This window comes from Pyricularia pennisetigena, chromosome 1, assembly GCF_004337985.1.
Source record: "Pyricularia pennisetigena strain Br36 chromosome 1, whole genome shotgun sequence".
Taxonomy (NCBI): Eukaryota; Fungi; Ascomycota; class Sordariomycetes; order Magnaporthales; family Pyriculariaceae; genus Pyricularia; species Pyricularia pennisetigena.
In genome coordinates, this window is record NC_043740.1 from 1,003,618 (window position 1) to 1,075,706 (window position 72,089).

The 72,089-nt window shown below is 40.1% G+C and overlaps 10 protein-coding genes across 10 annotated transcripts; 5 read left to right on the plus strand and 5 right to left on the minus strand.

The window, feature by feature from the left end:
- Nucleotides 1–8,412: 8,412 nt before the first annotated feature.
- PpBr36_06907 (uncharacterized protein) lies at nucleotides 8,413–9,291 on the minus strand (the record flags this gene model as incomplete). Its single annotated transcript, XM_029894049.1, has 4 exons — nucleotides 8,413–8,491; nucleotides 8,558–8,600; nucleotides 8,685–9,034; nucleotides 9,089–9,291. The coding sequence occupies 4 exons, from the start codon at nucleotides 9,289–9,291 to the stop codon at nucleotides 8,413–8,415; spliced, it is 675 nt and encodes a 224-aa protein (XP_029748216.1).
- Nucleotides 9,292–18,627: 9,336 nt separating this feature from the next.
- PpBr36_06908 (uncharacterized protein) lies at nucleotides 18,628–19,171 on the minus strand (the record flags this gene model as incomplete). Its single annotated transcript, XM_029894050.1, has 3 exons — nucleotides 18,628–18,681; nucleotides 18,761–19,013; nucleotides 19,128–19,171. The coding sequence occupies 3 exons, from the start codon at nucleotides 19,169–19,171 to the stop codon at nucleotides 18,628–18,630; spliced, it is 351 nt and encodes a 116-aa protein (XP_029747849.1).
- Nucleotides 19,172–20,260: 1,089 nt separating this feature from the next.
- On the plus strand, nucleotides 20,261–21,285 carry PpBr36_06909 (uncharacterized protein; the record flags this gene model as incomplete). The annotated part of the gene is made up of 3 exons (XM_029894051.1): nucleotides 20,261–20,429; nucleotides 20,521–21,059; nucleotides 21,175–21,285. The coding sequence occupies 3 exons, from the start codon at nucleotides 20,261–20,263 to the stop codon at nucleotides 21,283–21,285; spliced, it is 819 nt and encodes a 272-aa protein (XP_029747848.1).
- A 1,967-nt stretch (nucleotides 21,286–23,252) lies between these two features.
- Nucleotides 23,253–23,975, minus strand: PpBr36_06910 (uncharacterized protein; the record flags this gene model as incomplete). The annotated part of the gene is made up of 1 exon (XM_029894052.1): nucleotides 23,253–23,975. One exon carries the CDS (start codon nucleotides 23,973–23,975, stop codon nucleotides 23,295–23,297), a length of 681 nt encoding a protein of 226 aa, XP_029748469.1. The 3' UTR covers nucleotides 23,253–23,294.
- Nucleotides 23,976–30,162: 6,187 nt separating this feature from the next.
- Nucleotides 30,163–32,341, plus strand: PpBr36_06911 (uncharacterized protein; the record flags this gene model as incomplete). The annotated part of the gene is made up of 2 exons (XM_029894053.1): nucleotides 30,163–31,782; nucleotides 31,898–32,341. The coding sequence occupies 2 exons, from the start codon at nucleotides 30,163–30,165 to the stop codon at nucleotides 32,339–32,341; spliced, it is 2,064 nt and encodes a 687-aa protein (XP_029748470.1).
- Nucleotides 32,342–34,562: 2,221 nt separating this feature from the next.
- Nucleotides 34,563–34,904, minus strand: PpBr36_06912 (uncharacterized protein; the record flags this gene model as incomplete). Its single annotated transcript, XM_029894054.1, has 1 exon — nucleotides 34,563–34,904. One exon carries the CDS (start codon nucleotides 34,902–34,904, stop codon nucleotides 34,563–34,565), a length of 342 nt encoding a protein of 113 aa, XP_029748467.1.
- Nucleotides 34,905–36,608: 1,704 nt separating this feature from the next.
- PpBr36_06913 (uncharacterized protein) lies at nucleotides 36,609–37,106 on the plus strand (the record flags this gene model as incomplete). The annotated part of the gene is made up of 1 exon (XM_029894055.1): nucleotides 36,609–37,106. One exon carries the CDS (start codon nucleotides 36,609–36,611, stop codon nucleotides 37,104–37,106), a length of 498 nt encoding a protein of 165 aa, XP_029748468.1.
- Nucleotides 37,107–37,978: 872 nt separating this feature from the next.
- Nucleotides 37,979–40,907, plus strand: PpBr36_06914 (uncharacterized protein; the record flags this gene model as incomplete). The annotated part of the gene is made up of 3 exons (XM_029894056.1): nucleotides 37,979–38,285; nucleotides 40,035–40,414; nucleotides 40,437–40,907. The coding sequence occupies 3 exons, from the start codon at nucleotides 37,979–37,981 to the stop codon at nucleotides 40,905–40,907; spliced, it is 1,158 nt and encodes a 385-aa protein (XP_029748093.1).
- PpBr36_06915 (uncharacterized protein) lies at nucleotides 38,983–39,369 on the minus strand (the record flags this gene model as incomplete). Its single annotated transcript, XM_029894057.1, has 2 exons — nucleotides 38,983–39,267; nucleotides 39,358–39,369. 2 exons carry the CDS (start codon nucleotides 39,367–39,369, stop codon nucleotides 38,983–38,985), a joined length of 297 nt encoding a protein of 98 aa, XP_029748095.1.
- A 2,133-nt stretch (nucleotides 40,908–43,040) lies between the features above and the next one.
- On the plus strand, nucleotides 43,041–43,760 carry PpBr36_06916 (uncharacterized protein; the record flags this gene model as incomplete). Its single annotated transcript, XM_029894058.1, has 1 exon — nucleotides 43,041–43,760. The coding sequence occupies one exon, from the start codon at nucleotides 43,041–43,043 to the stop codon at nucleotides 43,758–43,760; it is 720 nt and encodes a 239-aa protein (XP_029748471.1).
- Between the last annotated feature and the right edge of the window lie 28,329 nt (nucleotides 43,761–72,089).

The window sequence follows — 72,089 nt, forward strand, 5'->3', positions numbered from 1 at the left end:
TGTGCGGCACCGGAACCTTTTACGGGGTGCGGACCCCCACTTCGATGTCGGAAAGTATGTAAGGGAGACAAAGCAAAGTCTCCCCCACCAATTAATCAAATTTATTAATCCAAAAATTAGTGAATAATATAATGCATTTGAACCCTGTAATTACAGGTTTTTACAACGCAATTAGCACCACGCCGCATTTGAGCTAATGCTTAACCCCTTATTAGCAGCCCATATTATTAACAGGTTATAAACCCGGAAAGGTTCTAGTTTGTGCATTAAAATGCATTTTGCATCCCTGGAAAGCCTGAAGTTTAGGTTTTATTTTGGTTATTATCGCATTTTTACAACACGTATATTAACGAAAATATTGCTGTTTTTGTGCAAAATTGTTGGTTTTAGGCGCTAATTTAGCACTTAACCCCCCTGTATTTACAATATGGATCGCTAAAAATTAGCGTTCGATTCAGGCCTTTTTAAATACTGCAGCGATCGCTTGTATTGCAAATCCAAAATTTTTGGTGTGGTTTTTATGGATCGTGCACGCCATTGTAATTGGTTCAAATTTTTAATAGGGCTTACGCTAGCGAGTTAGGGCCAAAAACCCCTGTATTCGTTCGCTAATAACCCATTGAATCCTAATTGGTTTAATAGGGTTTATAATAACCCATAAACCCATTAACGGAATTACGTTAATAGTTAATTTACCCTGCACGATACCCTGCAGTCTACCCTGCACCCATTTAACGAATTGAATTCGTTACGTGCACCTGGATTGGTATTAATACCAGGGCACCCATTAATTGGGGATTTTAAGGATTCCAACCCTTTATTTTAATGGATTTTAACCATTAAAAATAGTAATAAACCCTGTAATTGGTAATTACAGGCCTACACCCGTTAAAAGGTAAACGGTATAGCAAATCCTAAATAAAATAGGGTATTTACCCTTAAACAATTAGGTTAATTAATTATAAGTATAAATTAGCGAATTGCAATCATAGTTCAGGTTACCCTATAATAGAAAACAGCCTTATGTCGGGCCTTCCAGGCCCAATTCTAACAAATAGGGGGCCTGAACCCAACCCAAACGAAGTTTTGACCGCTAAGTTACAGGCCTAAAACCTGCAATTAAAAACGTTAATTACGCAAACGGATTAATTGTAAAGGATAATTTAACAATTAATTGCCCTGTTAGCCCTAAAAAGCGGTAATTCCACTAATCCTAAAGGTAATTCGGAAAATAAACCCGTTACCGCACCCCCTGATCCACTTGGTAACCTAGGCTTAGGGACGGAATAGGTAAAAAATTTTCGAAACGTGTATTTTCCTTCCCCGAAAATTGTAAATTAGTAGGGGTTAGCAATTACGATTTGTGGAAATGGGCGTTAATAGTATAATTTAAAATTATAAAAGCAGCGGAATTTATTTCCAACCCTGAAATTGGTTATACTTCACCGGAATACGAATAATTAGTCCTATTATTGCTTATAAAAAACAGTTTAACCAAAGAACCTCTAGAATTTATTGCATCGTATTCCAGCCCCGTAACGGCTTATAAAACGCTGGAAGATAATTATTCCGTTGCACCCGAAATTAATTAAAATTCACTATATCGGGGGTTCCACGCTTCAAATTTTTCGAAATTTAAAAGAATAATACCTGAATTTAACAACCGTTTTAACTTACTGGTAGCTAAATTAACGAATACCAACGTGCAAATTAACCCCGTAAACGTTCGAAATCAATACCTACGGGCCTTGGAGGGCATATTCCTTATTTGGACCGAACGCCAACGCAATACCCAACGGGCCCTGCAGGCAATAGGCCAAAATTCGGAAAAGTTAAATTTACAATACCTTATGGCGGACTTTATATCCGAAAATTCGATTTCAGGCTCTATAACGGCTAAGGCCACTAGTTATAGGTTTGAAGGTAAAAAAACGGGTAAAAAAACGCTAAAAAAAGCGCTAAAAAGGAAAATAATGGGCAGGAAAACACCTCTAAATCACGAAAAAAGAATAAAAACTTTAATTCGAATTCTGCTTTTGCAAAAAATACTAAATCCTCCAATTCCAGCGAATTAATAGCTGGAACGTCCACAATTTCTATGGATTTCGAATTATTTACGGGTTCGATTCCAGGTGACGTTAACGAAAACGCAGCGTATAACGCCCTGGAACAGGAGGTTAATTCCGCTATTAGTGGAATTATAGAATTACGTTCGGATTCGGATTCGGAAACCGATACCGGTAAAACGCTTAAACCACAAATTTTAACAGCTAATTTTCAGGCTAAAACGAAGCCTGGACGCGGCGTAAAAGGGACCCCTAAATTATAGAAGCTAGGTTACCCTGTCCTGTACGATATAGGTAATACGTACCATATTTTTGCAAATAAGCAATTTTTTACCGATTATACCCCCGGCTTTACAGTCGAAATCGGTATAGGAGATGGCCCTATTAGGCCTGTAGGTACCGAAGTTGTAAGAATACAGGTCCGTTACGGCCAGAAAGTTAACGAATTTAAAAAGGTTACGTTAAATAACGTTTTATATATCCTTTGATTTGGAATAAATATCGTTAATGGCCTTATACATTATCATATAGGGGGCGTATTATTAAGGAACACCCTGTACGAAAAGGATCGCAAAGCGTGGGGACGTTTAAATACCGCTAAACATTCGTTTTGTTTAGAGGTTAAAGGGTGCGATATCCTTATTCGAAATATACCAAAAATTTCGAATTACGCCTGTATAATAAGTAAATATAGCACCGTTTCTAGCATGGCCTTACAGGGGGTTACAAAAGGCTAGGCAGCCCCGTTGGAAGTAAAACTAAATAATACAGACCCCGAAAATTACGAGGATTATAAAATTTACACCAATTCGGAACCGGAAGAAAATACGGTAACGGAAAAGCTAAATCCCGAACAAAATACGGAAATAGCTGTAAATTTACCTGTAACACAGAAGTTTAGCGGTAAAAACCCTAAAAATCCACGTGAAATTGGGCCCCGTAGGCCCGGTACACCGTTAGGTAACCTTTTTATGCAATTTAATATAGAAGGGACTATTTCCGAAAAAACGGGGTTTCCCACACAAGAAATCCGTTGTTAAAACCTCCTTTATTATCGGATTTAAAGCAGGCCCCTGTAAATTACTTCCTTTTAGGCCTAAAACGGACTATGAACGGTTAGTTAACCCCTGAAGGAAACGGAATTACAGGTAATTGTAACGAAATCCAGGCCCAAAAAGCCCCGTTATAACATAGGCGTTTGGGGCATATAAGGTTATTATTGTTAAAAAAACCGCTAAAATTACAAAAGGTTTACCTAATTTCGACAAAATTAGGGTAATTACCTGTATTGCTTATATTAAAGCTATCTCTATTAGGCGTACAAATAAGGTCGTATTTTTACACCCCCTAATATTTTCGATTTTATAAAGGGTGATACAGTAACCCTTAAGCTTAATCCTTACAACAAAAAGCCCGTATTTTTGTTATTAATGGACCGAAAATCACGTTTTCGGTGGTTTATCCCACTAAGAAATAAAGCCGGACCTACGGTTTTAGTGGTTGATAAAAGCTTTGCAGGGCTTTAAAAGCTACGTACGGGCGCTACCCCTAAATTTTCATTTTGATGGGGGGTACGAGGTTAATACAAACCTTTAAAACTGGTTTACAAGCAAACGTGTTAATTTTAGCATTTTGAATCCCTATAACCATGGCCAAAACGGATTAACGGAACGATCCGTTAAAATTATTTTGGATAGGTTTCGGTTTACCATTATGGCGGCGGGTTTGCCATTATATTTATGGTATTATTTACTGCTTACCGTGGTTGATTTAATTAACCGTATAGCGGTAACTAATAGGGATTTAACATTTTACGAGGAATTTTATTGCGAATTACAATTTGGATTACCGCATAAACCCAATTTAGGGCATTTTCGGGTTATTGGTACTGTATGCCAGGTTATTATACCGCTGGAAAAACGCCAAAAATCTAATAAATTGGCTCCCCGCACCGAAACGGTGAAATTTTTAGCCCATTTATTAAATTTTACAGCGTTGGTTTACGCACCCGCTAGACGGGCCGTATATAAAACCTTTACAGTAAAAATTATAAAGGTTATAACCGCTGAAAATTTGGTTATTCCAGGGGAAACGTTACAGATTTTAAAGGGGGAAAATACAGATTTAAAGTGGGATTTTAATTTTGAACCTGAAAACGAAATTAACAGCGTTCCAGCGGATAATTACCCCCTATAAAACCCTGAGAATACAGGGTATTTACCACCGGTTACAGGGCAATTACCACCCGTTACAGGGCATTTGAACCCTGAAAATACAGTGGCCGCCAGGTTTGTACAACCTACTGTTCGCCCCCCAAAGCCTATAACGGTAGCGGTATTTAATCCAATATTTAAAACAACGGAAAATCCGGTGTTTTCAGCATTTGAAATATAGAAAATGGAGTTAAATTCGCAGTTCGAAAACCCAAATCTAATAAATATAAATTACATGCATTATTTCTGTTTTTAAGCTAAAAAAAATAAAGAAAAAACCCACTAAAAATGGTAAACCAAATAATTACCAACAGGCTTTAAATAGCCCTGAAAATGTTAAATGGTTAGATATTTTAGCGTTTAAATTCGACCAAATCGTTATTGCAAAAACCTTCCGTTTTATCCCAAATATTAAAATGCCTATAGGCCGTAAACTGGTTTCTACCCGGCCGGTATTTAAATTAAAAAAGGATGAAAACAATAAACCTATAAAATATAAAATTAGGTTTGTTGTTAGGGGTTTGTTACAGGTCGAAGGCCTAAATTATATCGAAACTTTTGCTAGCACTAATATACCATTTACCTGGCGTATACTATTAATTATAGCTAATGCACAAAATTGGGAAACAAAATAAATCGATTTTATCGGTGCGTTTTTAAATAGTGATTTTACCGACGTAAATATATATTTGCAAATTCCAAACGGTTTTAACGAATGGGTAAAAAATTGTAACCCTACCACCGCTAAGAATTTAGCGGAGATGGGTTATAACCCGAAAAGATTGCAGGTTATACAGTTGGAGAAGGCGTTATATGGTTTGAAATAGGGTTAAAAAAATGGCAAAACAAATTTAAAACCCTATTTTTTAAAAAAGGTTTTAAACCATTAATCTCTAATCCCGCTGTTTTTTATAACGTTAAATCCAAGCACTTTATCGTTATTTTTGGAAACAATTACCTGCTAATAGGTCCTAAATTGCAATATATTTAGGATTCAAAAGCCCGTTTTAATAAGGTATACGCGTTGGAAAACAGGGGCCCTGCAACCTACTTTTTAGGCGTTTAAATCATAAAAGATAGGCCTAAACGCCTATTTTAGCTCCATTAAAATTAATATATAAAGGAAGTATTAGCAACGTTCGGATTAGCTAATTGCAAACCTATGCTTATTCCTTTACAACCGGGTATGCTAAAATATAATGGGGGTAAACCCGTAAATACGCTGGAAGTCAAATTATTATAACGTGTTATCGGCACTTTTATGTATTTAATATTATTAAGGCGCCCGGATATCGGTTTTACGGTTTAGTGGCTTTTACGTTTTTTAACAAAAACCATTATAATCCATTTAACGGCAGCTAAAAACCTATAACGTTATTTAACAGGTATTAAATCCTTATTTATTTGTTACGGAAATAAAGTTTTTAAAGCCGAATTACCACCCAATTTATTAATAGGGGGTTTTAAAGGTTTAAAATTACTGGGTTTTAGTAATAGCGATTTTGCCGGGGCTAGGGAAGATTTAAAATCCATTTACGGATATTTGTATACCCTATTTGGGGGCTTTATAACGTGGAAGTGCAAAAAGGTTAATATTATCGCTTTAAACACTCCAAAAACCGAAACCGATGCTTTAACGGAAACCCTGCGTAAAACATAGTGGTTTAAAAATTTATTTATAAAGATTAGACTACCTATACAAGGCCCTATTGCAATATTTGGAAATTATACAGGTTTTATAATTAACGCATATAACCCTACGCACCACCAACGTACTAAATATACGTTATTAAAATTTTAATACGTACGGGAATTAGTTACAAAAGGATTAATAACCTTAAAATACCTGGAATCCAAACTAATACCCGCTAATGGTTTAACAAAACCCTTAACGCTTCCAATTTATAAGGTTTTTTTAAAATTTATAAAGCTAAAACCCCTAAAAATTTAGTTTTTACCTATTAAATTTTAGGGCATTTAATTAGTTCGTTAATTAATTACCCATTATATTTCTTTTATTTGCAAATAGTTGATTCTTGTTAGCCCAATACCGGCCGTATTACCCGAATTTACCCTGTACAGGTTAATTAATAAGCAATTTATACCGACCTTATACCAGAAGTTGAATTAAAATTGAAAAAGCTCGTGTTTTGGGCGATTTACGCATTCGAAATACCCTAAATAATATGTTTAATTTGGACTGTTACGAACGTATAACCAAATTAATTACCTGGTTTAATAATTAATTCCGTGGGTTAATATTATGCAAGTCGGGGGTTCGAATCCGGGGGTTGTCACAATTTTGGGGGTTTTTTCCAATTCGGGGGTTCGTCCATTTCGGAGGTTACAGGTCGGTAAAAAAGGCTTAATCATCCAGGGGGTTTATATCGGGAGTTCGAGTGTGGTTGGGACATAAGGGGGATCTTTTTTTTTAAAGTTTTATTTTTATATACTTTTCTTTTTCGATTTTATATGAATAATAGCAAAAAAAGAGGGGGTATTAATTATATGCGTTATTTTGCATGTAATGGGTCCACTTTTATTTATATATAAACCATAATGAATAATGCCGAAATGGGGCTGCTAAAATTGTTAGATTTTCTGTTATATTTTATATGTTGCAGGAATTGCGATTTAAAATTAGCGAATGAAGTTTCACCCTATACCGGGTTTAATACCCACCCTGTATTTACGAGTTAATTACCCTGTACCGGGTTGAAATTTTCACCAAATCAGCAAATTAGTGCGAACCCAAAAATGGTTTGTATGGAAATGAGGGTATTTTTTCAACAACGCATACGAAATAATTTTTCGGAAAATCGTATGCGGTACCGGAACTTTTTGCGGGGTGCGGACCCCCATTTCGATGTCGGAGAGTATGTAAGGGAGATAAAGCAAAGTTTCCCCCACCAATGAATTAAATCTATTAATCCAAAAATTAGTGAACAATATAGTGCATTTAAACCCTGTAATTACAGGTCTTTACAACGCAACTAGCACCACGCCGCATTTAGGCTAGTGCCTAACCCCCTGTTAGCAACCCATATTGTTAACAGGGGGTAGTCTAAGCACTGAAATTAGTTAATCCAAATAATTTGTTTACGAAGTTGGTTTTCCTAATTTTCGTTATTATTGTCGTTTTTAGGTGAAATATGGGCTTGTTGGCCCGTTTTGCTGGACGTGGCAAAGGTGTTGGGAGTGTTATTTTTGAACGTTGTGGGGAAAAATATTTTAGGGTATTTTTCGATACATTTTCAACCAGACTATTAAACATGGGCAATTAACGCATAATAAATAAAATATTAGATGACCTGTTTTCATCGTGAAATATAATTTGTTGAAACATTCAGCGTTTTAATTAGTGATTGAGGATTTTAATAGCTGGTGTGACATTATGATCAATTCCTGGGTAATTTTTAGGTGATAGCTGCTAAATAATCCTAAACTAGATTTGTTTATATGGCCATGAACGTGTGTAATATAATTTATATTTCAAATGCAATCGCTTTTAATTAACCCAGTCTCTAATTGCCAACCGAGATTCCACAGATTACTTGAATCATTTCTTTTGGTGGTCACGTGGGGTCCCGTGATTTCCTCATATAAGCCTTGTTTTGCCGGCCGGTATTCTGTTTTAACTAATGTTGGGAGTGGTGTAACCCCACCTGGCCTATCTTGTGCCGACCCAGCTCTTTGGTCGTAACACCCACTTAGCCTCCCTGGTACCCGCCCAACTCTCTGGTCGTGACTAAGGCATTCCAAAACCACCCCACGGGGGCCCCTGTTAGCCCAAATCGGTNGGCCAGGCCAGGCCCAGAACTGAACGCGGGTTTTCTTGGCAACCCGCCGGCCGCCGTGAAAAACCCGTAAAAATAAAAATTGAACAGATTTTAATTGATAATTTTATTATTTGAAACGAAAAAAATAACAAAATAATAATTCGAGGAAAAAAGATAAAATATATTTGTTAAATTTTTTTTATTTTTCTTAATTATTCATTTTAAAATAAAACGCGTGGGCCATTACGCGCCCCCGCCAAGAGCCTATGGGCTGGTGATCAGGGCTGGGCTAAATATGTTTTCGGGTTTTGGAATGCCTTGGTCGTAACACCCCTCCTCGAAATAAAACGCTATTTAACAGGACTTATAGCGTGCACATTGTGCAAAAATAGCATAGCTGTCGGGATTTTTGATACTTTTTGTGCTATCCAGTCTTGATATCAATTAAAGTTTATTAGTATGAAATAATATTCAATCCATTTGTTTTTCGACGACTTACTTCTGAATTCCCTCCCATTCGTAACCATAATCTACATGCGCATCTAAAATTTTAAGTTTTTAGTTTCTGAAGAATTTTATAAATCAACTCGTGTGAAACTTTTGTCAATTTCTAAAAGCAAACTTACTTAAAACTATATGCGCTACTTCATGCAATATAACTGTATCTTGGTTAACTGCAGTAATCTTTTTGCTTTTTGCGGGGTGATTGAAAAAACGGGGGCATATAACAATTTGTTTAAATGCTATTCTTGCATAGCCCAGACTGTAAACACCATTTTCGACGCACCACCCGTCACTTATATCCCCGCAGGTTATAGATAGTTCGTCCGATGTTCTACTACATTCCCTGTAGATTTCGTTGAAATTGTTCTGAACAAGGTTTTGAATATTAGTGCGGTTAGTTTTAAATATTAATTCAAATAACCGATTGTCGCTTTTAACGGTGTGATAACCCAAAGAGGCGAGCAGGGCACAACTAAACAAAATATTTAGCATTTGTTCCCAATTCGTTTATGAGTTTTAAATTTACCTCTCCAGCGCGGCATAAATTTCGGAGGCCTGCGCATTTGAACATCCGGAGCTGCGGGTAATATAACCCCGTTTTTTTAGGGCCCCGTGGGTATGGTTTGGAATTGTATTTTCATTGTAAACTGGGTTTAAAGAGGTGCCGATATCTGTAAAGGCCAGAATTGCAACGGTCTGAAACAAAATAAGAATGAATAAGAAAAGCATAATTGTGAAAATAATACCAATTGTGCAAAAGCTTTTAGTAGTAATTATAGTGTTAATTTAGCAAATAATAATGTCAATTTTCACTTAGTGGATAATTAACTGGATGTTTGAAGTTGGAAGCAAATTTAGTCTCATTGTAAACAAAATCAAAGAAGGCGGAAATCCGTCGGTTATATAACACCGTTCAATCATTCATCATTCCAAATTTACTTGTTCAAAGTTTTAACGGGATATATCATTCGTTTGGTTTATTATTACGCTATTCAGAACCAATATTATTAGTATATGCCCTGCTAATAATATAAATCAAACTTTAAACTTGGTTATATAATCACTTATATACCCGCATACACCACCATTTCTAATTATAGCCAAACTACGCTTTAATGTTTGGAAAAATCCCACCCCTCCTACATTTGCTACTGTGGGAGGGATAAAAATATGTCCAGTTATATAATAGCGCAGTAATGTGGGCCTTGGGGACGTTGCCGATTTTGGTAATAATTGTGGCGGAAAAGTACTATGGTGGCAGGCAAAAAAAACCACCCCCTATCACCGTATATTTGTCGATGTAACTTTCACGACGTTAATATAATTTGAGACTTTCGACCCACAGGTATTTCGTACTTTTTTTGCAGATATCGCAATTGTTAATTAATTTAACGATTTGAAAACCTAATATTATAGCCGCGATCGATTTTGTAATATATTTTATTATTAAATATTTAAAGCCGTAACGCCTTGTTTAGCCCTGCAAAAAAAATCGCTATTAATATTCACGTTAATCGCCATTATAACGAAACATTTTACCGAACCCCAACGAGCACGCGTCCGTACTATTATATAATGTTGGATCGGGGTTCCACCCACCTGCAAAGTCGCCACCACTGTTTAGGGATGGGGATTTTTACTCCTACCACCATAGTAAGTTCAGGTATTTAAAATTTGCGCGAATAACAAGGTTGTTAAAATTCACGCGTAAACACTAAACGCATGGGAGGGATTATTTACGTAATTCTTCAAAAGCATAATGCTGTGGGCCGTATAGGCGCTTCTAATTTTAGTGATAGTTTTGGAAAGAATTAAGCCGATTGTACGGTAATGCTACGATCAAGGTATCGGGTAACCTGTTCTTAGCGTAAAGTAAAGTGGGTTAAAGCAACTAAGCGCTAGTCTGGGTAACCTAGGGTTAATCGGGGGTTTTTAATAACTGCGGGGTGAAATTATAATCGTTCTTAAAACAATATTAAATTTAACTAAAATATAAGATTAATTGCTGTTAAACAATGCTAAACTCGAATCATCTATATAATAATAAACGCGTTTTATATAAACTGTGTTCCTAATATAATATATATGCTATATTTTATAGCCAATATATATCCTTTGTTCTGCTACAATTAATATATTATATATCGGTTATGTTAATTCTTTGGTAATTACGTGGAATTACGTAATTTGTTTTATACACTGGGGGGCTGTACGTTGTGGGCCCCCTCAAAGAGGGGGTAATAAAACCATGATTTTGTACAAAACCGTGAGACAGATAGTGTACAATATGTGATGGCTCGCCAACCCACTAACAAAAGCGGAGTACATTTAAATTCTTGAAATAATAACGGCTGCACCAATTTAGTTAGAAATAAACTGTAAAATAAGTTATATATTATTTTAAATGCAGAACTTTACCATGTTTTCTTACTATTTTGAGTTAAAAGTTTTTTTATATTTTATATAGCAATATTTGATTTTGAAAATATCAAGTTTATTATAAACATTAAAAGAAATTAATAATATATTAGTAAACTATATTAAACAAAACGGTAAAACCGCAATGAAAATATAAAAACATTCTACATTTAAAATAACATATAATGGCCTTTTCCAATTATTTTTACCTAAATTGGTGGGGCCGTTATTATTAACAGAATTTAAATGTACTCCGCTTTTGTTAGTGGGTTGGCGAGCCATTACATATTGTGCACTATCTGTCTCACGGTTTTGTACAAAATCATGGTTTTATTACCCCCTCTTTGAGGGGGCCCACAACGTACAGCCCCCAAGTAATCCTGTTCCTGTCGGTCGGTGTTTTTTTTTTGTCGAGTGTCGTTAGGAGGGGTGTGACCCCACCTGGCCTCACTGGTACCGGCCCAACTATCTGGTCGTAACAGGTAAGTACCTTGGTATTATAGGAAGAATTCCCCACCCATTTACAATAGAACGTTAAAAGCCTTATAGGTGCTCCCAGTTTTGGTAATAGTTTTTTTTGCAAAAGAGCCAACGTATTAAGCGGTAAGTATTGAAGGCTTCCCACGAACAGTTAGGTTCGTAAGGGCCCAAGCACATATATACGGTGATAAAGAGGGAGTTTTACGCCTAATACCGTAATATTTGAATCTTCCGTGAGAAATTAATCTAAGAAAGGCCCGATTATATATGAATAATCGCAGGGGAGAGTTTTTTTGCTTATTTCCGTGGTAAATACGCAATCCGAGTATAAACCCGAGAAATAGATTTTTAAAACAGTATAATGAAGCTTAAATGACCGAATCCATATAAACAGAAACAAATTAACAACATATATAAGCATATAAAGAATTGTCGAAACTCAAATATAGTATCGAAGTGCAAACATCTAATGATTAAATTGTTGTTTAGATTTGGAAAGCAGCATATACCTGTAATTCAGTTTGAAAAAAAAGGTTATCACTTTAGCTGCCAATGGGATAAACATGAATAATTAACTGCTTTTTTAAAGTTAGATTTACGTTAAAATATTATATGTAAGCAAAACCCGCACTTACAGAACATAATAATTACCACCACTTTCCAAAGGCCTTCGATTTGATTAATTACGAACAAAATTCAAGCGTTTGCTTATTTATTTTAAAGTTCAAAATAAAAAACACAACTATATTAGTTCTTATACAGTTTTTCGAGTTAATAAGTACATGCGCCATTATATATTCGTTATTTAATATATCGATATAAACCTTAACTTAACTGTTTAGATACTTGGATCTTATATAAGACCCTTATCCGCTATACCGAGGCGTGTTTGGGTTTGGTTTAAATTTATGCAAAACTTTTCTTATATACCCCGTTAATATATGAGAGTATATGTAAGAGTCCGGTTGTTTGAGTTATATGTATAATAATGCAAATAGGTCTATATTGTTTATATTATAGTATGAATTTAATTAATCAAATGAGTATGATTACACATGAAAAATTCTTAAAGCTGTGCTAATTTATCGAAAGATTTAAGAGTTTCAACTTTTTATTTTATTAAAATTTAACTCTGTTGGGCAGCTCAAACTGGAAGTGATATGATTTACGCATTAACAAAGCGTGACGAATCATTCAAAACATAATGTGGATGCATAATAGCCCTAGCCAGGATAATAACATGGCCATTTTTCCTATACCACACCATTCCTAACTTTAATTGCAGCGCCTGCATTATATACTATGGTGGCAGGTAAAAAAAACCACCCCCTGTCACCGTATATTTGTCGATGTAACTTCTACGACGTTAATATAGTTTAAAACTTTCGACCCACAGGTATTTCGTACTTTTTTTGCAGGTATCGCAATTGTTAATTGATTTATCGATTTTATAACCTGAAGTTACAGCCGCGATCGGTTTTTTAATATATTTTATTATTAAATATTTAAAACCCTAACGCGTTATTCAGCCCTGCAAAACAAAATCGCTATCAAAATTCACGTTAATCGCCATAATAACGAAACACTTTACCGAACCCCAACGAGCACGCGTCCGTACTTTTAGATAATGTTGGATCGGGGTTCCACCCACCTGCAAAGTCGCCACCACTGTTTAGGGACGGGGACTTTTACCCCTACCACCATAGTATTTTACCTTATTATAGTCGGAAATATATATTTAAAATCCTAGTACTTTCCTAACGGGTGCGTGCATTATATCCTATATTGCCACGACTACCACATATTAATAATATGATTTGGTAATAAGGGAGACAGGCATTTAGCCTAATTGTGGCGTGGTGTAGTTTATGCATTCACTGCATCGGGTCAGGGTTAATTAAAATTATATTAATGGGCGCAAAATGCATTAAAATGGGACTTTATACGCAAATAAATGATAAATTATTAGCCGGAAAACTTTGTGTTTTTTTCTTTTACATTTTCCAATGTCGAAATGGGGGTCCGCACGCCAGAAGACGATCCAGTTTCGCAGGTGGATTTCCGATATATTATTGTATATAGGTTTTCGAAAGAAACAACTTTATTTATGGTTCGTAAAACCGTGGTTCTATTAATACATCGTGGTAGAACTCAGTATAAAGGGTGATAATAATATATCTCTCTATATTCGTATAGATTCGGTATATTTTCTATTTAAATCTGGCGATAACACGTTATTGTTTCACCTTCAAATAAAAACTTTACGTCCAGTCCGTACACCATTTTTAATTATCCAACTGTGGTCCGTGCACCGCAATCAATTATCCCGTTCCGCCGGGTCGGATTTTCCGCCCCGGATCTCTTTATTCCTATATACGCATTAGTAAAATTATTTCAATATTAGCAATTTCAATTTTAAACGCACGTACAATCAACCGCGATACCATTAATCACCTTTCCTTTTTTATTATTCGTACGCGGTAATAGTGCAATTTCGAACATTTGACTATTTAATTACGTCAATTTAATTAACACTAATATTTTCTGCTATTTTACCGGTTATGCAATAGAAATCCCGTAATTGCGCGCGTACGCGCGTATGTGTTATTACTTCATAGTAAATTACGGTAATTTGCCTTTTATTATTTTCCGCAATGCGTTTGGTTAAAAACCTTTGAATTATTAGGTATTCGTAATTATTATTAAAAACAGGCCTTATATAGGCCCTGCGACCGCACCTTAAGAGCAGTCGGCTGCGTTTTTTATGCGCGTAGCGAATTAAACAGCGGTTTAATCAACAGGCTATGAGATCCCGTGTTTGCGCCGACCTCCGAATCGGTCGCAAGTTCAAGTCCTGTTGCTTTCGTGCATATTTGCGCCTTAGTGGCAACAAGCAATTGCCCCTCGTTAGCCCAAACAACAAGTTTTACCCAATGGAGGCCAACCCACATTAGAGAACCTCACTATAACGTGAGGGTGCTTGTTTAGGGCCACGTAATCTAAAAACGAACTTATTTTCAAGTTCGGGCTCCCTCAATAACGTTTAAGGGGTGGTGTTAAAAACAGGCCTTTATCGCACTAGTTAGTACTACGCCGCACCTAGGCTAATGCCTAAACCCCTGTCAGCAACCCATATTATAAACAATTTTTAGTCATTCCGCTTTTTAACGGAGTATTAATCGCCGAAACGCCGCAAATACCTCGATAAACGGCGAAAATCGACAAATTATCCTCAGACCTAAACCAAAATGTTCCTGGGATGGACCTACAAGTACATGCAAAGCCACGATTTGAGCCACGGCTCAAAAGGTGGAGCTCTGGGCTTCAGGGATGAGCCCTGAGACTAAGCCATAACGTGGATCAATCGTGGAGCTCTTGGCTTTAGGAATAAGACCTGGGACTAGTATTTTCGTTAATCCGTTGACAAACACTTCATTATAAAAAGAGTAAGTAAAAATCGTACAAATATACGGTTTGTACGTTGGATATGATATTTGCTAAGATTACTAATAATGATCTAATTAATAAGTTTGTTTATTATAATGGCCGAATTTGGTACTGCATTTTCACTCCGTTTATAACGGTACTGTTCATTCAATTTCTTTTTCGATTTTCGATTTCTATCAGTACTTTTTGGGTTTTTCAGTAAAATATCAAACCCTTGACACGTGGGCGATAATATACGTATATACTCTCATGCATGAGGGTGTGGTACATGAATTGTATTTTGTAAGCTGTTGAATAATCAAATAGGTAATATATACAAATGTATATTTTTATAATAAATTTACAGTCGAAGCACTTGTATTTTTATCAATTTTGACGATATTGGGACCAAGATTCTAGGGACTGAATTACACATAGAAACAGACGCCCACGTTAAATCCGATTTCAAATACCTAGCCTAATAACCCTTTTATAAAAAGAATGGTAATTTGTCAATATTTTCATTTTGTTTATTTTAAAGTCAAATAAAATGAGTACAGTAAAGTTAAATAATAATGATAAAATTGAAGATTACATATTATAGATACTAAAATACTACTCAATTCGTCTAACACTTGGGCTAATTATTTAATCTTTTCACAAATTATAAAACTTAATATTAAAGAAAATAAAACGTTTCTTCTATAAGCTATTTGTAGGCATTCTCCACCATGGAATTGGCCAAAATTCATTATACAATATAACATCAAGGCTGCAATATATAACTTTGGGTACCCCCTAATGGACACCCTTTTTACACCAAAACTCCCCATTTGGAAAACGTTATAATAAATCGAATAAAAATCGTATCGATACCATTTTGAAAATCTATTAAGGGATTTAATGCTAGAACCTATACCGGGAAGAATTTTTAAATATGTATAATATATGTTAAAACATTGGCGGTCAAATCCGGTTTTAGATTTTCCCATATAAATTGTCTGGAAACCAAAAACGGTAATAATTACCGCAATTTCCCGTTTTAAAAGCCAAAAATACAAATATTATTAAATTGTTATTTATCCAGCCGATTATTTATTTTAATAATGTTTATTCGCTATTTTTCGCTACGTTATACGTAATATTTATATAACCACTATAAGGTTATATGGTATATATATATATATATATATATATATATATATATATATAATATATATATATACCCGCTAATTAAACGTTGAATATATCGTAAAAAAACAGGGCAATTACTCTAATAAGGTTATATATATACAATATAATAGCGTTTTTAATTTTGACTTTTGAAACGGGAAATTGCGGTAATTATTGCCGTTTTTCGTTACCATACAATTTGTATGGGAAAATCTAAAACCGAATTTAACCGCCAAATTTTTAACATATATTATATATATTTAAAGATCCTTCCCGGTATAGGTTCTATCATTAAATCCCTTTATAGATTTTCAAAAGGTATTGGTACGATTTTTATTCGATTTATTATAACGTTTTCCAAATGGGGAGTTTTGGTGTAAAAAGGGTGTCCACTAGGGGCGGTGGCCATCAGGGGGTACCCAACGTTATCGTTAATTGTAATAAAGGTTTCGATACGAAATTTAACATATAAAAACTAATTTTTACTATTTAAATATAACTATAATTAAAACAGTTAGAGTAATAATTTCTGTAACTAGAAACCATAATAATCCATATGATATAAAGCAAGTTCCCCTATAACTTTACCATTTTTCTTCTGTTTTGTCTCGAAATTCAATTTCTTACAGTGTTTATACCGTTATATTTTGCGGTTACAGTCCATACATAATGCGAATACCTGCCGCGACGGCGAAATACGACAGGTTGTCCTCAGACTAGAAGGAGCGCGATTTTTCCGCTAATGTAATTGGTCGAAAAACCATGTAGCTCAAAGGTACATGGAGCTTTCGGACCCCGCAAGGGTTTAGTTTGAGCATCGAAACTACTGTTATTAGTATTACCGTGGATTTTGATACGTTAGTGTTTACTGTTTGTCTACTTTCATTACGGTGTGACCGACTATATATAACCTCCCAGTGGTAATATAATAAAGTAATTGCTAGTATTTCTAATTATATATGTAATTCATTTTTTTATTACTGCGGTAATTGGGGTTTTTACTTGTATTGTTCAGAAATATTTTACGCTCGGGTAGTTATACCATATTTCGGCTGAGACGCTATATAGGGTCGGGTATACGGCAATAATAATAAACAAGCAAATACTAGTAACGTAGAAACATCAACGAGAATACTGGCGGCACTAGTATTTGGATTGTAAATCAATCCTTAGCAACTCAGGTTTAACCTGCAACCAATTAGGTCTGAAAAGCCCCTATCATAAGCGGTGTTCCTGTAGCGTGTACGTAACGCTGGTTTATAGTTCCGTAAAACCCAGCCCCTTAAGGTTATACGCTACTGCTGAAATGCTATTAAATGGGCACGTGAGAGTGTTATTGAATCTGCTCGCGGTATACGATAAATAAAAAAGCTATTATATAATTTATTGCCGCGTATGGTTTTGGCGTAACCGTTTTTATCAAAACATTATAATTACCCAGAAAATTGCGTTTATATTATAAATTCTCGAATCATTCAAAATGGCTTGCCTAATGTTTTATTCAATTTTGAATACAAACTTGTGTAGGCCTTTAACACAGACTGTATCGCACGAATTCGCGAACACCGTTTGTTTTGTGAAACTAGTTCATAGACCATGTCAATTAGTAAGTAGCCCGTTAATTAATATTATTGAGTTTCGGTTTAACGGAAGGGTTAGGTGGAAAATAACCCACTAGTGCGAATTGTTTTATTTAGTTGATTCTATTTTATTCATTTTTTATACATAAAAAGAATAATTGCAAGTTGGATTTATGGGTGCCTAAAAAGCTAGGTGTTCATATTGCGCGTGTATCCCCGGAATCGCAATTTAATCTGATGCCCAATGCGATATTTATTGTTACTCCAACAGAACTAATAAATATGAGCCCTTAACAAGCATCATTCCAATAAGATGCCCATATTGTAGGAGGATGGCCGAACCAGTGCGCACTGGATCAAATAGGAAGTTAGGAACGGTGGTAAATAGTTATAGACAATGCTCAAATCAACAACCGGAACTTCCGAGAAGAAAGCTACAAAGTTGCACATTTCCGCCAATAATTGTCGACATTGTTTATCTCACCATCAAGGTAATCAAGCTCATATATCTTGTCGCCCATGTGATCAGCATGCCCAAGGACCTGCCTGTAAAGACTGTGGAGAGCACCGTTGCATCAGCGGGTGTTTGATCATCATCACAGTCTTGCACCGGTCCCAAATGCCGATCATCGTGGGCCACACAGTTAGCTTCCGTGCTGATGATAATTCGACCGAATAGGGTTCAGAGACAGCTGCCTGCATGGTCAAACCGGGATGCAGCTGCTTCGTTTCGGAGGCAGCCGAATTGCCTCCGACAGCTATTTGAAAGAGTATACGGATAATTTTTATTGTCACGACTCACGTAATAGTGCTAGTTCTAGCGGCTGCAGATTTATATATCTATGAATTATTCGCAAGTACTATTAACTATATTGTACGATTATACTTGGACAAATAAGCCCTCTCAAATCAAGCCTCCTTCGCATTGCAGAGCATTTCAAGTGCAAATGCCCTTAGACCATTCCAAGCACGTGCGGTTTGAAACCGCCTAGTTGGCCTCCGAACCCTGAGCGCCGCACTTGTGCGAACAGTAGTATTCCATCTGCAACGGGACGTTTCTGTCAGAAAATGGTGACCGATAGGAATCAAGCATCGTCGCTCTCGTGTCGTTTGCGTCTTACCTCGTCTCCACCAATGTGCCAAGCGTTGGACACGCACTGGATGCCGTCAAAGGCGCAGTCGGGGCAGTGGTCCCACTGGTTGTTGCCGGTGTTGCGGTTCCTGTAGTAGCCGCAGGCGCACTGGGTGGCGCTAGTGTCGATCTCGTAGTCGGTGAAGCTACCGTAGCTGAGGCCGTAGGGGGTTCCGTTGCCGGTGCTGCCGTACGAGCGGTTCTGAACGCAGACGGCGGCACTGTGGAGCCTGGCGGCGGCGCTGTTGGAAGGGCGATCGAACGGTTAGAATTAGTTACCGGGACCTGGACCGGGGGGGATGCCAAGAACACGGGGGTAGGCTGCTGGTATTTGTGGGGTTGGGGTTTCAACATACCCCATGATAAGGCCCGCAACAGAGACAATCTTTGAGATCTGCATTTTCGGTCTTGGCGGGGACGCGGAGAAAGAGATTCTAAGCCCTTTTTTTTTTTCTTTTGGTGGGGGAAAAAGTGCAGATTCGAAAGAGTGACTGAGGCTTGGCAATGGTGATGCAGAAGCTGGCTGGAACAATTCATCACCGACAGAAGGAAGAGGAAGGCCCGGTCTGATATAGACGTTGCGGTCTGGCGTGAATGAAGTCGGAATAAGATATCCTGCCAAGTCAACCCCACAGGAATCTCGGCAACGCTTCACTATCATAAGCACCTTGGTTTTCTGGCACCGTCTCCAATGGAGCCTGAACTCCTCGTGATTAACCCCCATCCCGCCAATGCAACCCAAGTTCCACAAACCCTTCGCGTGCACATGGCGATCAAAGCACCACGAAGCTCTGGTTCACAATGACTCGCAAAGCCCCTATCAACAAGCGATTTCTGGTGACGACGACTTTTCCGTTCAGCGTAGTATCCGCCCGAGTCATAGCACGGAATACCAACCGAGATGGTTATCTTTTCTGGAGTGGCAACCACGACGTTTGTCTTACTGCTTTCGGCGTCGGTCCAGGAAGGCTGGTTTGACATGTCGGTTGGGTTTAGCCGCCGGTTCGACTTTGATCCATGGTATTGGGACAGCGGGCACCGTATCGCGCGTCTTGTCAATAGATGGGGTCCGGTCCACCAAACCCCATCTCCTTCGCATGAAATAAATATTTGGAGGGGGCGAGGTCGGTGGCTACCTGCTAAGCGAGGAGCGCTTGACTAGCCCGGAGACTTGGGCGATTGCAACATGGTCGGAAAAGCGCGTACTCTGTAAGATAGCAAACAAACAAACAAACGAGATACGGATGGTGGAGGGCCTCGGCTCGTCCGTGGAAAAGGGCAAGAGTAGAGAGCAAAACCACCATCTACGCTCTGCCAAGCATCTATAAAGAGACGTCGATGATGCCACCGCAGAGTCTCGATTCTTTCTCTGCTCCTCACCCGCTCACGGCCACATTCACTTGACCCCCTTACTCATCTCCTCCTCAGGCGCTCGTTTGCTCAAGCCCTCTCAGTCCACTCGCGTGTTCATCACAGCTTTCTGTCCAAAATGGTCTCTCTTCGCATCGCCACTTGCCTCGCGGCCTTTGTTGCTGCCGTCAGCGCCGCTCCTGTGACCGCCGAGCCCCAGCTGTCTTATGAGACCCTCAACGTGACCGGCACCAGTGACCGCAACCTTCGCAAGGGAGAGCGTATTGTCTTTGGCTCCAACGGACGCAGTAATGACCCCACCCCCCCTATTTCCCTTGGCCCTTCCCCACCCCCGGATCGTTGATTTTCTTTCTCTAACTCGTCAAATCTCGCGTCTAGCCTCCATCGTCAGCGAGAGTACCTACAAGCTTCTCCTGAAGGTCGAGGGCGTGTCTGAGGAGACCCCCGAGATCGACTGGGAGTACATCCGGGCTGGCGACGCCATCGCCGCCGCCAACGCCCTGCGCAACGACACGCACCTGGACAAGCGCGACTGCTCCAACGACATCTCGTACGTCGTCGACACCCAGCAGCGGTTCGTCGACTGGGACGTGCAGATGTCGCCCGTCATCATCGGTGCCGGAAGCCACGGCATCGACATCACCATCTCCAAGTCGTGGACCGTCTCCAACGCCATCACGGCCGGCGGCAGCTTCGACCTCAGCTCCCTGTACTCGAAGCTCGGCGCCACCTTCAAGGTCGACTACCAGCGCACCTGGACCACTGCCCAGGGTTACATGGTCCGTGCCACCGTCGACCAGGGCGAGACCGGCGTCGTCATCACCGAGCCCTGGACCAACCGCAAGTACGGCCGTACCTTTGCCGGCTGCCCTGGTTCGCTGCGCCAGGTCGGCACCTTCATGGCTGACTCTCACGAGGTAAGCTTTTTTTTTTTTTTTTTTTTTCTCTTCTTCTTCCGCCCCAGACATTGCTTGTCTCTTGCAACCTGGTACACAGTCGACTAACAGTATGATTTTCTTCCTTGTTCCGCAGGATGGCTCCTACGAGGGCGTCTCCTGGGTCAGCGGCGCCATCACTGGCTGCATCAAGAAGCAGAGCAGCATTCCCCTGACCCGCTGCCACGGATCCGGCAGCTTCCGTTAAGTTCTCACCGCTGCGTTGCCTCGCAACCCTCCGGAGCCTAGCCAACACATTCACCTTCGGAGGGTAGCTCGGGCCACATGTGATCGATTGGATGGACCAACTGCGCTCTCCAGCGTATTAATAAGAAGGGAAGGTCAAGAACGTTTGGGGTAGTGAGCGAGTTTGTGCGGGGAAAAGAAACATTGCTCTGAACCTAACTGTCGTTAAATTTCCTTCGTTCTTTGCAACTTGCATTTCTGCACTAATGGTACTTATTAGTAGTGTTAGCTGCTCCCACGCGGGATACTCCCGCCGACAATTATAGCAATTAATAGACTGATTTAATTCACTGACATGGAGACGCCTTGGCGGGGACACGATTGCCGACCTTAGAATGGGCACACTGACTCTCTAGCGAGTGAGGGTGAAGTGTGGGGTGAAGGTTGAGACGCATAAGGTTGGTCTGGGGTCCAACGTTAATTACGATGTGTGAAATCATTCACTGTCTAGGTAGCGAGAGCGCGCTAGTAGATGCTTCGACCCGCAAGACAGAATATTTACAAAATCAGCAAGAACCTCAGGAGGCCAAAATAATTCGTAAAGCCTACAAGGATTATTTTTTTACCGCCCATCCGGGTCGCAATGAACCCCCGCCGCTTGGTTGCATAACAGATTTGGTGGCCAGGCATATCGCCAGCTGCTTTTGTCGATCCAAAGGTTCCCAGACAAGATCTCTAGGCTTTTACAGTCATTAATTGTATGATGAATGGGTTCGACAGTGTGACACCATCGCCGTAAGTATTCAATCCATGCCCAGGTCAAACTTGAGAAATGATAGCCTATCCATTATAATTGATGCGCTGAGTCGCTAAAGGAACGATTACGGGCCATTCCATGCACAACCAAGGTCGTCTCCGACAGAGCTCTGCGGTTCGTGTCGGGGCAAGCATATGCCCGCAATTGATATGTTACAGGCAACGCTACACCCATGAATATTTTTCCGAGGATTTACAAGCGGAGTTGCCAACCGTTTGCAAGGGAAGCCGCGTATTTCATGCCGACCGCCTTCGTCTGGACTCTGGACCCCGTAGCCCCCTGGACGAATAAGCGGCAGAAAGACCTTCCGGGAAGGTGAGGGGATTGAGGCATCAAAATGTATTAATGGAAAGATGTGGGAGGTCTAAGAAATATTTTCCTTGAGGATATTACGGGGCGAACTCCTGTACCAAAATAAAGTGGAGACGTTCAAAACCGCGGCCGTACAATTACAATAAGCAATAATGCTGAACCACACGTCCTGGGCAAAGATGTGTGCAGGTGGGAGCCGGGCGGTGCTGCTGGTTCGGAAGCTGGCTTTGCAGGCGAGTGAGGGAGGAAGGGTTGCATGATTGAATTTTAGCCTTTGCTGCAGCCGTCGGTGCATAAACCGGTCGAAGCGCTGGGGATTCCGAGGCTCAAATTAGGGTATGGTGGTTTGACTCATCAACTGCCAGATATTTTGAACTCGGGTTGGTTCCAGGAAAGGCCAAATAGCTGCCGGCAAAACTTTGAAACTTTGGTTGAGGTAAATCTTCGTAGGTGTAATGTCGATAACCTCGCTAGGTATCAAACAATTGCTCATGTGTCTGATTGTAGTGGCTCTCTTGAGCGCACCGGCTACTGGGCGAAATGGATTTCAGCCTTACCCAAGTGCAAAGCTACGGATCGAACGTGGTCATGATCGGAGGGAATAAATGTCCGACCGAAGAAAGTGTTTGACACCCGCTGTGTTAAAAAAAAAAAAAAAAAAAAAAAAGGTAAAAACAACTCCATTACTTCTTGCACATATTTGGTATACAAAGCGCCAAAGCGATAAAACAGGCTAATCACCCAAGATGATACTCATGCTTTGGGGACTGCTCCTTGCTATGAACTAGAAGCCGGCTTACCCAACGGTTTTATCAGCGTCCCGTCAGAATCCATGTAGAATCTTCCTCCTAATTCCCTGTCTAGCCGCTCTTGGGGTGGCTCCCATCCGGCATCCTTTCGCCTTACATTGATTGTTCGTTTGGCCTGGTGTACCGCCCACTCTCCCCGAGGTTACCCCCCCGCCTTCGGTCCTCGGTCATCTGTTTTCCGTGCTTGGGACTCGACGCGCCCCCCTCCATGGATTGCTGATTTGGTTTGGTATACCACCCGGTCTGCCCGAAATTAGCTACCCGCCGTTGGTCCTCGGTCATCTGCTTTCCGTGCTTGGGACTCAGCGCGCCCCCCTCCATGGATTGCTGGTTTGGTTTGGTAAACCACCCGGTCTGCCCGAAATTAGCTACCCGCCGTTGGTCCTCGGTCATCTGCTTCCCGTGCTTGGGACTCGAAGCGCCCCCCTCCATGGATTGCTGGTTTGGTTTGGTAAACCACCCGGTCTGCCCGAAATTAGCTACCCGCCGTTGGTCCTCGGTCATCTGTTTCCCGTGCTTGGGACTCGACGCGCCTCCCTCCATGGATTGCTGGTTTGGTCTGGTAGACCACCCAGTCTGTCCGTAGTTATTCGCCGCTTTGTGGTCCTCTGTCTCGGCCTCCCCTGGCCCGCTGTTTCTGCCATTACGCCTGCAGCAGCCGCGGCGCTCGAGGGCAGCGTTGTCGTTCAGATCGCCGACCGTGAGGGGCAGCGCCAGGGCCTGGGCGCCCCAAGCCATAACGGCGATGATTTTGACGATGTTGGAGAACTGCATTTTGTCGAAATGTTCAAAAATAAAAATAAAAAAAAGAAAACAAAGGAGATAACAAAGGAATGGGGAAAGAATATTGAGGGAACGCAATGGTGATTGGAAAGTGCCCCTTTATAATTCAGTGATCGGAATCTGTAAATGAGACGTTTCTGTATTAGATGCGTTCCTCTATGCTATGTAATTTGTGTAGATCCATAGTGGACCTTCAGACTATATATAGACATTTTAAGGTGATGATAGCCGCCGTTTATTGCTTGGATTGGCAGTACCCGATGGCTGTGACAAACAAGAACTGGGAAGAGCCTAGTTCTACCACATGGAATAACAGCTGGAACAGCTGGGTATTGGTCACACATCGCTTTCGGAAGAGCCGGAGAGCGCATGGCATGATCAGCCTGACTCGCACCCGCCGACGCTTTACCAATTAAGGCTCAATCATAATAAACTTGGATGACGGGTTAGTAAACATAGATGAGAGATGGTGCCGATTGCTAATCTGCGCCAAGAAAACATAAGAACGTGATGGTGAAAGCGCTGTAAAGTGGGAAATTCAAAGCAAAGAATGCCCAATTTAAAGCTGAGAACAGGGCGCAGTAATGACCCACCGTGCAGTATACCTCTTGAGTTATTGAGTCATATATACCATTGAAGGAAATTGAGTTGATATTTATATATCCCGGCCCTTGTGCCTTTCTGTTTGTTATTGGTTACCTACGTAATATCTTCGTTAAAGATAGAAGGACCGGGAATCTTGTGACATCCATGGTAGCCCGGAACTTAGAATGAAAATCAGTTCTTCAAGGTATAACGGCAGTGTAGACGGCACTGGTGAGCTGGCAATGGGCCATGGGTAAATCTGCCAGCTCCAGGCGATAGTTGTCATCCGTAGATTTGACCAACGTAACTCCTTATCGAACTAATAATAGCAGGAAACACTTTTGTTATCGCCGCACACTTGATTATTATTTTTTTCTTACTTTTTCTCAAGGGATAATTATTTCCCCGCAACAAAATGCTAAATCGTCGCAAACCCATCTGACACGGTGTTTGTTTTTCAGTACAGGGTGCCTCACGATCGCGAAATGACATATGTTATCTGTACAAAGGTAAATAAAGATGGGGAGTGCACGCAATAAGCAACCTTTTTGCAACGCCTTCAATAACGGCAAATTATAGAGTTGGGCGGCAAATTTGAATAGACGGGACTGGTGTTCTCATAAACCGTATCACGGTAACCGTCAGTTTGCGGTTCCCGCGGTAAGAAAAGGAAAAAGAAAATTGCAAAATTCAGAGAACATTTTCATTCTCGCACTTTACCGTGGCACTTGAGCTAACAGTATAACGTGTGCGACGAATCTCGACACGCAAGATGTCCCTTTTGAATGCGCCCCTAAATCTGCCCTGAGCTACCATGAATATACCCTAAACTGTATTAAATTGCAACAGACTGCCCTGGACCGCCCCAAATTTACACTGAATCACATTTGATTGGTATCGTCCCATTGTGGGCTATCACCCCTATAATACATCTTATTATAACCCATTTTTGGAATTTCTAAATATTCCTTTTAGCATTCCGTAATGCAAAGCAACGAAAATAAAATAAAAAAAGATAAATTATTAAATCAAAACTGTTATACTTTAATTCTATTCCTCGCGTATATTTGCAATATATTTTGAGTTGCAAACATGTAATTTTAACCGTAGATTTTTAGTTTTAGTCTCATGTCCACAACTTAAATAATAATAAAAAAACGTTATTAATATTCACATTCATTTGTCGCACAGGTTGTTTTTTAGCAACATAGCGTAAATTCGCCTGACGCAGCTCTTCGACTATCCAAGGCTGGGTTACCATTGTTAAACAATTAAAAGGTAAACTTTACCTAATTTTCATTCGCGCAATCGCCAAATTCCATTTTTAGGCTTTTGGTTAAAATTTCGCGCAATTTCGTGCCTAATGTCGCCTGTCCTATTTCTTTTTCAATATCGCCATAAACCAATCCGAACGCCAGAATAGCAACTAGCCTGTTACTTGGGTTCAATAATTGTTTGTTTGTTTGCTCAGTCGGATTTCTGCTGAACAGCAGCGGGCAAAAAGGCCCGAAAACATCCCGAGTGTTACGACCAGAGAGTTGGGCCGGTACCGGAGAGAAGGAATGGCAGAGATACGGCTCAATGTCATAGCAATTAGCGCGCAAGACGGCACCTCTACCATTGAGTGTTGGGAGGTAGATTTGCCCATCACCGCTGACGGTACTCTAAGATTGGGGGACGTCAAGTTCTCAGCTGTCGGAAGATCCTCGAGATTCCCATCACGTATGCAGGTCTTTTGTTGGAAACAGCAAAATGATTCACGTATCAGGTCCTCGCCCGATCGAGATCGTGAGGCAAAACCAAACATCAGTCAGTGTTGGAACTCTATCAAAAAGAAGATCCCACATGCTTTTATCGTAAAAAGTCGATTTATTTGAATGCCGGCGGTTCTGAGCTAATATAAACAATGAATGCCTGCGCAAGTCTCCAGGTGAAAATCGCTTAACTCGCCCTGCGAGGTGCCATACGGCCAGAATGGTTTCGGTACTTGCTGGGGATCGCGTCAGCAGCATACGTCAGGATTTGGCCATCAACCACCGCCGTTCGAATGCAATTTTTGCGGTAAATATTCCAAAAGTCAGCAAGCATTCCTGGACCATATGAAGGATTTTTGGATCACTGGGTCAGTTCCGAGCGATCCGAGCTGGAACACAACGATATCAGCTGCTATTTTCGTATCTGCAGGGAAATTCCTTCGCAGCCGGCATTCATGACATGATAACAAGGGTCAGTGCAGCTCGAAAGGCCGCGCGTGAAAGCATTTTTAGCCGCAGTCTAATCACGATGGTGCATGTTTATAAATGATTGAAAAGAGAAAAAGGGGAAATTTGGATAAAATCAGCCCCATCTCGACTTACATATATTTTAAGCACTAATTCGTTGAACAAGGTGCATGCAATCCATCCCAAGATGAGAGTTTGCTATCATTCAAGTTTTCTCATTTGACCTTGAATCACTTTGCAGGGCATAAGCTTTGGAACTCGTGTTCAGAGAGTTAATTCTGACAGAGTTTCCAAAATATGCTACTTCACAATGAACGCTTATGGAATGGTTGCACCTCGGTAATTGTATGGCTTAAACCCCGAAAATTCAAACAATATACATGAAATATTGACACAAATCGACAGCATTATTACAAATCCGAATCAAAGTGATTGATGGGCGAGTTATAATTGCTGTGAACTTTCAAAAGTCTCATGTGTGTCTGGTTGGCCTGCCTCATCTGTCAAGGCCGTAACCCTTTTCTCTAGGGTTGACATTTCTAAAATTGGTCAACTTAAATAATTGCTAGGAAGAGAAATGGCGCTTTCCCCTTGACACAATCACCGAATCGTTAGCCGCCTTAGACCTTCAGGATAGTAATCAGATGCAGGAACACCATCCCTTCTTCTGGAACCCCTTTTATACTAATATAAATGACATATCTCGAGATTTGCCTCCATTTCTGTTCCGCGGTTGCTATCCTCAAATCCTCTGGCATAATAGCCGACGACTGGATTCTCTCATGGGATGAGGCTCCAAACAGGGAGTTCGCAAACAAACGGGTGCGGGCGGGCAGCTAGACGCAGAGAAGGCCGACTGTCTAAATCGACATCTCCGGTGGCTCCCGAAGAGATCTGGTCACTCAAACTTGGTTTCATGGACAAGCTCGCTCCTGTTTGCACTGAAACTAGTTGTTTACTTGCAGAACTGGCACAAAATATTGCTTGATTTCCGAAATACGTATTCGTCCGGAATGCCTACCTCATCGACCAGTATAAGGAGTCATTCAGAGAGAATGTAATGTCATATAATCAGGACGGGCGCCTCCAGAACCTCAATTCACTCTGAAGTATGCGTCAAATGGGATGCCGACTACTTCGGCGAGTTTCTTTCGCAATGAGCGCTCTACATCAAGGGCAAAACCCCTGCATTTTGCGCTGAAAAAGTGATCCAGGGAGGTATTTTTGGGCTGTATCCGGTCAAAGAGCAGCGCCAGCAGTGGAGCGGGAAGCACGCCACGTTTGACTTATGGCAAGCCACACAACTGTGGGAGCTTGTGGCTTTGTTTGAGAGAGATTTCCAGCTTTCAACGTTTCTCGTCAAAGTTTCGGAAAGTACTAACGAAGCCACGTCCAATTAGTATTCTGACCCCGTTTAGAGGTCTTTCTGGTTTTGAAACAGTTACAAATCGCCATGACTTGGAAAAAATCGATGCACGAGGTAAAGTCGGACCATTGTCAAACCGAACACCCAAAAAAACCACGATCCCGAACAGCACCCCGGCTGACATTCCGTCACCAACTTGGCACATGAATCACCTTAGTGCAACAACTCTTTCTGTTGAAGCTGGATTTGGCCTATCAGCTAATCAGACCTTTAGTAGTGGGTCTGCGCCAAGATCTCTGCGAAGTGAGCTGAATCATATATATTTATAGCTGGTTCCCATGCCAAATCAACCCCGCATTCCTTCCCCACCTTGAGAACTTGACATGAGTTATTCATCCCTCCCACGATCAAAATCGTATACTAGGCTGGCATAAATCGAGGGCCAGCAAAGAAATGAAACCGTGGCCGCCTCCTTTCCTTAAGCGGTGCAGCCAGACTGAAGAGGATACGGAAAGCACAGATACCGATCCCGATAATACAGATGACCTCGCCTCGTTTGGCGGCCATGGAACTCTCGAGGCTTTGGAATTTACTCGGATTTTGGAAGCCCAAGGGATTCCATGTTGCATCCAAGGGGTCTCTGCGCTCATTTATTACGGCGCAGGAAGGGTCAGGGATGACGGAGAATGGGTGACGAAAATAAACAATACCGTCAGGGCCATGGCAAAAGGCCCAACAGGTATGAAAACTCTGGGTTGTATGGCACCGACCGTACTGGTTGATAGAAGAGAGTTGTGGCTGAGGATTGTGTGAACGAAACGACCAAGGCTTGGTTGGAAACGGCCCCCCGAGCTCTTCGCTACCGGCTTTCGGCTCCATGGCGAAACTGACCCTTGGCTGAGGTACCGGGGATGTGGTTAGAACTTAGAACAATCTGGCCCAGAACTTCAACTCTTGCTGGTATGGCACGACTGGTTCGACTCGAAGCAATGGATGGGCGGACGGGACGGGCGCACGGACGAATTCGAGTCGAACTGATTGAATAGGTCAATTGTGGCAGTAGAGATCTTGGCGTCACATAACCAGAGGAGCTTTAATCGGCGCTGGGAACACCATAAAAGCGCTGCCACGTTCGTTAGCCTAGATAGCGCACCCTACCTGAACCTGCTCCAGAAAAATCAAGCTAATGGCCAGTGAGAAAAAAAAACAAACGTGCAGACAAAAAGAGGGGGAAGCTGCACGAAGTGCTGGCAGGCTGGCAGCCACCACCCGATCTCAACTCCTCATTAGTTAACGTTACAATCGCTCTTCTAAAAGGCGGTGGGTGTAGTATGCATGATAAACAGCCTGAATTGCTACATCCAACCCTTTCAGGGTATACTGAGCCTCAAAACTCCAGCTTTGGCAGTCCTATTCTTCCTTTTCTTTTTCTCCTCTTGCTGTGTGTTTAGTGCGTCCAACTTGCAGCAGATGGTTGTGGCAGGTTGGCTCTCTGTGAGGAGCACCAAGGCGTCAATTGGCTGCAAGAGTATGAGGGTGTTGACAGCAGTAAATGATGGCGCGGGCGCGCAGGTGCTCCGCCATCACAATTGCGCACGTCTGCCTCTGTTACTGCTCAGCCTTCTGAAATGAGGGGTGGTCGCTAATTGTGGCCGGGTAAACACTTGAGCGGCCAACTGATGGAGCAAGGAATTGCTGGCTGCCACCATCACAACGCCTCGTTAGAGGTCTTGGCTGCTTATCTATGATTCTATGGTTCTCAGTTGTCATTGTGTCGTACCTCAACCTCGTTGTTAGCAACTTTGGGAGATCACATTCAATAACAAACATTAGACATACTCCAGGTACCTAAATGGGGATATCAATGCATTGAATTTCTCCCTGCAAGTATAGAACGAATAGCTTATGTGCGCTGTTGAAACCTTTTTTTGTTCTTTTTTTTGGTTCTCCTGCCCAAGATCGCACTCTCTAAATCGAACCACCGTTTACGGACGGACTACTGCCAATGGAGAAGCGATACACATACAGCCCGCTTTCGTCGCATCGCCAGATCCGCCTCCTGAGGGTTTTTGCCGGAGCAGGTGATGACGAACTGTCCGGCGAATTGTTTCACGCAGCCCTCGACAGCGTGCCGCGCTTTACCGCGCTGTCTTATGCTTGGGGTGATCCGCAGCCCCAGAAAACAATCCGCTGCTGTGACTCTATTGCTGAGGTTCTTCCCAGCCTTCACAGCGCCTTGCGGCATCTCCGAGAGCCCTATAGAGATGTCCTCGTCTGGGCGGATGCGCTATGCATCGACCAAGAGAACATACTAGAACGAAACGAGCAGGTGAAGATCATGGGCGACATCTACGCCTCGGCGATGTGCACAGCTATTTGGCTTGGAGAAGAGTCGACCGAGGTCAAGATGGCTTTTGGCTGGCTACGCAGATTCGACAAAGCCACAGAGTTATGGGATTCTAGTCCGCAGGCATGCAAGCACGATGCTGAGTTCATCGATAGACACCATGCCGAGGCGATATTACAGAGTGCTTTCGGCAACTGGAAGGTGCTTGCTTTTAAAAACATCTGGGCTCTACTGGATCGTCCGTGGTTTACACGAAAGTGGATCATCCAAGAGCTCGTCAAGTCGCGCATGCCATTGCTAGTCAGCGGCAGGAATTGCATCCCCTGGCCGTTTCTATCAGCATGGTTAAGATTCATTAGGAAGTGTACAGTTCAGCAAGAGGATTTCCGATCAGCTTGCCCACGACCCTTTGAGGCTGACTCCAAGGTCTTGGGACCATGTGAGCTGCGAGCCACGCTTCTGTGGCGGATTGAAAGCAAAGACAACCCTCTTTTGCTGTTTCTCCTGACGAAGACGCTGCAATTCAGATGTCACGACCCTCGTGATCACGTATTTGCTTTGATCGGGATCGCATCGGACGCAGAACGCTTCCGCCTGATTGACTATAGGAAGAAAACTGAGGATGTATGCCGGCAGCTTGCTTATCTTTGCGTGTCTGATACTATGAACCTCAAATTACTGTGGTCTCTTCTCTCCTCAACGCCTTTGGGAAAACGGTTGCATTCTTGGGTACCTGACCTAGAAAACGGCCTGGCTGAAAGCGACGGGGGCGTCCTAGCTACCCAGTTTTGCGTGCAGCAGGAAAGAGACTACAACGCAGGTGGGAAGTTGTTTCCGGAACCGCAGTTAGACCGAGATCGAAACTTGCTCAAGATGGTGGGCCGCATCGTCGATAAGGTTCAACTTCTTGGGTCCGACAATAGAAGTCTTATCAATGCACAGACTGTCCAAGGTATAATAAAGATGAGTAGCGATCTCAGAACCTTCGGGCAGAATCTCCAACTGTTGCACCAACAGAAGTACCAGTGGCTGGAAGAGTGCATCGCCATCGCAGCAAAAACTATCAGTAGGGAGGATGCCGAGGAGGCGTTCAAAACCGCTCTTTTAAGCGACAAGATGATCAACGAAGAAGCACCTCGAAGCTTAGAATTAGTGAGGCGAGAATTCTCTACTTGTATGCGCCTAATGAAAGAGGAGGCATGCGGTGGTCAGCTGTGGCTTTTGGCCTCTTCTCAACGCATGAGCCTTGAGTCCGGTCACCACCTGGCCTTGGCGAGAGTAAGACTCAGTAAGCAGAGCGATGGAAACCAAGGTTTCATCACCAGAGATTTTCAATGCTGCGAAACCGACAAAAGAACAATCCTTTTAATTCGTGCGCTGGACCGAGACTCAGGGCTGCCATGAAGAAAAGTGGCACTGGAAGGGAAAAGAACTCCCAGGACCGGGGTCGGCAGTTCCCTCGACGGCGGCAAAGCTGGTATACTCAAGGATCCAAGCACCTGTAATCCAAACACACATTCTTGCACCGTCCAAGGGCCGTCGTTTCCGCCGGCGTCATGCAAACCTTGCGTATTGCCGCAGGAGACGTCGCAATTCGAAACCGCGCCCCGCCGACGACAGCGACCACAACGCAAACTCTCAGAAACCTGCCGAGGCCTGCGGTGCCCGACCCCGTCGATTCCCTGAAAAGCCGCTGGCGAGCCTGACCGATCCCCAGGGCGGCGCGAGCCTGGAGTCGGCCTCGGTGTACCGGCCTCAGCGTGGGTGCATACTATACAGATCTCTGCAGATTTCCGCGGGTCACGCAAATAAGCTCGGCACCATCACGATTCAATAATGCTTTGCGGGGGTTTTTCGGGATCGCCAAGGCGGGTTCCTACGCTAACGCGATGTCTGAATCGGCGCTGGACACGACAAGTATAACGAATCTTGTCATAAATTCACAATGTGACGACGATATTTGCCGAAGGCTCAAATTGATGGTAACCCAGACTGTGTATTTTTAGATTTCCAAAAGGGTGAGCAGGGATGTTGAGCAAGGGCTTTGTGGGGGCAAGGCGGCTTTCTTGTTCTTTTTTGTCTTGTTTAGGTTGCCTAGAGCGTCATCTTCCCGTTGTTAGCTGTTGCTGAAGAGCAACAAAGGAGCATGAAAACCGCTACATCAGTCCTACCGGCCGGGTTCCCATGTAGCTGCAGACCCTTATCTTTCCACAAGTAAGCTTTAAGGTCTATGCAACCCTGGAATTCTCCGCAACTATAACTCAAAATTTTAAACAGTAAAACAAGCATAGGGAATGATATGTTCTGTTGTCAAAGTTTACGAAAGTGGTTCGTTCTGTGAAAAAGGGTTGTCGGGGGTTCCAAATCCTAAAGAATCACGGGAATAACTGCCAAAGGAACTCTAATTTGCGTCTATCATCTTTGCTTAAATTGACCATGGGCAAAAAGGGTATTTGCAAACAGTTTCCCCACTTGTGCCGAAGGAAGACGTGATGCCCAACTGGTGATATAAACAAATGTGATAAGAAGACCACGCTTTTAGTTTGAGAAGGGTTTCGATAAAGTTTCACAGAGGACCTGCTTGCTTGAAACAATGCCATGGAATGTTCTTTTTCACGAAATCGAACAAACGGCAAGCGGGGGTTTTAATGCGGGTTAAAATTAACTACAGTGGTAGGGGTCAAAATCCCCATCCCTGAACAGTGGTGGCAAATCTACAACCATGTGGGACTTCGGGGTTTTTTTTTTTTTTTTTTCGTTTTTGGTAGCAATTGCTACTGTCTAATAAAACGAAGGACGTGCGCGTTTCCATTGAGCTTTGGATATATTTCATAGTACTAGTGTTTTTAATCAGGTTTCTAAATAATTGTCAAAAGACGATTACAATCACGATTTTAAATGTGAAAATGGTTAAATTAACCAACGTATATTGAATAAAGCGCTAAAGTATTTGCACAAAAGTGCGCGAAATACCTGTGGGTCGGATGCACCAAAATCTAGGTTGCATTGGGAAGTTGTGTCGATAGATGCATGGTAACAAGGGCAAGTTTCGCCCGGTCCCATAGTAATTTTTGCCAAGGCTTCAAGATTCGAATCAAAATCAAAACATGTACTGCATCAAATAACAAGAAAGACAATCAAACCACTATTGAACTTGGTCATAATAGCAAGAGGGGAATTGTATTTAAGCAAACCCAAGTGGACAATTCGAGAGAATTTTGTTTGCTGCAATACATCAATCTTTTCTGTACCCAAATAACAAAAGCTGGTCTTCCAAATAATTGCTGTCTCTCCGATTTAACCTTTGTTATAATTTGCAACAACAATCCACAAGCCTCTCTTTTTCGAAATGCAGTTCAAACAAATCATCATGGTCGTTGCCGCCTTTTCTGGCGCCGCCCTCGCCGTCGCCGTCCCAGCTGGCAAGGACGACGCTGCAGTGGCCCCTCGTGGCTTTATTCTCACCTGCCCCAGGTACGTTGAGTCGAGTCCCATATAGAGAAGCAAAAGATGGATTCGAACATCAGGAAATCAAGCTAACCGAAGTTGTTGCTTTGTCAAGTGGCTGCAAACTGGAAAACAATCACTGCCTGTGCCCCGCCCGCAAAAAGGTATAGAGCTTTTGGATCATGTGATTGGTGCGAGAGCGGCAACAACAGCACAAGTTGGAGTTTTCTTGAGGATTTCCTTTCAGAGTTTTTATCTGTCGACTCTTGAGAAGAGTCCTGGGCTGCCGCAGATATGACTGGAGAGAGCTGTTGCGATATAAGGATTGATGGTCGTCACAGTCTATGATTGGGCAGCTGAGAACAAAAAATAAGCCAAGATTGTTTTTTGCTCTCTTCATCAAGATAGCCATCTATCCTCATATTGCAACAATGTACCCAATAAACGACGTTTGACTGTTGGTTGCAATCCGGGTTTCCGTTCGTTGTGTTGTTCAAGACTCCAAGCCGTCCTCAATATATGTCAACATAGTTCAAGGCAGTCTAGCATCGCCTCAGCACAACGAAAACACACTGAAAGTAGGTCAAATAGGCGCAGGTATGTCTGCCAGGTCAGCTCATAGTGTTCCGCACTGCTTTCGGGTGGCGTATCTGTGATTCTGCGGACGAGAAAGAGCGAGATGCGAACAAGTTCTCTTTGGGATTCAGAACGAGGGTGTGGTGAAGTATCTTGTTTCTTCGTGCGCTGCGTCCGCGCTTGTTCTTAAACGGCACCTGGGCGCGGGCAACAAACTGAATGTCAGCAGCTTCTTCCTTTCTTTTCTCGTAGGGGATTGAAGCATTTAATCGCGTGCGCGCGCTCATGAAGGTGCAGTCCTCGCTGTCATCTCGCTTGAAATTGACCGGGACCTGACCGTCGCTGTACGTTCCTGGTTTTAATGGTAACCCCCCCATGATCACCCGTCGTTGCTTGTCTGCCTTTTTCGCCGAGTCGAGATGCTTTTGGTCTTGGTCGTCGCGCCAAAAAAAGCCGGCTAACGCTTTCTGTAATTGACGGGAGCAACCATCCTCCTTATTTTTGATCGGCCATCTTTCATAGAGTTCCACGGTGCAGATAGGGGTTTGACGCTTTGTTCGCTGGCTTGCCGCCCAAAGGCTTGCAACACCTTGTATTCAGATTTTTTGTAACGGTGAGAATACTACGTACATTTTGTTCTTTTTTTAGAATGCATCTTCGCTCCGTCTGTGTAGTATTGGGATTGGGAATGTTTTCCATCGACCATAAGATAGATACTCGCTATTTTTACAGCGATAGATATTTTAGTGGCCTGCTCTGTAAGCTACACCGGCAGCACTGCCGTCTTACGAAGCCTTGTAAGATTTTATTAGTGGCAAGCTTCGTCTTGCCATACTTGATCGGCCGTGGAGGGGAAGAACAATGTACTTCTCTGGCATAGCATAAGAATATTTATTGGTAAATGGACCAAGTTTATGGCCTTGATGGTCTGCCTAAACGGCCAAGCAAAGACCATCATCCTCGGCATCTTGCCTCATAATTTCTTTTGGGAATATTGGGATCTAATCTTCTCTTTTGTAATTTTCGTTGTTGGAAATTGGGTGGTACTTTATCCTTGTTTACAGCTTTGGAAGTACATATTTTGCAAGAGGACGTGCTTGTCACAAGAAGATTAGAGGTAGAAAAACGCAAATGACCTATGTGTTTCTACCCTTGTTTTTTTATTTTTATTTTTCCTTTTTTTTTTTTGGCTTAATTGCCAAGATTTCAGGGGCTATTTAGATACTAAAGTTCACAATGCAAAAGATATTTGCCAAGCGGGTCGCCAATGACCGACTAAATTTAGTTTTTCATTTTGGGTCTATTTGAACACAAAATTAATCGACAAGATCACCTTCCTGCGAATCGGATGTTCTCCTTGTTGTTGTGAATAACTTACCGGGCTTGGCTCGATTGGAGGGGAGAAACATGCCCGCCTAGCCTTTTTTCTTGTGTTCCCTTACTACCTCAAACACATTCTGAGTTTTTTTTCCCAAACAGGTACCACAGCCTGGGCATATCTTCACTGCGACTCTCTTCGCATTTCACCATGCCCTGACTTCCCATTCTTGGCACAACACCAGCGGAGCATGTTGCCAAACATCAACCTTTCGGCCTTCTTTGGCCAAGAGTCGACGTGCCTTGCTGCGGATAGCAGCCCATGTCCCCAGCAAGAACATGGGTTGGATCCCCACAGTTCGATCGACGACGAGTTTATATATCTTTTTTTTTTTTGCTTTTTTTGGCAGGCAGGCAGGGCGTCAAACGTATACAATTCATGTGGGTTTGCTTCCCGGCGATGACCGTTGCAGTCTAAAAGGGAAATATGCTTTGACTAGGAGTTGTCAACCTTGGCTGTAGCTGTTATGCACCGAGGCCTGAACCATGTCGGAGAGGGCCCAACCAAAGCTCCAGGCCAGGAATTGCTTGTTCTGGGACATGGCATAACATAAAAGGCGCGGCAGAAGCAGGTAAACACGAAATTTGCTTATCAGGTTCCGCAGTCTCTCCGTCTCTCTCGTGAGGAAAGGCCCAACCCGAATCAAAAAAAAAAAAAAAAAAAAAAAAAAAAAAAAAGGTATCCATCTCCCCAACCAGCCACCATGCGTCTCTCCACCCTTCTCGTGCCCGTCGCTAGCATCCTCTCGCTGGCATGCGCGCAGATCGGTGCCATCGACACCGCGATCGCCCACATCCGCAGGGACGTCGAGGCCTTGAAGGACGCCTTCAACACCGGCGCCGCGGCGAGCATCACCTCTTCCTTCACGAAGCTTGACGATTCCATCTCGACCGCCACGACGGTCGTCCACCAAAGCCCTGACATTGGCTTCTTACACGCCTTCAAGCTGGCCAGCTATATCGGCAGCCTATACGCCTCCATTGACCAGGCCTTCACCGTCATCAAGACCAAGAGGTCCGCCAGCGACGCCCTGGGCCTCACCGCCGCCGTCAGGACCTCGCTGGTGAGCCAAAGGTCGGCCGTCGACACCCTCGGCACCGAGGTCGTGGCCAAGGTGCCTCGCATCATACATGCCTCCGCAAAGTCCTTTATGAAACAGGTGGACAATTCTTACGCCTCGGCAATTACTGCTTACTCGTAGAGATGGAGGGATGGGTAAATATTCATGGGTTGTGGGGGCTTGGAATACAGGGACGTGGATACCGCTATGCAGCCTAGTCCGTCGATGCTGTTGAATGACAAAATCTGCCATGCAAAGAGATGATACGGTATCTATACCACGTCTAAAAATCGATGTGCGTGCTTCTGGTCTTTCAAAGTCGTTTTGTATCTTTGAATAATAGAATCTGTTAACAGCCTTGTTCAACATCAAGTACGTTCTCGGATGCGTGACGGACTGAACCCCTGTTCCGCGCATTCACTTATAGCAGTGATTGGTCGAACCATGGTCTTGCTTCACTCCTTTTCTATCCCAAAATTAGAACAAAGTCTCCTGTAAATGCTATGACTCAGCCAGATAACACCCCTTTCCTACATCATGGGTCATCCCTCTGATGGTAGGGTTGCTATCGGAATTGGCCGAGTGCGTCTCCTGCTTTTGTTTCTTCTTGTCGCGTTCATACTTGGATTCCCCCGGGTAAGGCTTTGCCCGCCAAGCCAAAGTCCCCGCATTGGCCTGGCTGCTAACAAGAAGGTAATCATGGCAAGGAAAAAAAAAAAAAAAAAAAAAAAGAGCATTAATTCGTAATCAAATTATTTTTATTCGGCTAGGAGAGGGCGAAAAGGCAGAAATTTGTTCAATATTTCTGACACATGATGCTTTTCCTTAGCCATTCTGCAAACCATTTGCATTCAGTCTTACCTTTTCTTGTTAGCCTTTCTTTTGCTCTTATTACGTTTATATTATTGAAATTCTTTTTTTGTCTTGCAACCTGTCCGGCTGATCTGTTTATGGTTCAGTTTTGTTCTCGCTCTTTTCAACATCAATCCATCCTCTCGCACAAAGCGGCAATAATGCGCTTCAACCAAGTTACCCAAGCTCTTACCCTGCTGTGCATCAGCGCCCAGGCTGCTCCTGCTGCGATCAATCACGCGCCCATTGAGTCTGGCGGCGGCTCCGTCTCTTCCGAAAGAAACACAGCTAGGCCCGTCTGGACCAAGGGTGCGCCATCGTTGAAGTGCACGGGCTGCGACAAAGAGTATTGGACCTCCTCGCGCCTCATTCGTCATTTGGGTGCCACCGAGCATGGTGCTATCCCGGGTAGCGACCCGAAGGACTGGAAGCAATACCAGATCGATTATGAATATCCCCCGGCCAAAGGTTCTCATGCCATGAAGAACAATTCATAAGGTTCCCACCACGTGGAGGGACGCACGTGCCCACAACATAGTCGCCTGACTGCGGCTGCAGCCGCAGAATCAAGTCGACTATACATTTTTTCCGAGTCGAGACAAAGATTGCATGGAAGTTGTGAATAAAAGAGCACTAAATGTTTTGGATACCGTTCAAAGCTATATTGTCTTGAGAACTTTTTAATTACCCACAAGGAGGTCATTTATATTTTTGGTTTAAATTCTGGGCGTCAGGGTTGGGTTGTAAACGGAACCGTGGCCATTGTACACTGAAAAAAATGTGGATTTTACTTGGACCTCAAGCTTCACATTCGGGAAGCAGGACGAGGACCTGAGGTATGTGAGGCGCGTAGGGCGCAGTGTGCTAGATCTCGAAGAGGTGGAATCTTGGTGCGTTAGATGATATTAATCTTGGACCACTGTGTTGTATTGAGCTGATTGGAGGTCTGACATGACTAAGACATGATCTGTCTCTCTTTTTTATGGCATTTCTTTCTCTCTTTTCCTGCAAACCTGGCCTTGCCGCTGCAGGGGACAATCGCTATCTAGCTGAGCAGTGTTCTCATCGCCGCATAAGAACTCCAGCGGAGAGGCCACATGAAGAATGCGGCGCAGGCCGGCCAATCACGGAGATTATCGGGACGGTGCGCAAAGGAAACGTTTGTTCATCCCGGCTCATCCATCATCATATTGCACACCGAACGTGGATTTTGGCGCAGCCGACTCCCCGGCCCGCATGTTGCTTTGGACTTTGCACCGTTGTGGATGGTGACCGTGTCGGGCGAAATGATGCACAGCTGGGTGGTCAGCGGCTTGAAGCTGAACGTCAGCCTCCTCCACCTCTGGGCATAAACCTGACGCGAGCCTCCTTCACGCCTTAAGAGATGAGTCCACGTCAGCGCAGAAATGGCCATGAACATGATGACCCGTTCAGCCCTAAGCTCGCTGATCTGGTGTTGCACAGAAGGGGAATTGGTTGACGTCCGTTGGTACCGGGTTGCCCTCCCGGTTTTTCTGGATCGATATCTGAGTTTGCAGACAAGCACACGCATCTTGACAAACAGCGTGGTGTTGATTCACAATGCACATCATTGTCTTCCGGAGAGGCCTAATGACCCCAGAGGCAAAGCACAGCCTGAGTGGGTCACTGAAGGGTCAAGAGGTGCAAATCAAACAATACCCCAATTGGGACTTGTGATGGGATGCTGAACCGCACGGCAGAGTGAAGACTCCAAAGGATATAAAAGTCAACCGGCCCAAAGCAAGTCCTGCCAGTAATTGTTACAGTATAAAAGAGAGCAGTTGAGCCCGGTGGGAACACGAACAAAAATTTGAAGAGTACTGGCCCTTAGCCATCTTAACCTTACTTCATCCTCAGTGAGCTTGAAATTACCAACTGACCATAGAAACCTCAGAACTTATTGTCACCATGTCCGCGATTCCCATTCTTCCTCCCACCGGCGAGCCTGCCGAATACAACAACAACTACATCCTTTACTGGAACAACCTCGCCTTGGACCTGAAAAGATTGTCTCACTCCCTGGCAACCAAACCCCCAAGCTGGTCCTGCTGCCTCGTCCCGGGTGCTCGGGATCTTGCATCTTGCCATGCATGATGCATTTCTTTCGCCATCAAACCTCCTGCCGATGACGCCTTCACTCCTTACCTCCCCCAGCTGCCGCCCCACGAGGGATTGACTGACGCCCGCACCCCGTAGCGGGTGCCGTCATCACAGTCCTGGAGGCCCTGTACACTACACCCTTGCCCAGCATCGCCAGAGGCGACATCTGCAGCGACGCCAACAACGCCGACTTTGCGCGGCTGTTGGCGCTCTGCAACGCGGCCGTGAGCGGCATCCGCGAGCACCCCTCGGGCCGGGGCGACCCCTTGTTCCAGACGGTCGGCAGCCCCGAGACCAACAACAACGGCATCAGCTTCAAGCCGCCCTTCCCGGCCTACCCGTCGGGCCACGCGACCTTTGGCGCCGCCACGTTCCAGATGGCGCGGCTGTACTACAAGCGCCGCGACGGGCTCGATTTCCCCGACGCCGGGGCCGACGCGATCGCGCTCGAGTTCGTGTCGGACGAGCTCGACGGCGTCAACCGGGGACCTGCGCGAGGACTACGACGCGTCGCGCCCCATCACGGAGCAGGTCGGGACGGTGCGCACCCGCGTCCCCGTCCGCTTCGAGTCGCTGTGGTCCTGCATCCACGACAACGCCCTCTCGCGCGTCTTCCTCGGCGTCCACTGGCGCTTCGACGCCTTCGCCGCCGAGGACGTCCTCGTCCCCAACCCGAGCCAGGAGCCCGGCCAAGGGCCATACCTGCTCAACCCCGACGGGTCGACCGCCTACAAGCCCACGGCCGAGGTGCGGTACCAGGCTCGCGCCACCAGGTTCGACAGGGAGGGCCTGTTCCCCATCGGTGGCGTGCTGCTGGGCCTCGGCATCGCGGATGAGATCTTTGCGGCGAACCTGAAGCCCACCCCGGAGGAGGCCCAGCCTGGCGGTGAGGGCGTGAGCCGGATACAGGGGCTGCTGAAGGATCAGGTAGTGCAAAAGACGCTAAATGGAGCCAATGGGACAAAATAAGGAATACGGGTGTTGGTGGTGTGGGGGTCTGGGTGAGGTATCGTTCTAGCTACGGCGTTTGGCTCGAGTACACTACTACACCTGTTTACAAACAGCCTGAGAAGAAGTCCCGTTATTTGACTGATGGATATTGTGCCCATGGAAAAAGGCTCTAAGCAGCTGAAAATTTCAGTAGTGCTGTCAAGTTATGTATAGATTCTACCCTTTTCATCTCTCAGCGTTGCTTAGTTCTGGCCTGTTGGCATCCATTTCAACCTCTCTCGGCCTCCCACACACTCAATAGTTGCTCCATCCTTGAGATATTTGAGTACAACCACGTTCTGGCCGCCAGTGTATGGCAAATTCACCATGTCATATTTTATCCAGCGAAGCGGTTCCTCTACTGAAGGGGGAAGCGCGAACGAAAGAAAACAAAGCGCATAAACCACTCTCCAGCCTGACCTGCTCTATTAAATGCTGCAAAGAGACAGATAAAGTGGCACAAAGACGGACTGGACCCCATTGGTCCGGATGGTTTCTTCCTAGTTGCTGCAGGTTGCTGCAGGTTTTGTACCACACACACTTGTCGCCTTGTTCTGCCTGCATGCATCTGCTGCATTCACGAGCCGTGGCGAACCAACGCCCATCGAAAGGGGCCAGCCGCCCATTTCGCATCAGGGTGCGTCTCCCCCCCACTCTTGCTTTCTTTCTACCTTGGGCTCATCGGGCGATCGAGGCCGGTAACGAACGCGCCAGAAATTCAACTTTTCCTCCCAGCGACATGGATCTTCTCACTGCAATCGCAAACTGCTTTGGCAGCGCAGCACGCGGCAGCCACGCGCTCGCCGACCAGGAGAAACCACCCCGTGGACAAAATCCCGTTCGTTCCGCACGGGAGATCTCCAAGGACGTCACCGAGCTCCTCCGCCTGGCAGAGAAGGATGGCTCGACTTTGCGAAGACGAATCGACGAGGCGGTCGGCGACCAAGGCTGGACGGAGAGCATCGCGCGCGCCATCGTCGCCCGCCTGGAGGCGCTCATCGAACAAGGCCGAGATGCGATCGGCCCCGTCCTCCGTGACTTTATCGACCAGGCCGAAGACGCAGCGAGAGCCGTTTTCGCGTTCCCTCGCCAGCACCCCTACCTCACGGCCGGGTTTGCCACCATCGTCGCCGTCGGCGTGCTGGTGCTCGTGGCGCCGTGGGCGGTCGAGGCTCTGGGCTTTGCCGAGTTGGGACCCGCTCCCGGTAAGGATGCCTCTCTTGTGTAAAGACACGTCTGGCTTTCTGTTGATGTGCGCGGCAGCTGACGCCGTGGCAGATTCGTTCGCGGCCTGGTGGCAGTCAACGTATGCTGGGTTTGTTACCGAGAAATCGCTCTTCAGCTTCTTTCAGAGGCTGGGGATGATTTGGGGACGTTCTTGACAAGATGACAGTCTTCGATCGTGCCGGTGTTCTCAGTGACGCTGGGGCTGGTGTTCGACGGATAGGAGGTCTCTGCTTCGGGGAATTGTCGTTTATTTCAAGGACGAGGTCCGTTGAAGAATGTCGAGTGAATAAGGGAATTCCACACGGAGGAATAGATTTTGTCCTCGAGGATTTATAACAGAATGATATCTGCGCCGAATTTCGACACGCAAAATTTCCGTTTTGGGACGCGTCCCTAGTTTCAGGGCTCATCCCTGGAACCCCAGCGCTCCACAATTGAACGTGGCTCAATTGCGGGTTTGCATTACTGTAGTCTCAGTGCTAAGACTAGACCCCTGCGGGGTCCGAGCGCTCCATGTGCTACCTACACCCTTGTTGCGGGGCTATCGGACACGAACCACCCAACCAGATAAAATCAGAATTTTCACGCCCACCTGAAATGGATAGATTTAGATTAACCGACATGCACAATTTTATGGATTGATCTGGCCCTCTTTTCACCCTGTTAAAGGCATGAATCTCTACGGACAATTCTGGCTCCTTAAGCATCTCTTAAGGCCCCAAAAGACCATTAGCTATCTTGAACGTATGCAACACTTTTAAGCCTGCAATTCGCACCCTTGTTACGTCGGCTCACTTTGTATTAGGAGAGCGGACAGCTTTTCGTCACCGCCGATTCGACTTGTATTTTGACCAGTTCTTCGCTTTTCCGGCTAGGAAGGAAAAAATGGCTTATGCAAGGACGAACAACTCTCAAAGTGCCAATATTGATCGCAGTAACCTCTTCGCTGAGGGAAGCTTCAAATATGTCTGGCGCGGCGTTTACGAAGGGGGCCCAAGGGCGGGCCAGGATTGTGTGGCAAAAGAGTTTAAGACGGGCCGCGTGTTCGAGGATCACTACTTCGATGAGGAGCTAAATGTAATCCGCCGCACCCAGAGCATCATAAACAACTGGCACGACGAGGGCATCATCACCCAGCGCATCTTGCTAAATACCCCCGCGATCTGGGAATACGCGTATAGCCGCCACAAGACCTTGGTAGAGCCTCTCATCCAAAACTTTGAAAAGTTCAACAGCAACAGCGGCTGGACCCCCAACGACGGAGATGTTTGGGCCGAGGCGATGCAGGCCCTGAGCCACTTCTCGTACCACAACTCGGGCGGCCAGTTCGTTCTGTGCGATCTCCAGGGCGGCTCTTACCGGGACGGCTACATCCTCTCGGATCCGGTCATCATGTCCCAGATGCAAAGCTACGGTCCTGCCGACCTCGGCCCCGACGGGATCCGAGCCTTTTTCCAAAGGCACACTTGCGGGCGCTTTTGCAGGCGGGAATGGACCAGGCCGCGGGTCATTGGCAAAGCCACTATCCCGATGAGGCAGGGGACCACCATGACGACTGTCCCGATGCGCCGAAGCCGAAATCCTCTTTCCTCCCTGGCAGAATGATAATTAATGTGCGAGCCCTGATTGGCCGGGTAGGACGCGCGTGCACGGACGAAACGCGGTCGAATGTGATTAAAGATGGGAAATATTAATTAACGTCGGGTACCCCCTGATGGCCACCCCCCACGTTGGCCACCCAAAAATAACAACACTTTTATTTTTATCCTCTAACTTCTATTATAAATATTTCGATAAATCTTTCACTTTTGGACTAACTTTTTTCTGATCTTAATTCTCCATTTTCCAATAAGGCAATATACTGAAAAGCAGCTTATTTCCGCCATTAAAACCGTTAATAATGGCGAATCAATTGCAAAAACCACCCGAAAATGGGGAGTTGATTATGCCGCTGTTCAATTAGCTGCGCGCATGAAAAATGCAGCCGACTGCACTTAACGTGCGATCGCAAGGCCTTTATAAGGCCGGTTCTTAACATGGGGTATACCTAAAAATACCCTTCGTCACCGTTTTTAAGGTTTTCAACCTTATAAAAAAACACAAGACCCTTTTGAAAGGTTTTTTACGGAATAGGAAAAGCATTCAACTGATTGGGTATTTGCCCAAAAAGCTTTGGGGCTTCCACTAACGTATTAAAAGTCACGTTTTTTTGCCGAACGAATTTTTTAGGCCGCCGGAAAAACAATTTTTTTTGGAAAACATTGGATAACCCGGTTTTTGGTTCGTTATTTAATCTTTAAAACCTAAAGGCCCCGTCGAATAAAAAACGCCCGGGTTAATGGGATTATTACGGAAATAATTAAGTTTTAATAGTTTTATATTACTAACCCCATTATTAATAATATTAAACCGGAAAATCGGTCGAATATAGACGAAATTGGTATAATAAAAGGTAAAAAATCTAATAATTTGGTGTTGAGTTTTAATGGGATCCGGCCGTTACAGCGAAAAAAGCCCGGAACGCGGGGTTGGACGACTATAATTGAATATATATCGGTTACGGGCGTTGCCCTCCCTCCCCTCGTGAAATTTAAGGGAAAAAACGTAAAATAATAATGTTAATCATATGCGTTATTTAGCATATAATGAGTCCACTTTTATTTGTATGTAAGCTACAATAGATAGTGCCGAAGTGGGGCTGTCGGGGTTGTCGGATTTTCCGCTATATTTTGTGTGTTGCAGGAGTTGCGATTTAAAGTGTTAGCGAGTGGGGTTTACCCTTACCGGGTTTATACCCACCCTGCACCTACGAGTCAGCTACCCCATACCGGGTTGAAAATTTCACCAAATCAACAAATAAGTGCGAGTTTAGAGATGGTTTATATGGAAATAAGGGTGTTTTTTTCTAAAACTCATATAAAATAATTTTTCGGAAAATCGTGTGCGGCACCGGAACACTTTTTGGCGTGCGGACCCCTATTTCGATGTCGGCGAATACGTAAGGGAAACAAAGCAAAGTCTCCCCCGCCAATGAATTTAAACTATTAATCCCAAAATTAGTAAATTATTTTAGTGAATAATCTAGTGCATTTAGTGCATTTAAACCTTGCAATTATAGGATTTAAACCCCCCTAATGACAGGCTTTTATAACGCAACTAGCACCACGCCGCACCTAGGCTAATGCCTAAACCCTGTTAGCAACCCATATTTAGTTTCAGTGCTTAGACTAGACCCCCCTGCTTCGCAATGGGGACCGAACGCTCCATATACCTTTTAGCCACATGGTTTTTCGACCAATTGCATTGGCCGAAAAGATCGCGCTTGTTCTAATCTGAGGACAATTTGTCAATTTTCCCCGCTTATGGCGGGTATTTGTACTGTATCCGCATTGTGCATGGACTGCATACGTAATACCAACAGTATAACCACCGTATACAACTAAATAATCAGATAAATAAATAAATACAAATCGTAGAAATATAAGGTAACCTGCGTTCCAATGAATGAATTTTTACATATTTTTGACGCAGAGGCCGTTGGTATATTTCTCTTAATTATATGAGTATTAAAACATTGAATCTATTTTTCGATTGTTAAAATATATTATCATACTTAATTTATTGTTTTGAATAATGAGATTAAATAAATTCAAATATATTATTATAAAGACGATTTTCAAATCAGCGTGGCGGTGGAAAGTGCATGCGATTATCGCTTAAAATAAATATTTTCTTAAAAGTTTTAATACTTCGCCCAATTATTTATGAATTTGAAAAAACTTTAATGTAGCATTGAAATTATATTATTATATATAAATATCACTCAACGTTTTTTCCACCAATTGTAATTCATTAAATAATATGAAAAAATAAAAACAGTACAATTTTACCATTTCTTTCAATAAAGAAATCATATAAGCCGATATTACAAAACGGATTTCACGTGGACGCTTGTATATATACCTCATCCAATCCCTGAAATTTTGGTTCTATTATCGCTAAAACTGGCAAAAATATGAAAGCGTTTCGATTGTCAATTTGACACAAAATTGTATGTACCTTACCTATCCGCTTATTTAGCGGCTTATGTAATCAGGTATATGTACCAAAACCTGGAATAAAGTTGCTTATACGTATCCCCCCCATATGTAAAAAGTTTGAAATTTAGTTAACAAATAAAAATAATATGAAAGAAATTCGAAAATCGAAATAAAATCGAAAAATTAGTACCGCCATGAGCGGATTAAGGGCAGGGCCTAGCAAATTCGCCCAATTATACATATAAAAATATAAATGAAATCGTTGTTAATAGCGGTATTAAATGCTATTTTTAACGTATAAACCGCTTGTTATTACGATTTTTATTTATTTTTTTATAACGGAGTGTTGGTCGCCGAATTGACGAAAATATCGCCATAAGCGGCGAAAATCGACAAATTATCCTCAAACCTGAACCAAAGCGTTCTTTGGATGGACCCACATAGTCTAAGTGCTCAAACTAGACCCCCCTGCTTCGCAATGGGGACCGAACGCTCCATATACCTTTTAGCCACATGGTTTTTCGACCAATTACATTGGCCGAAAAAATCGCGCTCGTTTTAATCTGAAAACATTTTATCGCATTTCGCCGTTTATGGCGGTACTACCAACAAAACACCCAATACTGAGATATCGCCAACCACCATTCCCCCTGATACATAAAAAAATAAAAGAATTTTTTTATTATAATATATATTTACGTATATTAACTTTTATTCGATATATTATTAAACCAAATCAAGCCCAAATCCAATAATGGAAAATATATTTCCAATAATATTAATAAATATACCCGAAAAAGTATTCCCATTCGCGTAACTTATAACCCAATATTTTACGTTTAACCTAACCCTATTACCTCTATCAATATCGCAATTATTTTCGTTTTTATCGTTATCCCAACTATTATCGCCTAATCCTATATTCGGAAATAAATGGGAATTTAAAGTTTTTTTAATCGATTAAAAACAATTACCGAAAAAATCCAAAACCGAAGCGGAAATAAACCCCGAAACCAAATTTATTCGCAATATTACCAAATTTTGACGCAGCCGTTACCGACGCACCAATATTACGTAGTTTATCCACGTTTGGGTAATAGCGGTAAATTTTTACGAAATTACCCAACCTACCCCATCGCGAATATTTCTTTTTTAAAAAAATATTAGGAAACTTTTAAATCCGAAAACGTTTTCGCGTTAATAGGGTCGAATACCGTTTTAATAATAAATTTCCTGCGTTAATTAAAACCGATTTTTTGCGTAGGGAATTGCAATAATTAATATAATATTTACGTTTTTTTAACCGGTTCGAATTTACAAATTTCCAATTTTCGGGAATAAAGGATTATTCCGCCAAAAACGTAAACGTTATAAATTGGTTTAAATAAATATTCGACACGTCCACCCAAAAAATCCCGTCCAAAACGCCAATATTATATAAATTTATATTTTTACTATTATTATATTCCCGGGGCCACCGCCCGTTTTATTTATCGTTACAAATTTCGAACGTGGTATACCTGGAATTAAATATTTTTTTAAAAACCACAAAACCCCTAACGTTAAAAAATTAAGGCGTTATATTAATATTAGCGATTTTAAACCACGGATATTCCCCTTAAAAACACAGTTATTTGCTACGCGCATTCGCATTATATTTTATAAATAATAAAATTCAACGACGTATTGTAAATATATTATCCGGATTTGGAATATATTTATTTTATAAAACTATTAAACGGTAAACCCAATAATTTGTCGCCGTTGCCCGAATACGTTATTAGCAATATCCATATTTATATTTAGCTTTTACCGCGAACAGCAATAATAATTGTTCACATTTATATATATATATATATATATATATATATATTAATATATAAACAAATTTAAAAAGGACCGTTCGTAACCCTATATTATTTTTCGTATATAATAATTTTATTTTTTTGGACAAAATACAGGATTTTGAATATGGAAAACGTAACCGAATGCAAAATTTAACATCGTATGTTTTTATATTAACGCCAGGATTTAAACGATATACGTAATCCCAATAACACGCCACCGTATTTTTCCGCCAAAAATAGTTGCAAACGCCCGCCTTTTGACAATATCCGGACACTTATTACGAAAACGCCAAATATCATATAATATACCAAATTTGTGGTTTTTTATTCCCCAACCGCCCACATACGCCTAAAATATTCCCATAATACCTTACTTTCGCACGAACTACATTAACCTCCTACTGTATCCAAACCCCCGCCATTACCGAAAACGAAAACAAATACGCAGGAATTATCCAAATTTACGAAATCCTTTTTAAACGTTTTTTAAACCTGCTGCCTGACCATTTCGACTATTTTTCCGTCCTGTTTTTCGTTTATAGGGATTAAAAAAACAGCGTTATATTTCCGTACTATTTAAGGAATTTATATCGAATTATCCCACCCTTTTAACGAAAAATAATAAATATTACCCGTACCCGCGTTTTTCCATATCGAATTAAATTTTATTAACTATTTATAATAATATTACGCCTTTATTATATTTATAAATATGATAAGTTTGGGTAAATATAACCAGTTTTAAAAAAATAGAAAAAAGTTTTACCACGTTTTACGGTTTTTATAAAATGTATTCCGGTCCCGCATTTTATATATTATAATTGCTATATTGATCCAAAACGGATTATTGGATAGAGATTGAATTTCTAAAAACGCCCTGGAAAATCTTTTTACCGATAAACCATATAATATATATATTTCCGTGGTAAACCGTATTTATAATAATATATTCGCTGGTTATATTAACGGTTTAATGGGTATTGGATCATGGGATATAAAACCCAAGATTAATATCGCCTTCCGTACGCAACGCCGTTATTTGCAAATAATTAACTTTTTATAAATAATAATAAACGCGTTGAACCAAGGAAATCACGGCGTTTTAAAAATCATAATACCGCAATTGGTCCTAATTTTGTACGGTTACAAAATAAAAAAATATAATTTAAAAATACTATATTTAGCCTGATTATTACGACCAAAAGTTCCAATTTAGCCGTTGCGGACCGGGATTTTGAAATTAGCGTTCTTAAAATATACCACGGCCGGGAATGAATTTAAACCGGTAAATTTAACAATTAAATATATTAATAGGGGTTTCGTTACAAATATTAAAAATAACCGCAATTCCACGCACGATTTGCGAAAAATATTCCTAAATTATGCAGCGATAGGGCCAGTCGCAACTACGGTGCGCAAAATATTGGAAAACATCGCCCGTATACGCATTAATAGCAAATACTATATAATATTAACTAACCAGGATCTAATCCATTATACGTATTTATTATTCCAAATTGGCTGGGGAAGCAAAAAAGCCGAAATACTACCCAATTTCGATTTTGACGGCCCTAATTTATTATACCAGGGTTTTAAAAAGCTAATGGGCGATAGATTGGAGGTGTTTAATTAAAACATCGTACGCCCTAATAGCGTGCTATTTTAGGCGGATATTGAAAAAAACAGGGGCAAATGCAAAGGAAAATTACAACCGGATAAACGGTTTAGGTATTAATGGTATAATTAATACCGAAGGAAATTTGTTGGACGGAATAAATAAAAAATCCGACGAAAAAGGCGTTTAAAATTTGAAATAATAAAAAGTAAATTACGCAAATTAAAACGGGCAAAGGCGAAAATCGTTTTATTATAAAAAAGAATAATGGACGAATAACGGTGACCTTACCCGCGAATAACGGAGGTAAAATAACGTCCGCAAAACCAATAAATATAAACAAATAAATACCATTCGTAAATTTGGTTTAAAATAAAAAACGAGGTACAATTTCCTCCAAAATCCTCCGTATAAATAACCCGTTTTTTGTCCATTTTTTTTACCCAAACAAACCATATTCTCCATCCACCGCCAATTATAAATCCAGTAAAACGGATTTTAATAATAACCGTTATTATAATACCCTATTAATTACGAATAATAAATTCATTAAACCGGATCCCAATAGTAACAATTATTCCAAAATTACATATATAAAACCCCCAATTTTTTAACATTAAACCCCAAAACAAAGCAAAACAAAAAAACCCAAACCGATTAAAAAAAACGAAAACGGTTAGCAACGTTAAATATTTGTTTTTAAAAATGGGTTTATTAGCGCCACGCCTCCTTTTCCGAGCTAGGGTTGCGGTAAACGATCCAATAACCGAATCGTTCTCGTTTTTATCCTTCTCCGAAATGGGTATGCAGGGTTTTTTCAACGAATCGAATGTAAATTTATCGTAATTAAAACCAAAATCGATATTTTAAAAAAACGGAATAACGACCGCCAAAAGGTCGGTATTATTATTACCAAAAATACCTTTTTGAAACGGTTTATTGGTTTCCCAGCGTTTAATAACCCAAAAACTAAAAACCCTTATTGGGGCCCCGATAACCCGCGCGGTCGCGGTTTCGTCGTAAAATCCGACGCTGTTTTTGATCCATTTTATTAATTTAACCATAAACCCCTAATTTATAATAGCAAGATCGGAACAAGGCAAATATGTACGATTAATATAGTTGGCAAACGTATTACGGCCACCATTTTGCTCCTGGTATTAATAATTATCATAAATTGGACCCAACGTTAAAATGAAAATGAACGTTTTTTCGAAAAAATTCTGTTCGTTAAATTGTTTAAAAATATTTAACACGAACATTAAAGCCAAACAAAAATAAAATTCGTTTATGCGGCGCGTCCTGTTAAAATAAAAAACATCAAAATGCTTAGGGGGTTTTGCTGTCCAAACGAAGCAGTTAAAAGGCCAAAAAATATAATTACTATTATTTTATACGTTAGGAATTGTTTAAGAACTGGAAACTGGATAATTTTGGGGAAACGTATACGCGTAATATATTTAAATAACATTTATTATATATTAATAACGGCTGGAACAGTAGAAAAAGGGGTATTAACCTTCCGGAATATGCGATTTCTTATTCAATCGAAAAAAGTATTTCGCGTTTCGAAAATGCGCCAAATAACAGGTTTATTTTAACTTAACCGAATTAAACGACCACAGATTTGCAATTGTATATTAACGTTCCATATTAAGGGGATAATAATACCAATGCAATAACTGGGGTGCAAATTAAATCCAGCGTTGGAAATATTAATATTTAAAATATAAACGTTGAAATTGGAGCTGGAATCGGTGAAATTGGAAACGGTTTTATCGCGTTCGGTTTAGAACAGGCCTAATCGGATAATAGCTATACTGAAACTGGCTTTTTCCAAAATAAAAGCAGTAAAATTAAAAAAAGTTAGCAAATATATTAAAAATTGTAACAATTGTTACAAAAATGGAGAAATAACAATTATTATAACATTTATTATCAACCAAAAACATAAAAAATTGTAACAATTGTTACAATAACTATGGGGAAGGAGAGAAATTGTAACAATTGTTATTATATAACCAATTTGCGTTTAAATCCAAGGATTGGGGGTTATAACCAGGACGCGTTAACCTTTTTCTTTTCTTTTATACAACTTTCGACCACGCGGGTAATAAATGGCGATTCGTTTATTATAACATGGACTATTTTGACCCTGCCCGACGGAGGTAACGTTTTAAAATTAATGCTGGTTTTCGAATAAACCCAGCTAAAAGGACCGTCGCCGCTATATTAAATTAAAACGTCCACAATTAACGATCCAAAACGGGTTTTTCTTTCCTGTAAACTTTTTTTAAAACTTTGTCGGACGTTACGGTATTTGGCTTTAAAATCCATTCTCTTTAACGCCAGCATTTTATCCAGTTCCGCCGAATTGATATCCCGGGTATCGTTTTCGGCGTGGATTATTAACCAAAAAAGGTAATTAATTACCAAAAATTGCAGCAAACGGATAAAATATATATTCAAAAAAATCGAAATTTAGCGGTTACCAACTGCGGTATCTGCATTAATAGGAATCCCTGATAAAAAGGGGCCAATATCGTCGGTATTTTCGCCCATAAATACAGTAATAGTATTTTTGAAAATTGTTTCGGTATTCGTTATAACGTTTTTAAAACGGTAGCCAAATTGGAATTCCTTAATAATAGTGCTATAAGAATGCGTTTACGGGGATAAATAATTGTACCGTTGGGTAAAAAAAACCCGGGATTAATACCCCTATATACCGTAAATACGACCGTATATTTAAAAATGACTAACGATTTTTCGTTTAATATAATAATAGGAATTATAAAATTTAAAATTCGAGGGTAAAACAACCATTATTTCCAACCTATCGATTCAGATTTTTGCAGGGAAGCTCTGGTGTCTTTATTGATATTAAAAACGACGAAACAATAATTATTTTCCCAAATATAATCGACCGTGAATATATTTTTTTAGGATAGGTTTTTAGGTCGGGCGAAAAGGATCGCAATTTTATCCCAAACGAGGGTATTAAAGCCAATAATATCCCTAATTTTGTTAATAATCGGCGTGGTAATAACTATGCCCCAATTAATTTTAAAAATAAAACGAAATGCGCGGTATGTTATCGATTCGCGGTAACGCAAATATTAAATTTCGGTTCCAATTATACGTTGAAAAAAAAATACCAAATGGTAAATATATAACCAAACGCCGGATATTTTTGGTGTTTTCGCCCGTAGAAACATTGGTTTTCCGACCGTTTTTGCGTTAACGGTTCCTAACAAGATTATTTAATTTAAATAAATATATTAATATAACGAAATTATAATAACTGTTACAAAAAACATTTATTGGGTATTATATTGAATATCGGAATTATCGTTAAAATTATCGACGTTAGGGGGGCGCTGCTAAAAATCAAAATCGATAATTTTATCTATATATTATAGGTTAAACACCTTTACCGCGTTATAAATTTCGTCCAATTGCTTAATCTTTCGGATTAGGAATATCCAATCAAATATAATAATAATTTTACCCGCAAATTTGGGATTAGATTTACGGGCGGCGAATTTGGTTAAAATATCGTGAAATTGCGTTTGGGTAAAAATAGCAACCGTTCGCGGGGTATCGGCAGCGTATATTTCGGTTGAACCATAATAGCATTTAACGTCGAGGGCTGGGAAATTGGTTATTATTTTTTTAAATGTTTGCGAAATAAAACTGGCCGGAACGAAAGTTAAAATGGGAAAATATCCGTCGGTATTTTGGATAAATCGGTCGTATTAGCAACGGATATATTATATATAAATCGTCGTAAAATACATAATCGTTTTTCCTATGCCCATTTTATTGGTTAACAACCAATTTTTAAAAACTAATTACTCCAATTTTAGTAGAATATGAGTATTTAAACCGAAAAAAGTTAATTTAGCAAAAACGAAGATTATAATAACATTTACAAAAATAGGGGTGGGATTGTAACAATAGTCACAAAAATAGGGGCAGGATTATAATAATAATCACAAAAATAGGGGCAAAATTGTAATAATAATCACAAAAATAAGGGCAAAATTGTAACGACAATCACAATTACTAGGGATAATGTATATAAAATTTACCAACCAATCAATAGGGTAATTAATGGCGATTGAAAAAAGCATTAGGTATATCCCAATTAGACCAAAAATATTTACCTTTAATTCTTTTGTATTTAAAACCGACTTTATTATCGGTATTTAAACCGTCGACAGGCAAAATAATTTAAAAAAGGCGCAAATCTTTTATACCAACCTAAATCGCGTCCAAACTAAAAAAATAACCAATCCAGGGATAATTTTTGGTTAAAATGGAAAATTGCGCATAATATACCAAAAAAACCGCTAAGATTTTTTCGCGGGTATCCTCGAAAATTTCCTTTTTTACGCGGTCCATATTAGCAAATCGATCGGCGATGATGGACTGGGCTTGCATAAAATTGGGGAAATTGTTTTATTGGTCGTTACCAAAAAACTTGGGATAAAATTCGGTAATTTTTATTTTGAATTTGGTAAAAATGGGACGATGGAACCGCCCTTCGTCGTATAAATTGTTAAAAGTATTTTTAAATATTAACAAATCCAATAGGTGTACTTAAATTTAATTTGCACGCTTTTTTTTGTTTTTTAACCGTCCGATTTTATCAGGTTGAAAACGGGACCAGGTATCGACAACGAATATTATTATCGTCCTATTATAGCAGGCGCGGTTAAAACCAAATAAATTAGCGACGTCGATGGTTTAATCGGTTCGCGAACGGGTAACCAAACGATATTAAAATTGCATTAAATGCAAATTATTTAAAACAATAGCGTTATCCGCAATAATTGCATAGTTGGCGATAATAAATAGGGCGGAAAATTGCTCGATATTAAATTTGAAAAAATTGCGACAATTTCCACCAAAATCGCTAAAACCTTTTTTATTTTTAATTACGATTTTTCCCTACCGGCGAAAAATAAAATCAAGGAAATAATCGCAAACTTTAAACCAGTCGTCGATATAATAACCGCTAAATATACATGGTTTAAGGTTAGCGTTTTTGAATTTTAAATCGCCGTTTTCAAAATTAGGTCCGGTGGTTATTATCCGCAGGTAAATTAATATCGTGGCGAGGATTGTAAAAATTATAACCGGTTTAAATTTATTTGCGAATATTTTCAGCCCGGGGATGTTAATGTCGTTTTAGCGGATAAAAGGGGGGATAGGGGGTAAACGACGCCGATTTGCCAAATTATCGAAAATGGGTTTAATACCCCTATCGTTAAATATATCCGGTACGGAGGCCAAAAGCTTTTACCAAACGGGTATTTTATTATTTTTAATTTATTTACCGGGTTATTCACCTTAAAATAAATTAAAAACCCGAATATGTCGGCGATTAAAAATATATTAACTAATAATCAAAATTGTGCCCGTTATTACAAAATATATAAAAGGGTAAACGCCAAATTGTAATAGTTGTTATATTGTAGCAATAATTGTTTAATATTACCGCAAAAAATTATAATAGCTATTACAATATAATAAATAGCAGGATATATTAATATAAAGATTATAATAATTGTCGCAATTCAATAAAAAGAAATATTAACCTATTATATGAATATATTATATTAAAATATTCATCGTTTCGTAATTAAATACGATTATTATTTCGCTTATACTCGACGAATTACTGTTAAAATAGTATACCAAAATCTTGTTTTTAACGCGTGCTTTTATTGCGGCGACGCCAGCAGCGGATTAAAAGCGTTTAAAGGTTTGGGCGATTGGGGTTTCGTTCGTAATACGGAAAATATTATTTCCGCGACCGAACCAGGCGGGCGGGTTAATATTATTATTAACTTTAAAACAGTTAATATAACCCAAATAAGGTTTAATACGAACCATTTTGGTAATATTCGTATTCCCTACTTTACGCCAAATTGGAATGGTTATCGCCGATACGGATTGGCTTTTACCCAATTAAAAATCCTTTTATAACGGGACGGGTAAACAATCCAAAAAATCCGTGTTTTTATACGATTGGAAATAATATTCGGGTTATACGAAATTTATTAATCCATTATTTGGCGTCGAATTAGGTTTGGGTTACGTCCGCGATACCGAAATAAGGGTAATTTTAGCTGGTTAAACGGTGGTGGTTTTATATATACGGGGTGCGGGCGGTTTATTTAGTGGCGCGGGTACCGGGTTAATAATAATTTCCGGTTATAGTGTAGGGGGTTGGTTTTTGGGGTTTTTTGGTAGCGGGGGCAATACGTTGGTAAATAATTTAAAAAATACCAGCGGAATTTGCAATTGGCGGTTATCCAAATCCGGGGCAGGTTCGTTATAATTATCGTCCATATTAATATTATTATCATTTTTATTAGCGGACGGGGGGCAGGTTGGTTATCGTTTTCGCCCATATAAATATCGTCGTTATTAAAATCGACGGGGGCGGGGGCAAACTCGTTATCGCCGGCGTTTATATCGGTATTATTTCCATTTTTATCGACGGGGGCGGGGGCAGATTTATTATCGCCGGAATTTTGACCGGTATTATTTTAATTGTTATTATTATTATTAGGAATGGGGGGGAATTTTAAAAGGTATCCGGTTATATCCGAATAATTTTGTAATATAAAACGGCTTAACCGTGCAAGATTTAATTCCAAAATAATTGTGATATCCGCGTCGTAATTTTCCAAATTTTTAAAATATTGGTTTATTGTTTTTATCCGGGTTCTTTATTATGGTATGGTTATTAAATTAACAAATAATTTAGTATTGCTGGGTATATGTCCCAACGTAAATTTGGTGGTGGTTTGGGTGGAGGTTTTGCCTTTTTGGCGTTTTTTAGGAGCTATGGTGACAAAAAACCGTAATTGTAACAATTGTTACGGCTTTTGGCGAATTAAAACAATTATTGTAACTACTATTACAATAAGGTTAATTAATCTGCCCCGGACCTAACCGGGTAAGGGGTACTTTTGCGATGCAAAAGCGTTAATCATAATTTATTTTCGTCACAATTGGGTTAATGCCTGTTTAGGTGGGTAAAATATAAACAGTTTTATCCAATGAAAAATGCTTCGATCAAATTTCCTAACGAATGTGTTTACAGTATTTGCTAAAGCAATTTTGCGATTGTAACAATTATTACGTTTATTGGTTAAAAATTAAACGCTGGTTTAATCGTTACAATCTCTTATTAATCGTTACAAAAAAAACCTGGCGGCCGGGAAAAAGGTTTTTATTGTAAAAAAAAAGCTAATAAAAAAAAGAGGAAGTATTTATAATTGGGTTTACGTGTGGGGCTTTTTGCTAATAAAATAAGAATAAAATGGAAACGCCAAAATTTCCGGAATTTAACCGTAATAATTATTACAATTCGCAATATCGAACCCTTTTATTTTTAATCGGGGCGCCGTTACGCCGTATTAACTTATATATAGTCCAGGTTTTCAATTTACGTAACAATTATTATTATCCAGCATTTGGTCGTCTTATTTAAACCGTTCATTAGGGATTTTAATATTTAACAATTGTATGCCTTGCGCTGTTTAACAATTCTCCGGCCCTAATTAATCCAACTCGGCGTCGCCTTTTTCGTCGTTCGACCCTTTTACAATCCAAAACACGTTATTTAATTTAATTAAAATTTAATTTCAATCGCCCTTTAGTTTTTAAATTATAAATTTGTAAACGTTCCTATATTGGATATTTTTACAACCGTTAACACTAACCAGCATTTTGACCTATAATTATAATACCGCTCAATCCGTTCGTCGGCGTTTATTAATTTATTTTCCCGAATAATTGTTAATTATATCCATCGTTTCCTAAAGTACCACCGTGCTTTAATTCCGCCGTTTTTTTTTATTGTTTGTACAAATGGGAGGCGTAATTTCGTATCCTATTTTCGTATATTTTTGGCAATCAAACAGCGAAATAATCGCTATATTGTTTAAACCATTTAATAATTTGTAAATTTGGAACATTCTCCAGCAAATCGTTTTTCATCCATTCCCGGTCATAGGAATAAACGAGCTTTTTAGCGATATCAAAAACTACTGGTTTGGGTAGTACCAACTGGGATAATAAGTCGTATAACCGCCGCGGGTTTGGGAAAAAATGGTTATTGCAAAATGGGTACCCCATTTGTCCAGCTGTTTAAACATATAATTTCTTTTGGAATTTTTTTTGGGTATTTTAATTGGCGGTTTTTTAGGGGGTAATACGGGTAAAATTCCAATTCGGTACATGCAGGCGGTGCAACAATTTTCAAATTAATTTACTATAAAAAATGGATTCGTTTTTTATATAAAATTTAATATAATTCGTCGAAAACATTTGGCGTTAGCGAAAATTTGTATATTTGGCGTTTCCTTTTTTAATTTTTTCCTATTTATTATTTTTTATTACGTCCAATGGGGCAAAACGCGTGGTGCGAATATACCTAAAAAACCAATTTATAGTAATTCCGACGTTTTTACCCGGTTATTGTCGTTTAAATTAGATTTAGCGACACGTAAAAGGTTAATGGGGAATAACCGCGTTTATAAATACGTTAAAAAATTTAAATGGGTAATTTGTAAGTTTATAACGTTTTTTCGTAATATTACGGGTTATTTGGTTAATTTAATTAATAATTTTAACTTGGTTGGTTTATATTTAGCGATAAACCCCTGCGTATCGAAATACTAATAAAGCGCAAAAAAATATACGGTTTTTTTACGGTTGGGCCTGCGTGCGGTTCGTCCGAACCTTTACTATAGGTTTGCGGGGTCGTTTAATATTAACGCGTTATATTATATTATACGTTCCATATTATATATATCCATATTTATACCCAAAAATAAAACGGAAAATATAATACGAATTTCAAAATCCGGTTTGGGAAATTTTGCCTAAATTTTAATTTTATCGATTTTAAGTGTAAATACATTATACCGGATAATTATATCGGTTACGTTTTGTTTAATAAATTTCCTAAATACGAGGTTTTTTATTAGGAATTGGCGTGTTTGGATAATACGGTTCCTAACGTCCATATATATAATAATTTTAAAAATACGTATGGTGGATAATAATGTAATATTCCTTATGAGGTATAAAAAACGCCGGTAATCGTTAATTAGTGTTTTGCGTTCCAAACACTATATTACAATTGTAATTTCGGGTCGGTCGAAAGGCGTTTTAACAAAACGCATTATCCTTTTATAATATAATTGGTCGAAAACGTAGGTTTTAGTTTTTGCTGTAAAAATTGCGGTTCACCCGAATATAGGTACGGTTATTGGCACAATTGCCCCGACCAAACGCAGTATGGAAAACGATTCCTTAAAATCCTTCCACTATAAAATTATATAAAATTTATTAATAATAAACAAAGCGATACCTTGTTGGAATATAGGGTTTTGAAAAAGTTTAAAAAATCGGTAACTGGTGGCTTATTCCGGGCCTAAAAAAATGTGCGTATATTCACAAACGGTTTGTGGTTTCCAAAAAAGGTTATACTAAATAAAATTTATTTTAATAATAAAAACCGCATATTTATATTTACGTTTAAAATGGATTAGTTGATTAATTTGGGGTTCGCGGCGGGATAACGTTATATATTGCGTACCTGTTTTTATTTTAATTTGCTTAATGGTATTATTTGGATAACAATAATATTATTGCGAATAACCGAGGTAATTTGCAATAATATATTTTTCCCGTACCCGGTTTTTACCAATGAAATAACATTTTTCATATTATATAAAACCCGGTATATATATTGTATTTGGTTATAATATAGGATTTGTGCAGGAATATTAGGGGGTTTGTGGAGGTTTAAAAACCAAATAGCAGCTGGGGAAACGAGTTTATATTATAGGTTTAAATTATTAAAAGCTTCAATTTTGGCGTATAATTCCGGGAAAATGTGTACGTCGGAAAAGGTATGTACCGCCGCGAGTGCGGGATTGGGACCGCGAAAAATTGCGTCGATTTGGTGGGAAAGCGAAATATATAATTACTTTTCTGGGGGGAATATCCGTGGGTTAAAATCGCCAATACTAATATAATGCGTTAATCTTTTAACGTTGGGGGGTTTGTGGTTTTTAAAACAATATTTGGTTCCAGGTATACTACGTTCGAAATTTGTAACAATAAATAAAACGGGCGGTGGCCCCGGGAATGCAATAATAGTAAAAATATAAATTTATATAATATTGGCGTTTTGGACGGGATCTCCTGGGTAAACGTATCGGATATTTGTTTAAACCAATTTATATCGTTTACGTTTTTGGCGGAACAATTTTTTATGCCCGAAAATTGGAAATTTGTGTGTTCGAACCGGTTAAAAAGGCGTAAATATTGTATTAATTGCTGCAATTCGTTACGCAAGAGGTCGGCCTTAATAGGCGTAGGAAATTCATAATTAAAACGATATTGGATCCTATTAACGCGTAAAGGTTTTCCGGTTTGAAGGTTTCGTAATATTTTTTAAAAAAAAAATATTCGCGATGGGGCAGGTTGGGTAATTTCGTAAAAATTTGCCGCTATTACCCAAGAGTGGAAAAATTGCGTAAAATTGGTGCGTCGGTAACGGTTACGCCCAAATTTGGTAATATCGCGAATAAATTTGTTTTTGGGGTTTATTTCCGTTTCGGATTCGAATTTTTTCGGTTATTGTTTTTAATCGATTAAAAAAAACCTAAATTCCCATTTATTTTCGAATATAAAATTGGGCGATAATAATTACGACAATAATAAAAGCGAAGGTAATTGCGATATTAATAAAAGTAATAGGGTTAAATTGGACGTAGGGTATTGGGTTACAGGTTGCGCGGATGGGAAGATTTTTTCGGGTATATTTATTCGTATTATTGGAAATGTGTTTTCCATTATTAAGTTCGGGTTTTATTTGGGTTATTAATATATCGAATAAAACTTAATATGCGTAAAAATATAGTATAATAATAAATTCTTTTTATTTTTCTATATATTAGGGGGAATGGTGGTTGTCGATATCGCAGCATTGGGTATTTTATTAATGGTACCGCCATAAACGGCGAAATGGGACAAAATGTCCTTAGACTAGAACGAGCGCGATTTTTTCGGCCAATGCAATTGGTCGAAAAGCCATATGGCTAAAAGGTATATGGAGCGTTCGGTCCCCATTGCGAAGCAGGGGGGTCTAGTCTGAGTATTGAGACTAGCCAAAAACCCCTGTATTAGTTCGTTAATAGCCCACAAAATTTTTCCTAATGCGTTTAGCAGGGTTTACAATAGCCCACAAACCCATGAACGGAATTGCGTTAATTGGCTCGTTGCCCTGCACGATGTTTGCACGCTACCCTGCACGATACCCTGCAGATTACCCTGCACCCATTTGACGAATTGAATTCGTTACGTGCACCTGGATTGGTATAAATATTAGGGCACCCATTAATTGCGGATTTCAGGGATTCTGACCCTGTATTTTAGTGGACTTCAACCACTGAAGATAGCAATAAACCCTATAATTGGCAATTACAGGCCTATACCCGTTAATAGTCAAACGGTATAGCAAATCCTAGACTTAATAGGGTATTTACCCTTAAGCGATTAAATTAGTTAATTATAGGTATAAATTAGCGAATAGCAATTATAATTCAGGTTGCCATACAATGGAAGACAGCCCTATGTCGGGCCTTCCAAGCCCAAACGTAGTTTTTACCGCTTAATTACAGCCCCAAAACCTGCAATCAAAAGCGTTAACTACGTAAATAGATTAATTTCAGAAAACAATTTAGCAGTTAAGTACCCTATCAACCCTGAAAAGTGGCGATTCCACTAATTTGAATGGTATTACGGGTTTGAATACCCTTAGTAGTTGCATTTCGGATATTAAATCCGCTATTGCACCCCTTAATCCACCCAGTAACCTAATTTTAGGTGACGGGATAGGTAAAGAAATAACGAAAGCGGTATTTCTTTCCCTGAAAATTGTAAATTAATAGGGGTTAGCAATTACAATTTGTGGAAAAAAGCGTTAATAGTCCAGTTCAGGGTTATAAAAGCAGCGGAATTTATTTTTAACCCTGGAATTGGTTAAACCCTGCCGGAATACGAGCAATTAATCCTGCTGTTACTAATAGAAAACAGTTTAACTAAAAAACCTTTAAAATTTATTGCATGGTATTCCAGCCCCGTAACGGTTTATGAAACCCTGGAAAATGACTATTCGGTTACACCCAAAATTAATCGAAATTCGTTTTATCCGGAATTCCACGCTTTAAATTTTTCGAAATTTAAAGGATTAATACCTAAATGTAACAACCGTTTTAATTTACTGGTAATTAAATTTGCAAATGCTAACGTGCAAATTAACCCCGTAAGTGTACAAAACTAGTATTTACGGGCCTAGGAGGGGATATTCCCTATTTGGACCGAACGCCAACGCAGTACCCAACGGGTCCTGCAGGCTATAGGCCAAAATTCGGAAAAATTAAATTTGCAATACCTTATGGCGGACCTTATATCCGAAAATTCAATTTCAGGCTTTATAACGGCTAAAGCTGCTAATTATGAGTTTAAAGGCCGAAAATCGGGTCAAAAACGTCAAAAAAGGCGCTAAAAAGGAAAATAATGGGCGGGAAAACACCTTTAAATCACGAAAAAAGTAAAAACTCTAATTTGGACTCTGCTTCTGCAAAAAATACTAAGTCTTCCTCCAGCGAATTAACCGCTGGAACGTTTGTAATTTCCATGGATTTCGAGTTATTCACGGGCTCGATTTCAGGTGACGTTAACGAATACGCAGCGTATAATGCCCTGGAACAGGAGGTTAATTCCGCTATTAGCGGAATTATAAAATTACGTTCGGATTCGGATTCGGAACCCGATAATACCGGTAAAACGGTAAAACCACAGGCTTTAACAGCTAATTTTAAGGCTAAAACGAAACTTGGACGCGGCGTAAGGAGGCCTCCTAAATTTGGGAAATTAGGTTACCTTATCCTGTACAACACAGGTAATACGCATTATATTTTTGCAAATAAGCAATTTTTACCGATTATACCACCGGTTTTACAGTTGAAATCGGTACAGAAGGTGGCCCTATTAGGCCTGTAGGCACCGGAATTGGGAAATAACAGGTCCGTTACGGTGAAAGAACTGACTAATTTAGAGAGGTTACGTTAAACAACGTTCTATATATCCCCTTATTTGAAATAAACATTATTAGTGGCTTTATACATTATAGTATAAAGTGCTAAATATTAAAACATACGTTTAACGACAAAAATCGTAAGACGTGGGGACGCCTTAATACCGCTAAATATTCGTTTTATTTAAAGGTTAAAAGGTGCGATATCATTGTTCGAAATGTATTAAAAATTTCGGATTACGCTTGTGTCATAGGTGATTATAGCACCGCTGTTAGCGTGGCCTCAAAAGGGGTTATAAAAACTTACGTAGCCCCGTTCGAAGTAAGATTAAATAATATAAATCCCGAAAATTACGAGCATTATATAATTTACACCGATGCGGAACCGGAAGAAAATCCGGTAACGGAAAAGCTAAATCCCGAATAAAATAAAGGAAAAACCGTAAATTCACTTATAACGCAGAACTTTAGCGGTAAAAGCCCTGACAGTCCACGTAAAATTGGGCCCCGTAAGCCCGGTACGCCGCTAGGTGACCCTTTTATGCAACGTAATACAAAAGGGATTATTTCCGAAAAAAGGGGGTTTCCCACACAAAGAATCCGTTGTTAAAACCTCCTTCATTATCGGATTTAAAGCAGGCCCCTGTAAATTACCTCCCTTCAAGGTTAAAGCGAACTACGGACGGCTGGTTAACCCCTGAAGGAGACGGAATTACAGGTAATTGTAACGAAATTCAGGCCTAAAAAACCCTGTTATAACATAGGCGCTTGGGGTATATAGCGTTATTAATGCTAAAATAAACCGCTAAAATTATAAAAAGTTTACCTAATTTCGATAAAATTAGGGCAATTACTTATATTATTTGGGTTAAAGCCATTTTTACTAGGCGTACAAATAAGGTCGCACTTTCTATACCCTTTGATATTTTCGATCTTATAAAAGGTGATAGGGTCATTTCTAAATTTAATCCTTATAATAAAAAACCCGTATTTTTGTTATTAGTGGACCGAAAATTACGTTTTCGGTGGTTGATCCCACTACGAAATAAAACCGGACCTACAGTTTTAATGGCTATTAAAGGCTTTTTCAGGGTTTTTAAAGCTACGTACGGGCGTTACCCCCTGAATTTTCATTTCGATGGGGGGTACGAAATCATTACAAACCTTTAAAATTGGTTTTCAAGTAAAGGTGTTAATTTAAGCATTTCGAATCCCTATAATTACGGCGAAAACGGATTAACGGAACGGTCCGTTAGGGTTATTTTTGGATAATTTTCGGTTTACCATTATAACGGCGCGTTTAACATTATATTTATAATATTATTTACTATTTGCCGTGGTTGATTTAATTAACCGTACAGCGGTAATCAATAGGGATTTAACATCTTACGAAAAACCTTACTCCAAATTCCAACCTGAATTACCGTGTAAACCCAGTTTAGGGTATTTTCGGGTTATAAATATTGTATACCAGGTTAGTATACCGCTGGAAAAACGCTAAAAATCTAATAAATTAGTTCCCCGCACCGAAACGGTGAAATTTTAAACGCATATATTAAATTTTACAGCGTTGGTTTACGCACCCGCTGCACGGGCCGCGAATAAGACCTGTACCGTAAAAATTTTCAAAGCTATAACCGCTGAAAGTTTGGTTATTCCAGGGGAAATGTTACAGATTTTAAAGGGGGAAAATACAAAGTTAAAGGGGGATTTTAATTTTCAATTTGAAAACGAAATCAATAGCTTTGCAGCGGATAAGTATCCCCTTAAAAGCCCCGAAAATATAACGCATTTACCACCTGTTACAGGGTATTTACCACCTATTAGAGGGCAATTACCACCCGCTATAGGGTATTTGAACCCTGAAAATACAGTGCCCGCCAGGCCTGTATAGCTCATTGTTCGCCCCCCAGAGCCTATAACGGTAGCAGTACCTAGTCCAGTACCTAAAATAACGGAATTTCCGGTGTTTTTAGCACCTAAAATACAAAATATGGAGTTAAATTGGCAGTTTCAAAAACCAAATTTAATGGATATAAATCACGTGCATTATCATTGTTTTTAAACCAAAGAAATAAAGAAAAAGCCCACTAAAGACGGCGAATTAAAATAGCTACAAACAGGCCCTAAACCACCCTGAAAATGCTAAATGGTTAGCTGCTTCAACGTTCAAATTCGATTAAATCGTTATTGCAAAAACTTTCCGTTTTAACCCTTAATTTAAAATACCTCCAGGCCGTAAATCCGTTTTTACCCTGCCAGTATTCAAATTTAAAAAAGGATGAAAATAATAAGCTTATAAAATATAAAACTAGGTTTATTATTAGGTGTTTTTTAGAGGGTAAAGGCCTAAATTGTATCGAAGTTTTGGCTAACATTAATATACCATTTACCTGGCGTATATCTTTAGTTATAATTAATGCAGAAAATTGGGAAATAGACCAAATCGATTTTATCGGTGCGTTTTTAAATAGTGACTTTACCGACGTAAATATATATTTGCAAATTCTAAGCGGTTTTAACAAATAGGCCAAATTCTATAACCCTAACACCGCTAAGATTTTAATGGAAATGGGTTACAATCCGAAAACATTGCAAGTTATACAGTTGGAAAAAACGCTATACGGCTTAAAACTGGGTCCAAAAAAATGGTAAAACAAGCTCAAAACCCCATTTTTTAAAAAATGCTTTTAAACCGTTAACCTCTAATCCCGGGGTTTTTATAACGTTAAATCCAAACATCTTATCGTTACCTTTGTAAACGATTACCTGCTAATAAATCCTAAATTACAATATATTTAGGATTCAAAAGCCCGTTTTAATAAGGTATACGCGTTGGAAGATAGGGGCCTTGTAACCTATTATTTAGGCGCTCAAATAATAAAAATAGGTTTAAACGCCTCATTTGGCTCCAATGAAATAAATATATAAAGGAAATACTAATGACGTTCGGATTAATTAATTGCATACCTACATTTATTCCCTTATAACCGGGTGTGCTAAAATATTGCGGGGTTAAACCCGTAAATGCGCTAAAAATTAGACTATTACGGCGTATTATCGGCACCCTTACATATTTAATGCTATTAACGCGCTCGGATATCGGTTTTGCGGTTTAATGGTTTTGACGTTTTTGAACAAAAACTATTATAATCCATTTAACGGCAGTTAAGGACTTATTACGTTATTTAGCGGCTATTGAATCCTTTTTTATTTATGACGGAAATACAATATTTAAAACTGAATTACCACCCAATTTCTTAATAGGGGGCTTTAAAGCTTTGAAATTAGTGGGTTTGAGTAATAGCGATTTTGCCGGGGCTAGGGAAGATTTAAAATCCATATACGGATATTTGTATACTTTATTTGGGGGCCTTATAACGTGGAAATGCAAAAAAGCTAGTACTATAGCTTTAAACATTCCAAAAGCCAAAACCGATGCCGTAACGGAAACCCTGCCTAAAGTACAATGGTTTAAAAGCTTATTTATAAAAATTGGATTACCTATAAAAGGTTTTACTGCAATATTTGGAGCAAATGTAGGTTTTATAGCTAACGTGCATAACCTTACGCACTATTAACGTATTAAATATACGTTATAAAAATTTAATTACGTACGGGAGTTAATTATAAAAGCATTAATAACTTCAAAATACCTGCAATCCAAACAAATACCCGATAATAACCTAACAAAACTCCTAACGCTTCCAATTCACAAGTTCTTTTTATAGTTTATAGGGTTTACACCCCTAAAAATTCAATTTTTACTTACTAAATATTAAAATATTATTTAGATTATTCGTTAGCTAATTACCTCTTATATTATTTTTATTTAAAATATTAGATTTTTGTTGGCTTAATACCGTCCGTATTACCCGAATTTACCCTGCACAGGTGAGTTAATAAACAACTTATACCGACTTTATACCAAAAGTTAACTTAAAATTGAAAACGCTCGTGTTTTGGGCGATTCAAGTATTGGATATACTTTATATAATATATTTAACTGGGGCTATTACCAACGAACAACTAAATTAATTACCTGGTTTAATAATCAATTCCTTTGGTTAATATTATACAAATCGGGGGTTCGAATCCGGGGGTTATTACAATTTTGGGGGTTTTTTCCATTTCGGGGGTTATAGGTCAATATAAAGGGCTTAGTTATCCTGGGGGTTTATATCGGGAGTTCGAGTCGGGTTGGGATATAAAGGGGATTTTCTTTTTTAGGGTTTTACTTTTTATATACTTTTTTTCCAACTTTATGTAAATAGTAGCAAAAAAGGGGGTGTTAATTATATACGTTATCTAGCATATAATGGGTCCACTTTTATATGTATATAAGCCACAATGGATAGTGCCGAAATGGGGCTGTTGGGGTTGTCGGACTTTCCGCTATATGTGTTGCAGGAGTTGCGATTCAAAGTCAGCGAATGGGGTTTCACCCCGTACCGGGTTTAACACCTACCCTGCACTGACGTACTAGCTACCCTATACTGGGTTAAAATTTTCACCAAATTAGCAATTTAGTGCGAACGCAAAAATGGTTTGTATGGAAATAAGGGTGTTTTTTCAACAACGCATACAAAATAGTTTTTCGGAAAGTCATGTACGGCACCGGAACGCTTTCTGGCGTGCGGACCCCCATTTCGATGTCGGAGAGTATGTGAGGGAGATAAAGCAAAATTTCCCCCACCAATGAATTAAATCTATTAATCCCAAAATTAGTGAACCACTTAAGTGAACAATTTAATGCATTTGAGCCCTGTAATTACAGGCCTCTATAGTGCAACTAGCACCACGCCGCACCTAGGTTAGTGACTAAACCCCTGTTAGCAACCTATATTTTTAACAAGGAACACTTTATTACAACGACCTTAAAGGCGATTGGGATCGTAAAAAGGTTTCGAATTGTTGTTGCCGATTTTGAGATTATTTTCCCGGTATTTCCGAACCAAATAACAGTTTTTTTTAACTGGAAAAGCAATATGCGGTATATAATGCGCTTTTCGTTCACCGAAAATATAAAGCATATAAGGGCCGCAAAAAGCGTGGTAATAACGGTTACCCGCGCGGAGGATATAATAAACGACCTGGGCAATTTTCGAAAAATCAAAAATGTCATTTGTGCGGTAAACCGGGGTAAAAACTTTTAAAGCATATAAAAAAAAGAAATAACGGTGGCGAAAAAAAAATGCGAAACAGGAAATACCGAAAAGGAGGGTAACGCGGAAATAAACAGTTTTTTACCAACGGTATAAATAAGGGAAATAATGAATAAAAGGAAAAATATCCAAACGACGAGTTAAATGACGAAAAAACAGATGAAAACGATTCGGAAGGATATGCGTTGATTTATTTTATAAATTATAGGACAACCGTTTTCCTAGCAAACGAAGTATTCCGCTACAAATTAAACTAAGGTCGAATATTTTTCTAAAACAACGAAAAACCGCAAAAAGTTTTCCAGCACCAAATTTTAAATTAATACGGTTTAAATAATACTTGGCAGGAAATTTTACCTGATATAGGCGTTACAACGATATCAATGGCCGGTATTTGGCCGATTGGAAGCACTGCAACGCAGGAGACCAGAAATCCAAATCGATAAATCGAACGTGAACAAAGCCAAAATGCATTTTAAAGCAGGCGAAAGGATTAACGCTATAGGAGAAATTATTTTGGATGTATAAATTTGTATTATAACGTTTTACGTAAAACCAACTCGGACAGTATTTACTATGTTTATTAGGGATACAAGTAAATTCGGTATATATTTAAATAATGCCAGCAACGAATTTGTAAAAATCGATGGTATAAAAGTGCCAACTTTACGCAAATGGGGGTATTTGTGGTTTTTCCTACCAGGATTAAACCCTGGCGAACTGGAAACGTATTTTACGAAAACAGAAAACACGCCAATAACGTTTTAACCGAAAAAAAGCTGAAAATGGTTTGAAGAAGATTCAGCCACCTTTCAATAAAACGTTTATGGAAAACGTTGCAAAAGGCAAGCCACGAGGTTAGCCGAAATGCATTAAAGCTATTAAGCCGTTTTTGCTACCATTACCGAATTAAAGGAAATGTATTATAACGTTTTAAATTCACTTTAAAGGACGATATAAATTTCAACCACGAGATCGTGGTTAACGTAATGTATTTGGAATTTGAACCAGTCCTGTACGTAATCGACGCGAGCAGAGTATTCCAGGTTACACGTTTTTTAAGCAATATAATAGCGAAAAAAACATGGGAATCACTAAACAAAATGTTGGATCGATATATATTTAGGACCGCCCAATATTATTATATACGATTTAGGTACAAATTTTGTCGCGGCCGCATTTAAGGCAAAAGTGCGATTTTTCAGTATAATATGCAACCAAATACCAATCGAGGTATATTGCTTATCAGGAAACGTCGAACGCTATTGGAAACCGTTACGAAAAAGGTACGAAATAATAAAAGTCGAGTGCAAAGATATAGTACCGCAAAACGCACTGCAAGCGGTTATAAAGGCCGTGAACGATATTGTAGGCCCAAACGGCTTATTACCTACCCTATTGGTATTCGGGGCGAGACCATATATTACCAACGATTTAGCGCTTGTAAAAAACCAGATATAGCCCGCCGAAGCCGTTAACAAAGCTACAAGGGAATTTAGAAGAATAATGGCGCAAAAAAGGTTAAAAAAGCAATAAAAACGAGGAATGGTCCGAATATCGAATCGAAAATGCCAATGTCACTGGAACTGGGATTAAATGTGTTGATTATGCCGCTGTTCAATTGGCTGCGCGCATGAAAAATGCAGCCGACTGCACTTAACGTGCGGTCGCAGGGCCTTTATGAGGCCTGTTCTTAACAAAATGTTTTGGTATATAGAGAAAAACACAAATGGACCGGATTTTTTAAGGTATTTAATATGTTAATTTCGACAATAATTGTTAAAATGGTAAATGGTTTTTCCATATTTCGAAACACGTATATAAAACTTTACCACCGCTTTAAACAGCAAGTAAAAAAGGACAAAAACGAAACCATATAGATGAAACCAAAATTCCGATACCAAAACCCAAACAGCTAAAACGCAGGGGAAAACCCAAAAGATCGGGGAATCGACGACCAACGGCTTGAAACAAATTGATAAAAACGAAGAACGTAAAACCCGAAATTATAATACGAATACCACCCCTAAATATAACGTTGAAGGACGACGAAGTACAAAAACGGTATTTTAAATAAAAAAACTATGCAAAAACAAGATTTAAACGATTGTGAAAACGGATATATAAAACGGCGAATATACAATTCATAGTAAAAAAGGAATAAGGAACCCACGAATTTACCGTTAAATATTGACGAAAAAGCCGAATTAAAATTCCCGGGAAACCGTTCAAAGAGTTTATATAGTAGGAGGTAAATACTTTATTCGTTGCGGGCGTCCTATAACCGGTCAATAAAAGGCAGTTTAATAACTGAAGGATTTTCGGATCGCGATTCGAAAACGAGGTTAAGAGGCTACCGGAATAACCCTATGAAAAATTACGCTTTATTGTACAGGGGTACAGCGATTTCGAGAAAAATAACCTGTTTTCGCAATTACCTATAATAATACGGTGCAGCTAAAAACTTATATTAGCTTTTACACCGGTTATAAAGTAATTAGGATGCCATTTAATATTTAGAAATATTAGCCAAACGTACATTTGAAACTTTACGAAATTATAAAGGGACGCTTTCGCGCGGATCCCGAACAAGATCAGATATCGATATCTAGCCAATACGGTGTTTAGATTTATTAAACCGTTTTACGGATTTATAAAGGCGGGTTTGTATTAGTTCGTTATTTACCAGGGCTATTATAAAGAGCGTTTAAACTGCGTTCCATTATATTGCGATCCGTATTTACTCCTTTCCAAACAAAACGACAATTTCGGCATTCTGGGAATGCAAACAAATAATAGGCTCAATTTGGGAAAAAGAAGGGTTGTTCGGAAAAATTAACAGGAGTTCGAAAAAACAGGTTTTTAAGCTAAACCATAAACAATTATTTAATTAAGGGGCGAGCAAAACTTTAACGGCTATTTAATTAAAATTTATAATAAACATTTAAATATGCGCCAAAAAGGACAATTCGACAGGTTGCAATTTGTAACGACGAATTAACGAGGAATAAAGCATAAATATATCCTCCAACGAGCTAAAAAAGCATACGTTACATCGGTCTATTAACCGGAAACTGTATTTGACTACACCGCAACCGCCTAAATAACAAAGCCCGATAACGAAAATTATGATTTTAAAGATAAACGAATCGAATGGTAACGCCAGAACGTATAAAAAAGGCTATTTTATATCCAAATCGATTTTTAACGGCGAAATTATGCGTGTTTGTCGACGAATGCTTTGCTAATAATAAGGATTTTAATTCCCAAGTCGGATACGTAATATTTTACGGGATCGAATGCTCCGTGGATTAAATAACCGGTTTTTAGGTAAACGGTAGTATTATACACTAGTTATCAATGAAACGTTACAAAGTTACAAAAGACATGTTGGTACGCGAGATTAATAATATAGTTAATGGAATTAATATTGGATTTATATTAAAAAACATTATCGCGACCATCCTGGAAAAGCTAGATTTACTTTTTTCACCTATGGTAAAATGTACGGGTCGTTTATCGCTATGCCACTGTTGAATGCAATCGGTGATAATAGTGGAAAAACGATCTATAATTAATTATTTAAGCTAAAAATAGTTATATAAATATTGTAAAACTAAAGAGATTAAATGAATTTTAGGAGAAATTAATCCGGTAAATTTTATAACGCAAAAAGAGCCCAATTGAGTTTTAACCGAGTTTTTTAATATCAATTCGACGGTAAGGCACATTTAAAATGTAGGCGAAAAGTTACGGGGTTTGGATGAAAAGGCGAGAAAATTAAACGACAAATTGAATTAATTGGGAGCGGCGAAACGATATAATACGTCGTTGGCGATTGAAAAGCCGCGCCGCGAAGTGAAACACCTCGTCAAAGAACACCGAAAAACACCGCAACGCTTTTGCCAAAGGTAAAGAAAAACAAAAACAGCGTTACAAAATTTTGATGCTGAACATTAGGTCAAACGTTTTCGTTAATATTTTCTTTCTTATTTTTTTTTTAAATAAAACGTCGAATGGGCGAATTGCAGCAGTATAACCAGCAAAAAGGCAACTTTTCGACGATAAATATTTAAAATCGTCGTTCGCGGTAAAACTACACTTATAAAAGGCGATTATTAGTATATTT